We start from the raw sequence: 72,089 nt of genomic DNA on the forward strand, positions 1-72,089 counted from the left end.
AATAATCAAAGATAATCTTAAAAAACAACAACACCGAAGGCACAAGAAAATTTTGATATTTTGGTTATGATTTTGTAAACCATATAAATTCGCATAAAACAATTGTTCCAATTTTTAAGACGTAACATGAAACATTATTTTGCCTTAAAGACAATATTTTGATGCGAAGCGAATAAAACTCATGCGTTGTTTCAAAAGGAAATGAAAATCTGCCACCTCATCCAAGTTTACACATATTTTTTGTAGGTAATACCATGCAGAATGTTAGACATGATCTACAACCTACGAAAGCTTTTTATCAATTGATTCATTTGCTCGTGAATTGCAGAGTAAGGATAGCCCATGGGAACACTGAGGAAATTGACGGGTTATTTAATGATACATTGAAATTTTGTCGTCCAATGGAATAATACGTGGTAACTGTCTTTCATCTGATATGTCATGAAAACCGACAAAGGTTACGTCAAAACTATACACAACAATAAAACAATAACCATAACATTTGTTCATACACCTAAAACCTTGACCATAAATGATTACTTTATATCATTAAAACGGAAATGTATGTATCATTAAAACGGAAATGTATGTACAAAGAACATGTTATAGTTTTTTAAGATAAATCTATGGAGTAAAAATATGAAATTTGTTGATTTTAAGGTAAATTAATAATCTTTTTTTAATTCGTCGATTTCATGTGCTTCCTATACAAATGTAGGGGTTCCTCAAATGATCATCTAAAAATCATGTGTTATGTCCACACAAACTAACAAACATGTTAATCTTGTCATCTAAATCTTTACTTTGCCAACAAAGGTCTCGATGGCGTCAGCCTAGGCAATATCCTTCATCATAAATTAGTTCAATCGAAAATACCTCCTTATTTCAAAGACCAGTCTGTACCAATAATTTCTTATACCTATACCAAACCTATTGCAACTAAAAATTTCAATTACAAACGCGTTTTGCAGAATCTCGATATTGACGACTTCAAGTCTGAACCTCCTGATTGCACTTGTGCTAGTTCTCAATTCACATATAATCCTGCTGGCCACGTTATTACCGGTTACCTTAACATTGTTAATAACACTTCTCTACGAAATGTGTTATCGAAAGGTCCGAAATATCGTGAGCCTAAATCCATCAATTGGAAATAACTTTAAAATTTTGATGGATTCAGTCGAGGATTATGCCAGGCAATGGGCTCAACGTGAAAAGGAAGACGTAGACACTCTATCCGAATGGATTAAGGCAGTGAGGTCGTTAATACAAATCAGAATTAAGAAACTGAATGGGTCCATCAATGCCCATGCTACGTAAATCTTTAAAGACCCAAATGTTGCTAAACACTTATCCGACCTCCATGATAAATATGTTGTTGTCCCCGCAGACAAAGCCCCAAATAACATCGTTTTTGTCTGTAAAAGTCACTACATTAATTGATTGATAAACAAATTAGGTATAGACAATTCACTTGGAAACTCAACATATACCCTCACGACACTTACCAAAGAGGAAATCCTGGATAATCATAGGTCTGTTCTTTGTTCCTTTGGTATTTCAACCAAAGATGAAGAACTGGATCTTCCATCACTGTATTGGATACCTAAACTACATAAGTGTCCTTACAAACAACGGTATATTGCTAGGTCTTCCAAGTGCTCCACGAAACCTCTTTCTAAATTATTAACATCTATTTTATCAGCAATCAAAGACGGGCTTCAAAGTTATTGTGAAACTGCCTATTCTAGAGGTGGCGTGAATCAGATGTGGATACTTAAAAATTCCAAAGATCTTTTAGAGTACATACAATCTAACTCTCTTTCATCTTGTAACAGTATTAAAACATTTGACTTTTCTACTCTTTACACAAGTATTCCACATTCCAAACTAAAAGACAAATTGAAAGAGTTGGTATTACTTTGCTTCATAAAAAAGAATGGCCAACGTAGATACAAGTATCTTGTCTTAGGGAGGGATAAATCATACTTTGTAAAGAATCACTCTGATTCAAACAAAAAATTCTCTTAAAACCGACATTATTAAGATGCTTGATTTCTTGATTGACAACATATTTGTAACGTTCGGAGGACGTGTTTTTCAACAGACTGTCGGCATCCCAATGGGAACAAATTGTGCCCCTCTACTTGCCGACTTGTTTCTTCATTATTATGAGGCTGACTTCATGCAGGAACTTCTTAGGAAGAAAGATAACAATTCAAAATTTGGTGACTATGTGGAACGCATCTATCCCATCGAATTGGAGATAAAGGATACTACAGATACAGTTAAGTCGGCTTCATATCTTGACTTACATCTAGAAATTGACAATGAGGGTCGGTTGAAAACAAAACTTTACGACAAAAGAGATGATTTCAGCTTTCCAATTGTGAACTTTCCATTTCTATTTAGCAACATTCCAGCAGCACCTGCATACGGGGTATATATCTCCCAATTGATACGATATTCCCGTGCTTGCATTTCCTATCACAATTTTCTTGATAGAGGGTTACTGCTCACAAGGAAGCTATTAAACCAAGAGTTCCAAATGGTGAAGTTGAAATCATCCCTTCGTAAATTTTACGGACGCCATCACGAGTTGGTTGACCGTTATGGAATAACCGTTTCACAAATGATATCGGATATGTTCCTTACGTCGTAACTACAATCCCCTTCCCTTTTATGAATGTGACCAACCGAATTAGACTATTTACCGGATTTGTAATCACATAAGCAACACGACGGGTGCCACATGTGGAGCAGGATCTGCTTACCCTCCCGGAGCACCTGAGATCACCCCTAGTTTTTGGTGGGGTTCGTGTTGTTTATTCTTTAGTTTTCTATGTTGTGTCATGTGTACTATTGTTTTTCTGTTTTGTCTTTTATTTTTAGCCATGGCGTTGTCAGTTTGTTTTAGATTTCTGAGTTTGACTGTCCCTTTGGTATCTTTCGTCCCTCTTTTATATGTGTCAGTGCCAAATAAAAACGAGGATCAGTGGTTGTCGTTGTTTTAAGTCTGTCATATGTGTTTTTGGTAAATTATTTTGTTATAAATTAGCTTATAGAATTGATTTTCTCGTTTAAATTGATTGACATTTTACATGTCCGGGCCTTTTATAACTGATTATAAACGGTATTAGTTTTTCTCATTGTTGAATACCGTGCGGATGAACGAAATTTGTTTTACATGCACACGTATAAAAAATGCAGTTTTTATCCAACGCAATCATAGATTTGAACGTTGTTTTCGATTTACACTTGTAGATATATCTTCCAAATATCGTTTCGGTCCTTTACATCACTGAAGAGACATTTATTGTCGAAATCCGGGTTGGGTGTACAAATTTTTGCACCTCATGTTTGTGACCTATTACATCTTTGCCGCAAGTTTATTGTTTTCTGTTTGGTATTAATTTAATATTAAGATCCATTTTGTTACATCTATGGTTACATCTTGTGATCAACTTACTTGGCAATCGCCAATGGCAGTCAGCAGGGTTTAACGGAACATCAGTTATTCGTCCAGTTAGTCAAATGCGATTTGTTAAAATATACTTTTTCACTTTTTTGGGGACTTTTGGAAAATGTTGTTTGTGCTGTATTTAGACCCTTCTACAACGCAACTTGTTTTACATGCATACGTATAAAAATTGCGGTTTTTATTCAATACAATCATAGGTTTGAACGTAGTTTTCAATTAATATTTGTATGATAATTATGTATATAATATTTTATTGTGAAACTAGTCCTTTACAACTGCGGTAAGCGCCAGAGGGGTACTGACACCTGCGTCATAAAAACCCACATCAAAGTGTTTACAAACAACATTATTATGATTGTAATAAAAATGGTACAAGATACGTGCAAATATTTAAAAGTTTAATAAATACATTAACGCTAAAATATCATAATACATTGGTTATTTCGTATAAAAGTACATTACATGCAGTAGCACATTCAAATTCATATATAATTGGAAATGTTTCGTCCATAAAATATCAAAAACTTCAACCATGAAACTAAAACCGTTCGCACACAGTTCACGATATAATACATTGAAAATTTTATCATAATGAGTATTATATATATAAATTTAGTGGATAATTGTCCCATTGGAAGTCATTTCTTACTATAAAAATCCTTGTTTAATATATATTTGATATGAGTATTTGCGTACTTCAAGTCTTAAATCTTTCATATCACTATACTATATGGTTATCTCAATAAACTATTTCCAAATGAGATAGTCCGGCCGATTGGTGCAGATATAGAGCAGAATTGTTCACTTGATGAGGAAAGCATGAAACATTGCATAGTAGTTTTTGGTTATATACCCTTTGATTTCAGCTATGGACCCACTCTGAAAAATCCAATATGGCTGCCATTTTCAAGATGGTGGACAACCGGTATAAAATATCAAGATGGTCCTAAAGGTATTCCATAAAATTTCGGAAATTAAAGTAATGATTCTTTAAAAATGAACTTTAAATTCTTGAATTTGTTATCAATTAATTTTAAAATATATTTTTTTTCTTTCTATAACACATACATTTACAAATATGGCTGCATATACAAAAACAGATAGTGATATTCAAAATGTTAATCAATGTTTCATGTTATTGTAATTGTTCTTTAAACGCTTTCAGTTTTAAATGAAATAGGTTGAAACGATTCGTTTGAAGATAGGTCGGTTAAATGTGGTTGAATAGTAGGTTACGCATCTGAACTTTGAGGCAGTGCCAAAGGCACCTTGTCTCTTGTCTCTTCAATGCCACGTCTTACTTCACTTATCGCCTTTTCATCTTTGGTACCCACTACATCGTCAAATTATTCTATGTAATCAATAGGTGTACCTTTCTTCAGGCGGATTAGACATGTTAGGCGATTACCATCATTTTAAATTGGTAAAGGGGCAACTATTTCCTTTTCCATCTACGTGCGAAACCAATTCGCAACTATTCAGCGAGCATGGTCTAAAAATGCACTCCTGATCAGCACTTTTATTAGTTTTAATGGTAACAGTCATTTTTGAGTTTGGTGGAATTGTGATAGTAAGTTTTATGCAAACTTGCAGAGTTGAAATCTCGTTTCCACTGTCAAAAAATGCCGCATTTATCACTTTATTGGTGATTGTAATTCTGGGAGTACTGATCTATAGGCATTAAGCTTGAGTGTATATCTATCTGTCGATCTACCGCGATTGTATTGCTCAGGAGATCTTCCACGTGTATATTGATCGGGTGATCTTTCATTGAACTGGTGATCTTCCATGATTATTTGATCAGAAGAACCGAGGTTATATTGATCGGTCAATCCACGGTTATGCTAATTAGTTGAAAGCATAACATCAGCTAGTTTTGTGACAATTTGTGTGAAGTTATGCACCTCATTATCCAAAGGACTGCTCATATTTCCTTTACCGGTCGGTGATACTACGGCATCAGCAAAGTAGACTTGTCGATGGTCATAATTGGCACTTTGTGGTCCATATATCGCCATCTGGTTTGCTAATGAGGTTTTCAATTGTTTTAACGCCTTGTTGAATGTTTCTGGGTTCCTCTCTATTATATGGCTTGAATAATCTTTGTCTTTACAAGGTCAAATTTTGGCTTATAGTTGATGTGTCCATTGCAGGAATTTTAACTTCTTCGTCACACCACAACATTGAATATCTTATTGGTTTGACCATCAATTCCTCCAAGCAATTATCACTAGCCTTGTGGTCTATTCTGTCTTCAGACTGCTGAAGTTGCTGAGAATCAGAAATTGCTCTCATTTGTTCGTTATTAATATTCATTGCCTCTTTCTGTTAGCTTGAAACGTAATGAGACCAACACATATTTTTCCAATTCGCGCTTCACTTTGTTTTATATTGCGGTAAATCTCAGCTGTTCTTTGAGCATTAGATTTTCTATCTGCTAAAAATTTCTTGGTACAATTGTTTAATAGTCATTTCAGAGCTGTCCGCCGTTAAAGCGTCTTCAGCTGTGGGTTTCTCCCTATCCCCAAGTGATTCAGTTTCCGCAATTTCAATTTTCTTGTCCTGGTAGTCTTCAATTCCTGCCATTTCACTGATATATATTTAAATGATTCTCAATTCACAGTTTAATATCTCAAATTGCAAAATATTGCAACCCAAGAAATAAGATGGGCACTGAATAACATCTTAAGGCAGATAAATTTCAAATTTTACAACTTGTATGTGTGACCCAAGACAACAAATAGTGCAGCTTTTTATGAAAGCTACTACTTTGTGTATGAAATGACAAGCAAGTCGAAATCAAAAAGGACAGAACTGGGACAGATACTAAATGACACTATACATCAATAAAATGCTTGTATTCAGGTCAATTCTCAATAATGAATATTTGCTTATTTTTCAAGGCGGCCAGTTTGAAAAGAGCCGCCATTTTGAATTTCAAAGATAGATCAAAACAAAATCTTGCAAAGTGCACCAAGTCATTCAAATATGTTCAATTTTGTGCTTTCAGCATCAAATCCACTGTAGTTTGTGCAATACTGGAAAATATTATAGAACGTACGGCAGCCATCTTGAAATAAGCCGCCATATTGAATTTTGAGGGTGGGTCCATAGCTAATATTGCTCAGTACACAAAAATGTACCATCATGCAAAAATTGGTGCTTTCCTCATTATTTGAGCAATTTTTTCACCGATCGGCCGGACTAAGACTGCAGTATAACGCAATAACTAGTAGTCTCGATTATTCAGACGCTCCATGTGAATATGTAGAACGATAACTCTGGTGCATCGAGACTAGATAACTAGTTAAAGGTCAACAATATGATTTTTCAAATTTAGCCTCTGTTTGGAAAGATTATCGTTAAACTATACGCTTAGCGGATACCAGGTAAGTCATCACATATTTAGCTTTATGAAGTCTGAATTCACATGTTTTCTACAGTTATCCTGCTCTGAACTACATTGAGATCATCCTGAGAAAATTGTGTCCAAAACATATTGATGTCCTTCATTGTCCGTGCAAGGTAAACAATTAAACAGTTCGAGTATTTTATCTCTTATATATGGTCTCATTACAATCTTTAATTTTATGATAAACTGATAAAGGAAAAAATATAAAATATATAAAAGTGAACCCTCATGTTTGTTTACGTTGCATTGGGTGGTTTAGATTTAGGCCCTCTATGTCCATTTCTAGTTTTCTTAGACTAAATTATTAATTCAAACAAGTGGATGAAAATGCTTTCAACCTAAACTTAGATTTTCTCAGTCAGGATTTTCTCGCTGCATTGAAGACCCATTAGTGGCCTTTGCATGTTATTTGATTTTTAGTCGGGTTGTTGTCTCTTTGACACATTCCCAATTTCCATTATCAATAAATTTTAATAGAGTTTAGAATATATAGCAAAGTACGTTCCAGATGCAGATTTAGGGGGAGGGCAGGGAGAAATTTTGTTAATTATATAGGGAATCACTGAAGTATGACAGGAACGGGTCCCCTCTTAGGCAGTCGCAGTGGGCCCCCACTTATTCTAAATCCGCCACTGCGCTCGACCAATGAAATTTTAGGATTTGGTGTTTCTTATTTAATATCTTACTTGTGAAGAATAAATGAAATTATGTTCTTAATAAGGGATTAACCTATTGTTTGGGATAACGCTATCGCTCGTACTTAATCATGAAGAAAGGAAAACTACGATTAATGTTTACATATTTAGAGTACAGGTTTTAAAAAGCTGTATGTTTTATATGAAACAAGTGGTGATACTTTAATAACGTATTTTGTCTTGTCTTTGTATACTTCTAATAGTTAAATACGTAGATAACAATTTTTTTAATTTTTTTTATTGTATTCGAAAAAGTGATAATGCAAAAAGAAAAAGAAAAATATCAAAAAACAAAAAATTTAAAATTTAAAATTATCAACATCGCTTTTATATGGTATTACAGACAATAAAGATGAGGGTTGCGGTAATTGGAGCAGGAGCCAGTGGATTAACTGCTATAAAGTGTTGTATAGACGAAGGACTAGAGCCAGTATGCTTTGAAAGGTCAAATGATATAGGTATTAAACTGAGGACTTTTATCAACATCAATTGTTATAAATTATTTATTAGTTTTGAATTAGTAATAAGGTGGTTGATATATCAGAGAACGTTTGGTTTTATTGATTTTAATTAGCTTCCCCCTTTTTGAAATTACCTCATTAATTCTTATCACATTATGTTCTATCTGCTTTGTTGTAGCATCCCAAAGTTGTTGTTTTATGTATTGATGAACATCTTATTTAGTTTATACTCTTTTTTTTAACTCTTAGACTATATAAATCTTCTTGTTCATCATCATTCATATTTTCAGTGAGTTTTTCATGATTTAAAAGGTCATTAGCATTAAGCTCTGTTTTACAACTTTTGAAACATAAGGGAAGGTAATTCGAATTATAAATACACATGTAGCACACAAGAGAACCAATTATACATCATTCGCGGATACCTAATTTTACATGCTGACGTTAAGATAAAAAAAACATCAAATGCGCACTTGCTGTTTTTGTGTATTACTTGAAAAAAACAGTCGCACTCGATCCTTCTTAAATTTCAAGCTTTAAACAATGAATTTATGTAGATATTAGATTAGAGCTTTAAATAAAATCGCAGACATATAAGAAATATCCTTGATTAATTGATGTTCTACCCTTTAGTGTGTATAAATTACATTAGGATGCCCTAATTGCCAAAAAGAAAGTAAGAAAAAAAATCATAATTCTTTGGAAGCATAAATTGACCTTTTTAATAATAAGTCCTTTAAAAATAGTTCTTTTTTGGTGAAGTCAGAGACATAAGTTAAAAATGTTTCGATATCTAGTGAAGTTGAAATCACCATTCGAAAATGTAACTGTGTGTGTGTTTTGTGCACCGATGTTTGCCTTTACGTCGTTTTTCGTGTTTACCCATGTCATTGTCAATTTGTTTACGACTTGTGAGTTAGAGTGACATTTTTGAATCTTTCGCCTCTCTTTTAACGAATTTTGGCTTTCATGTAGCCTTTGTCCGTTTACATTTCTTGACTTGTAGGTCTTAGAAAAAAACATTTACCCGAGACGTGTACGGTTTTCTTGAACACACATCTACCCATTCTTACACTTTTTTCTCACTTTTTGTACTTCCTTCATTCGCGGTATGCGATAAAGTTAAGCAAAAACAAACGCTTAGAATTGTTATCGTTAAAAATCGAATACACGAGATCAAAAGGCCAAAATATTATACCAGTATAATTCTTCTTTTTTTCAAATAGGTGGGCTATGGAGGTATTCAGATGAGGTCGTAGAGGGTCAGTCATGCGTAATGAAATCAACTGTTATAAACACTAGTAAAGAGATAATGTGCTTCAGCGATTTCCCAATACCATCAGAGTATCCAATGTATATGCATAATACTTATGTGCAGAAGTACTTCAACCTGTATGCTGACAAGTTTAAACTACAAAAGTGCATACGGTTTGAAACGGAGGTGATATATTTAGAGGATTATATAGTTTTAATAATATGGCTTATTTGAAATGTTTAGGACAGTTCAGAAAGCTCTGATTTGTATGTAGAATAACATAGTATATGTGGAGGATGATCGACTCAAAATACTCCGTACTGTGTCAATAAGAATCAGTCAATGTTTTCGAATATGTTATCAAACATATTTCCAAACTATTTACATGTAGATGTCAAAAAAGATGCTAATCTAGTTTGATCCTTATTGTAAAAGTGCACGTAATATACATACACATTTGAGTATTTGTATTTTTATACTTATTAGACAAACAACATACTACATAATAGACTAGTGACTGAACAGGAAGAACCCAAACAAATACTTGGTGTGATTTCAGCTGTTTCGATAGGGTAATAATAAGCAGATCCTTCTCTATTAGTGGCACTCCTATCTACCTACCTACGTTTACCTACGTTCGTTATGAACGCAGGAGCTGCTGCTCCTCTATGTTCATCTCTATCGTGTCTTCTACTGTACTGTCTTCTTTTCCGGTTGCTCTAATTTTGTGTTGTTCATACTCAATTGTATAGTTTTATTTCATAGGATGATCTTTCCAGTAAGTGTCTAGTCTGTTTTCGAATGATTTCACTTTAGTTGTTGTTACAATATGAACTGACAAGCTGTTCCATGTGTTTACTATTCTGTTTGTGAAAAAGTGTTTACGCACATATAATTTACATCTTTGTTTGTTAATTTTGAATTTATGTCCTCTCCTTGAACTGTTGTTTAGTGTAAACAAGTCGGTAGTTGCTTCACTATCATATATTTCAGCAAGTATTTTGAATGTTTCTACGTACTGGTCTAAACTTTAGTGTTGTCAATTTCAGTATTTGTAGTCGTTCTATATAACTTTTGTCAATTTAAAAGTATGATGGCATCTTAGTAGCTCGTCTCTGGACATTTTGTAATGATTCAATGTCGTGTTTCTACTACAAAATACGTTGATAGATAATATTTAAAGTCATTACTGAGAGATCACACAATAGCAGATTTGTAATTACCTTTAATCTAACCTAACAATTCAGACAATTAAAAGTTATAAATGGCACAAAAACGCAACACTATACACTTATGCAACAGCAACAGAAACCTATTTTGACTTTCATTATTTTTGCATATCAAGGTTGACATATGCACAGAGACTAAATGTTAATAACAGCAAGATTTCTGTATACGAAAATGAGAATCTCCCTCAATCTCCTGAAACTATGTTAGTACCTTGTTGCACATATGTTATAGCATCAGTTCTACTTGTAGAGCAGGAACTGTTTTTCCTTTCGATGTGTCCCGAATCTTGGTGGGGTTCCTGATGTTCAATGTTTAGTTTTTTTTTTGCCCTGTGTATGAGGACTGTAATATGTTGCTTGTTTCTTCTTTCTTTTCTTCATCTTGACATAGTTTAATCGGTTCTCTTCAACTTTCGACTTTTAAACTTGACCTTATTTTTTTCAACCGGTATACTATGCATCGATGAACACCAGAATAAGATTGAGAACGGACATGGGGAATGTCTGAAAGAGACAACAACCCGACCATAGAACAGACAACAGCAGAAAGTCACCAACAGGTCTTCAATGCAGTGAGAAATTCCCGCACCCGGAGGAGTCCTTCATTTGGCCCCTAAACAAAAATATATACAAGTTCAGTGATAATGAACGCCATACTAACTAAACTCCAAATTGTACACAAGAAACTAAAATTAAAAATAATACAAGACTTACGAAGGCCAGAGGCTCCTGAGTAGGGACAGGCGCAAAAATGCGACGGGGTTAAACATGTTTATGAGATCTCAACCCTACCCTTATACCTTTAGTCAATGTAGAAAAGTAAACGCATAACAAAACGCACATTAAAATTCAGTTCAAGAGAAGTCCGAGTCTGATTTCGGAAGATGTAACCAAAGAAAATAAACAAAATGAGCAGACAATAATACATAAATAACAACAAACTACTAGCAGCTAACTGACATGTCAGCTCCGGACTTCAATAAACTTATTGAAAGATTATGTATTCATCATATGAATATCAGGCACAATTCTTTCCGTTAGGGGTTGAGTATCATACTATCATAACGTATATGAGACGAACATAACCCGTGTCATGCCAACAACTGGTTTTTAAATAAATGTGTTTAGTTCCGATGCAAAGAACCTAGAAGTGAATCAATATTAACGCCAAAATATGCAATCTTTCATGACCTGACAACAGTATCGTAACTATATCCCTTCTTAATAAGTCTATTTAAAGATGTTGTTGGATTCTGAGATGAAAACTGATATTTTTGTGCTTTATAAAGAATATTTCCATAAAAAAATGGATGTGAAATACCTGAACGTAAAAGAAGTGTGCATGTTGAGCTATATTTACGAATGATGTCCTTATACCGATGATAAAATTAAGTAAATGTTTTGACTAGTTTGTGATATCAACAACCCTGGTGTAATAATTTTTCAGTAATACATAAATTTCTCTCGTTAAAATCTAAAACATTGTTACATACACAAGCGAATCGTACAAGTTGAGATATATAAACACCGTAAGATGGTGACAAGGGGACGTCACCATCTAAAAATGGATAATTAACGATAGGAAATGAAAAATCATCTCTTTTATCATAAATTTTAGTATTAAGCTTTCCGTTAATGATATAGATATCAAGATCGAGGAAAGGGCAGCGGTCATTGTTAGTATTAGCTTTATTTAAAGTAAGTTCAACATGATAAATTTCTTTATCATACATTTAGTAGTAAATAAAGTAGTTTTGAACATTTGATATATAGCCTGCTGTTTAATCCATATCGCGCAACTTTGATGCGCACCCTTTATCATACCCTTTATCACACCCCTACCCTTTATCGCACCCTTTATCACACCCCTAATATTTTTTTTGTGACGTCATTGTTTGGAATGTGACGTCACAAACGTCAAATTTACATATTTCTGACACACGAAATATAACTATAAAAAGAATTCATGAAATACCATACAAAACAAACAAAAAATTACAAATAACAAAACATTTTTTAAACAACAGCACGCAAATTGTAAGGTAACCCAGGTGCTTCAGGTGAGTAATTGAGCAGTTCTTTTAAAGCTTTCAAAACAAGAAAAAAGTAGAACTGAAGGTAACCCAGGTGGTAGGGAGAGAAAGCAGTTCATATGTACATGTACTATCCTGTTGAAACATATGATAAAGCGTATAAAACATGGCAAAATCCGTATCACATGCCGTATCACCCTCGACCAATATCATCCCTCGGGCCTAAAGGCCCTCTGGCTGATATTAGTATCTCGGGATGATTCGGCATATGATACGGATTTTGCCATGTATTATTCTCTCGTTAGTATACATACTGAAGTCGTCATTATTGAGAGCCAAAATATCATCCAAATATCTAAAAGTATTATTAAATTTGTGCATTAGATGTTGTTTCGATGGTTCTTTGCTGATATTTGTCATAAATTGTAACTCATAGCAATACAAAAACAGGTCCGCAATAAGTGGTGCACAGTTAGTCCCCATTAGAATTCCGATAACCTGACGATATACGGAATCTTCAAAGCAAACCAAAAGTCCACATTTATCTTTTTATAATTTATCAGTTATTCAGTCATTTTATTAAATGACATGAGGCATTTTGAAAGTCAAGTTAATGAAAATCGAAAATGCATTTAAACCATATGTGCAGTATTATCAAAATGTATATGGAAAATTATATGGTTTTCTTTGTATACAGGTCTTGAGTGTGAGCAAACATGCAGATTTCGCACAATCCGGTCAGTGGGTAATCAAATTAAAAGACAAGAAAAGTACTAAAGTAAGAGAAGACATCTTTGATGCAGTTATTGTCTGCAGTGGTCACCACGCGGAAAAGAATGTACCTGATTTTCCAGGACTATCAAACTTCAAAGGAAAAGTTATTCACAGTCATGACTACAGACACCAAGCTGGGTTTGAAGATAAAAGAATTGTAGTGATTGGAATTGGCAATTCAGGAGGCGACATGGCAGTAGAACTTAGTCGGGTTGCTTCACAGGTAAAATTTCGACGTGGCGGTAGAACTTATAGTCGGATTTCTTCACAGGTTTAATTGCGACATGGCGATACAATTTAGTGGGATTGCTTCACATGTAAAATTGCGACATTGAAGTATTACTTGTCGGATTGCTTCACAGGTAAAATTGCGACATGGCGGTAGAATTTAATCTGATGAATTCACATGTAAAATTGCAACATGGCGGTAGAACTTGATCAGATTATCTCACAGGTTAAATTGAGACACGGCGGTAAACTTGATCAGATTGTCTCACAGATTAAATGGCGACATGGCGGTAGAAATTGATCAGATTGTCTCACAGAAACATGTACATTGCGACATGGCGGTAGAACTTGATCAGATTGTCTCACAGCTACATGTAAATTGCGACATGGCGGTAGAACTTGATCAGATTGTCTCACAGGTACATGCAAATTGCGACATGGTAGTAGAACTTAGCCAAATGACTTCACAGGTTAAATTAAGATATCGATAGAACATAGGCGGTGTAGAAATTTGACATGGCGGTAGGATTTAGTCCGATTGCTTCACAAGTAACATGGCACTAGAGCTAAGTCAGATCGATTCACAGATGAAATTATGACATGGCGGTAGAACTAAGTCGGATTGATTCACGGGAAAATTTGCGGCATGGCGGTAGTACTAAGTCAGCTTGCCTCACAGGTGAAATATACATGGCGGTAGCACTTACAGAAGTCGGATTGCTTCACATGAAAATTGCGATATTGCAGAAGAACTAAGTCAGATATACTCACAGGTGAAATTGTCACATGGAAGTAGAACTTAGTCGGATTGCTTTACGGTTAAAATTGCGATATTGCAGAAGAACTAAGTCAGATTTACTCACAGGTGAAATTGTGACATGGAGGTAGAATTTAGTCGGATTGCTTTACGGTTAAAATTGCGACATGGTGATAGAATTAAGTCGGATTGCTTAAAAGGGAAAAGTTCTTTAGAATTGTCGAGTGAAGCATGTTAAGATTTACATGTACCATCAAAGTATGTTCAATCCATACATATCTTTTAAAGTTTAAAAGTTTACCCTTCTTTAACCAAACCTTTTCATGTTTCATGTCTGCTAAAACTGAATGTTAGAATATTCATATTTAATGTTTTCAATATATAATTTATTAAACAAAAAGAATGACATAAGAGATTTTAACAAGTTCTTTAGAATACTTTTTGATATCCTTCAGGTATTTATTAGTACAAGACGTGGAAGTTGGATTTTTAACAGAATAGCTGATAACGGTATGCCTGTAGACATGATTGGTCTTAAAAGGTCTGTGTTGAAAATAAGGAAGCTTTTGCCTCCGTATTTTTTTGACAATATGATGGAGAATCAAGTAAATAAAAGATTTGACCATTCAACCTACTGCCTAAAACCTAAGCATCGTATTACTGCTCAGCATCCAACGATAAACGACGACATTCCGAACAGACTTGCATCCGGGACTTTGAAGGCAAAACCAGACATCAAAATGTTCACAGAAAATGGAGTAATATTTGATGATGGCACCAACGAGGAGAATATTGATGTTGTTGTCTTGGCAACAGGCTACATATTTGGGTTTCCTTTCTTGGATAAATCTGTTCTTGAGGTCAAACAAAACCATGTGGAACTTTTTAAATATGTGTTTCCTCCAAAACTTGAACGGTCTACTTTATGTGTAATAGGATGTATACAGCCAATAGCGGCGTTGATGCCGATATCCGAGTTACAGTGTAGATTAGCCACACGTGTTTTCACGGTAATACATAACTGTAAAAACAAAGTTTAATTTTAACTATTTTATAACATTATCATAGATTCTGATATGAAAAAAGTGTCATTTAAAGAAAAAAGCAAATGTGCTAAATTAATTGGTTTTGAAGCACATATCTAAATTTATTGTCACCAAGATCGACTCTTCGTTGAGTCATCATTTTTGAACACCAAAGATGTCTAGATAAGTACGGAAACATACAGTTGAATCATGTATATTTACAAAACTGAATAAGCATTTTGAGGTTTATTAAATTTATGAAATGATGCATCCAAAATCAAAATATATCAGTCAGGACCGTTCAGTAGTACTTAAAATACCATTCCGATTGGCCGTCATTGAATGGAAAACAATGGTTTCCTATACTAGTAATATTTTTTACTTTCATCTCAATAGAAAACATTTACGAAATAACAGAGCAAAAGAGATGCTTTTGAAAACGTCATTGATCGTCATTGATTGTGTCAAACTGTGAAAAATTTAGGTCATCCACCACTGACATAAGTCATTGAACTCGATTAGTGGATTGATTGTTGGTTGCCTAGCGTCTGGTGACATTGAACTCTATGTTTGGGGGTATTGATACTGACCGTCAAACCGTGTAATGCAAGAGATTGGCATTCATTCAATGACCATATACTCTACTGAAAGTTCGACTCTCTCATATTTTTTTTACTACTAATTAAAGTATTTTTTCTCGTGCAGACTTTTCCTATTTGCTAACAAAAAGCGCGCTAAAACGTTCATATAACTGAATTGATTACGTCATGTAACTAAATTGATTACGTCATTTACACGGTTACTTGATCAGTTAACGATAATTCTTTACTTTTTTCAACCAGGGAAAAGTTAAGCTTCCATGCTACGACGGAATGATGACAGACATTAAAAACAAAGAATTAGCCATGCAACTAAAATATGTACAAACTCAAAGACATACCATTCAAGTCGATTATATCGACTATATGGATGAGCTGGCTACATTAAATGGATGTCTCCCTGATCTCAGTAAGTTCTTATGAAGTTCGTGTGAAAGTTGTAATCGCATCTTGTTTCTTTAAATTTATCAATCTATTTTTCATCTTAAAGACACACACTCAATGTTGAAATCAACTATGGTTATAAAAATTTAACAATAATTCTGGGAAAAGGAAAGTAACTCAAATTAATAATGATGACTTTAAACAATAACATCATTTATATTTTTAGAACAGGTATATTTGATTCCTATACCTTGTAGAAGTTATATGTAATTTGCCTGACAAGTATATTAACATCATTCTGTGACTAAATTTCTGGAAATGTCATGAATAGGATGTATAATAATAGAATGTTATGATCAATGCACTATATGCTGTGTATCAATGAGGTAGACAAGTGATAAGCCTGTGAAGATTTAGATTTCAAGTCAGTAATATAAGGTTAATTTGATTGCATTTAATGCAATCTTTACCCAAAAAAAACCTGGTGATCCATACTTTTTAATATATTTTTGAAAAAAAAAGCATGTCGGATTGATATCAACTACATTTTGGCAAAATTAATTATTAAAAAAATATTGGATTTTGATTAAGTCCTTGTCTACCTTAATGACTTTGAAGTTTTCTTTTGCATTTCACTAGGAATTATCATAACCATATACATATAAAATCAAACATCACTATACTGTAAACTAACACCCAGTCTGCATTGCTAGTATGTTGAAGCAATGCTATATACATGAGTTCCATCGTTCCGTTGGTTTCATAGCAAAGAAGTCGTATTGTTTTGAGGTCATAAAGAGTTTCACGAATTTGTTTTTTTCAAAGCAAGTTCAGACTGATGAAGTACGTACATCTCAACATTTGTTATGTTTTCTAACTTAAGTTGGCCTCAACCAAAAGTTATAAAACTTGTACGCAATGCTTAGTACCACAAACAAACAGATCAATAGTTCGAATTTGGGTAGCATCTATGTTGCCGTTCCGGAGTTACAGGTATAATGTCCCTTTATCTATGGCTTTGTTTGGATTTGTTTGTTTGCTTTTTGGCCTTGAATGTTTGTCCCTAATATTTTATTAACTGTGCATTTGCATTCAGATATTGCAGATTAAATTTATTCGTTTATAGTGTTTTAATGTACGTTTTTTTATTGAGTTAAGCCTGCCAATTAATATTTTATTGTGTGATTTTCTATGTTGTGATGTTATGCTATTGTTTCAGAAAAAGAGAGAAGGTTTGGATCCATTAAAACGTTTAATCCCGCTGGAAATGTTTGCAACTGTCCTAAGTCAGGAATCTGATGTACAATAGTTGTCGTTTGTTTATGTAATTTATACGTGTTTCTCGTTTCTCGTTTGTTTTTTTTCCAATAGATTAGACCGTTGGTTTTCCCCGTTTGAATGGTTTTACACTAGTAATTTTGGGGACCTTTATAGCTTGTTGGTCGGTGTGAGCCAAGGCTCCGTGTTGAAGGCCATACATTGACCTATAATGGTTTACTTTTTGAAAATTGTTATTTGGATATGGAGAGTGGTCTCATTGGCACTCACACCACATCTTCCTATATCTATTTAAAATGAGAAGACCACATTGTATCGTTTCTCCTCCTTCCACAAAAAAACTAACCATCATGCATATGTCTCCTATAGGTACCATGCATAGTAGCATTGTCATCCTTGCTTATGATTATTAAGTTTTGGTTACTTGGGAGTAAAACGAAATAAAAGGAGTCCGGATATTGTTTCCGTCATCGGACGTACTTTTAAGTCATAAACAAGACTTTCGTTTAAGACTGGTTTAAAATTACACATAATTTTCAGTTTACTCAGGAATAAATAAAGTGTATTTGCTATTTATTATCAATTTCAAGTTTACAATCCACCGGCGAAAATAATTGAAATTAACGGAAAACAAAAAATGACGGACATTGGAAAAAGGGTAGGGCTAAAAAATTGTCCTCTATCCAAGTATCTATGCCTTTTGGTCACTTTCCTGAAATATCCAGTGATAAAATATTTTACAAAACTTCGTCCTACAACAGTTTATATACTTTCAATCCCATTCTAAATACCCGCGATTTCGCGGGTTTGTTCTAGTAACATTTAAATTCAAGCAGAGGCATCATATGTGCAGCATGGACACATTCTCCATTTATTGTTTTTATTTTATTTTGTAAACGTGGGCTTCATTGCCAACCAGTTCTTTAAGTAGAAGATTTCTATTTTATGTAACTCCCATGAGCTTTAAGATTTGATTGTCCTTTGGTTATATTGGACGTACATACATTTCTGTACGCGTACGTAACTGTTTTCTGTTTCTAATCGTTAGTCAAACCTTAAACCTTTTAGAACGTGGGCTTCATTGTCAACCAGTACTTCAAATATAAGATTTCTATATTATGTAACTCCCATGAGCTTTGATTTTAAGATGTGATTGTCCTTTGGTTATATTGCACGTACATCCGCGTTTTCTGCTTCTAATCGTGAGTCAAACCTTTAACCTTTAGACATAACTTTTTTCATTTATTATTTATTATCTATTACAGAGTCATTACTATGGTCTGATCCTATATTAGCTCTGAACTGTTACTTTGGACCATGTACGCCATACCAATATAGGTTAAACGGACCTGGTAAGTGGAGTGGAGCTAGACAAGCGATCTTGACTCAATGGGACAGGACATTTGCGTCCCTGAAAACGAGGCCGATGGGATCTACAAAACCAACATCACAAAAGAAATTTCTAATCTTATACTTCGTATTTGCTGTTGTATTTTGTTTTTTTATACAGTATATAATTTTTAGGTAAAATTTGGTGATCTATAATTTGAAATATGTGTAACATGTGAATTATCTACGCAGATTTATTTTATTCAATTGTTCTAGAATGGAAATACGTTGTCATTGCTGTCTTCAGTGTACAGCGATTCCAATTGGGTAATATATCAAAGACTGTTTGTCGGAGATGTAATTAAAAATATACTTTAATGAAATCGATAGAAAAATTAAATTACTGGAATGGAATTTGTATAGTTATTTCTAACTTATGTGAAGTGCTGGTATATAATATTGGAATCCTGCACAGTGGTGTATCCAGCAATTTCCTTAAAGAGGGGGGACTGACTGCCAATTGTGATCCCCTTAATAATCAATTATTTGTTTTATCCCCAAAAAAAACTGTATAAAAAGCCTCTGATGCACGAATACGCAAAGTTCGTAAAATATAGTCTTGATTTAATATCAAATTGACACTATTGTTATTCTTTCACATAACATACAGGGTGTGGTATATGACTTTGTTTAGCATGAGAAATTTTTTTATGATCATCCGAAAAATGTGAAATAGCTCATAAGAGAATACCAATACTCGATGCTCTTCAACTTTGTATTTTACTTGAGTCCTAGGCTATTTTTTATGCCCCACCCACCTACCTGGTCTGTGGGTCCGTTCGTTCGTCCGTTCGTCCCTCCCGCTTCAAGTTAAAGTTTTTGGTCAAGGTAGTTTTTGATGAAGTTGCAGTCCAATCAACTTGAAACTTAGTACACATGTTCCCTAGAATATGATCTTTCTAATTTTAATGCCAAATTAGAGTTTTTACTCCAATTTCACGGTCCACTGAACATAGAAAATGATAGTGCGACTGGGGCATCCGTGTAATTGGGACACATTCTTGTTTTAATTTTATTTCAAGCGACACGTACAAGACTATTTTTTTCAATTCTTACCCCCTCTTTTCACATGTTCAAAGTAGCAGAAGACACAACATATATTTTGGTAACAGGACACTGACTTTGGTATTAAAGATAGACTAAAAAAAAGAAGAAGATGTGGTATGATTGATAATGAGACAAATCTCCACCAGAGATCAAATAATAAAGAAGTGTAAAACTATAAGCAACCGTATGGCATCCATCCTTGAGCAAACCCCATACCGTAGAGTCAGCTATTATAATTAAAAGGCCCTGAAAAGACTAATGTAAGACAATTTAAACGAGAAAACTAACGGCCTAATATTTATGTACAATACAATGAACGATCAAAGTCCTGAAGTACTGAACATCGGTTGATCGCAAACTCTTGTGGATGGACAGACAAGCACTTGGTCCGAGACCACAATTGTCGTCCCTTGATTTTCGTTGTTCACAAATATAGTCCCTAGTGTTGACAGTGGGTTACTTGCCATTAATTTTTATACCCCTTTCAAATTTATTTCTCCATGTTTAATGCCTCAAATTGGAAGTAGGGGGGTGAAATTACACTGTAAAAAAATTTGGGTCCAGAATTTTAAAGGAAAGTAGTGATTTGGTCCAGATGAAAAAGGTTGAAAATTAGCACTTCGGAAGCTGTCAAAAGATTTCAAGACGCCCTAAACATAAAATTGTCCATATTTTGAGTTAGAGCCGATGAAGTTTTCTATAATTTTGATATAATTTGTCCCAAAAGTAGTACAACACACTGTAAAAGTTTCTTTGAGAAAGCGCAGGTGGGATTTTTTTTATTTTCATTTATGTTCTAAAAGAAATGCACTACGAAATAATTGTGTTCTCGGACCACTTGTCTGAGAAAAAAATCACATCTCTACACCTGAAAATGAGGTTAATGTACAGATAAGTTCGTGCATGGATGGTAAGTTAATGACAGGGAATTCACCCTCACCGTGATGACTATTATATTATAATGATACAAATCAGTACGCTCTGGTTTATTGTTATTTATTATATTAATACTTGAATTTAACAGTTACATGTATATATAATTTTCATGCATTTGTATATCATTATATTCTACTATATTAATAAAAGTACAGTGCAAGTACATGGTGGACACGTCACTCTTCTGTAATAATTTGATTTTCTAAAAGAATGGATTTGAGTAGGCATTTGCATTTTCCCGCAAAAATCATGAAAAACACTGTAACTGTGACACTTTAATATAATAAATTATCATTTACTATCACTATAACTATAACAATTAATTATTCCCGCTTTGTCATTACAAATGTTTTGATTCGAGCGCATCGTATGAGTCTTAAGTCTTGAGTAGACAAAAATAGCTTCTAGCGTTTAAAATTATCTTTGCTGAAATTCTTCATAAAATCAGTTTCAACCAAGAACGTTTTAACAGACACTATTATCGGAAATTTAGATTGAAGTCAAACAAGTGCATCAGTCAATTAAACCTAATCAGAAAAAAAATATGACAGGCAAAGTGTTAAAAAATTCTCAAAGAATTAAAAATAAAGAATTCCTCAGAGTATTTATGTTTAATAGATTAACAAAAAGGAAAGCGCGAGAACCACCTAAAATCCTACCAAAGAAATTATAACCAATAAACTAAATGCTTCTCTGAAATATAACTTAAGAGTTCGCTACTCAGTTTCAAAATAATAAGCTTTTCATAACACTAGTAATCTCTAGTATATATAAATAGGGGTTTAATACAGGAACCAAAAAATCAAAGAAAATATATAGGTCAATATGCTTGTTTTCGAGATATTAGCCATTGAAATGTTGGCGGGAATATGTTTTCTCTTCATTTTTCATAGCTTTATTATTGACAAGTTAAAGTTCTCAAAAACTATTAAAAAATAACAAAGATTTTATAAGACTTTTACAGATGGCTTATAATTATTCATATAAAAGATTTGTCAAAAGAAAATTGGGGGTCAATGGGCAATTTTTTTAAGGCATTCAAATGGATTAAACCAAATGATTTTGAAAATCTGACAATATTCCAAAATACATGACAAGCGGACATCCTTAGTATATTAATCCGTTTCCTACAATATATTAAGTTAACATTTTGTTTCCGGATCCTATTATTAAACGCTTGTATTAATGTGTAAATGTCAATTTTTGTACATTATTGTGTACAATTAAATAACCTTAATTTAATTAATAAAATATGTTTACACTTTTTTGTCTGTTTGTTTTGTTCACACATCGTTGTCAATATAAGAAAATTGTATGCGACAGTCATACAAGTGAGAGGTTTAGCTAGCTATAAAACCAGGCTTAGATATAGGAAGATGTGGTGTGAGTGCCAATGAGAAAATAACAATTTAAAAAAAGTAAACCATTATAGGTGAATGTACGGCCTTCAGCATAGAGCCTCGGCTCACACAGAACAACAGGCTATAAAGGGCCCCAAAATTACTGGTGTAAAACCATTCAAACGGGAAAACCAACGGTCTAATCTATATAAAATTTTTAAAAAAACCCGAGAAACACGTATAAATTACATAAACAAACGACAACTACTGTACATCAAATTCCTGACTTAGGACAGGTGCAAACATTTGCAGCAGGATTAAACGTTTTAATGGATCCAAACCTTCTCCCTTTTTCTGAAATAATAGCATAACATCACAACATAGAAAAACTTACGATAAAATATCAATTGGCAGGCTTAACTCAATCAAAAAACGTACATAAATACACTATAAACGAATAAATTTGATCCATTTGTTACATTAAAAAAAAGTCCTGTACCAAGTTAGGAATATGACAGTTGATATCCATTCGTTTAATGTGTTTGAGCTTTTGGATTGACAATTGAATACTTATTTTTCGTTTTCAATCCTCGGAATTCGGTTTTTAGGTTATTTTAGTAGGCAAGATCATATATCTATGGATATTTTTTTTAATTTTGCATTCTCTATTTTAAACTTCCGAAGAGTAACAAAACACTTTATTGTACATTATAATTTATTGACTGTTTTTTGTTGTTGTTATTTTTGTTTTTGTTTTAAAGAAACATGCGCTAGATTTTGAATGATCTGTTAAAATAGACCACACGAGTATAATCTGAGCACCTTAGGGCATACGATACAGTTACAGGGGAGGTAATGACGTTGCTAACGTAAATTATTATTTTCGCGACGTCAAACTATGACTTATATCGGGAAAAGATTCAGTTTTGACTGATTTTTACCATTCAAACTTATTTAACTTGAAAACGAAATCATGGACCCCTCTTTTTTTAAAATGCCATTTGGTTTGATTGCGCGAGAAGATAATGTGTGTCAATTTTCATGAAAACGTAAATAGCGCAATTTTTTTAAATTTGATAAATATAGAGCAAAAAATGATGTTTTTTCTACATTCATGAACATTTATTTCCACTAATTTCCAGAAACTGTATAAGATATCGACAAATTATTTTTTCTAAATTGTTAGTTGCGACATGTCGTAACACGTAAATTTTGATTGCAAGGGTACGTTGAACGTAAAAGTGAGTTTTCTCCCCTCTTGTATTTAAAAATACGTGTATGGTGATATAACTGATTAACCAAATATAATTAAGTCCTATGGTCTTTTGATTTGAGGTCCTTGGTTTATGACCTTGAAATTGATCTCAAGGTCATAGATTAATTTGACGTTCTAGTTTTTGACCTTTGCTCTCAGCTCATATTTATACATGATATATCCATGAGACTTTTGGCGAAAGGTATCAAACCATTTAACCTTGAAAAAAACAACCGGAAGTGACCTTGTGTAAACCGGAAGTAGCTATTTTTGTACTTTATTAATAAAAAAGTATATAGAACCAGATCTTTTTGGAATCAGTGTCAATTAAATATTCAAATATTATCGGAAGTAACATTTTTCAAACCGAAAGTAACAAATTATCTCCCTTATTTAAAAAATATTGTATAGAAACCATATATTTCTGGAATCAGCGTACAATAACCTATCAGTTGACGATTGAAATGACATTTTAAACTTAATTTTACAACTTTCATATTAAAATACATTGTTTTCAGTGGAAAGACCTTCAATTGTTCTCTGAACAATTGGTTTTTAATTGTAATAGCTTTTGTTGATAGAACAGTCCAATATTTTGATAGGATGGACTTCTGTGCGAGGTATTTGTCATTGCAATCTGTGTGATGTAAACACATTTTTTTTTTCTAGACGTAGGTCAACGCTTCAATTATTATTAAACTTACGCACTGGAAAACTCGGTTATGAATCTAATATTTTCGCGCTTCTTGATAATTCATCTCTAAAATAATAATACGATCTACCCGTGGGAGTAGAATGATACTCTGACCATAGGCTATTATATTAACATGACCGTTGAAGGTCATTCAGGTATAACATTATTTTGTGTGGACGCTAACCTTTAATTGTCAATGTTTATTATATAGCACACTTTCTTTAGATCTTCAATACCAATTGAATTAAGGAAATTGTACATAGTTCTGATTTTTTTTAAAAGAGATTTTAGGCAATATCTGACAATGGGGTTATTTGAAAGAATTTCGAAATTTGCTCTTTTATCAGGAATTCTGACTGCTGTTGGATTACTTGTACATTTGATCGGTTATGGTGCACCTAACTGGTATGAGGTTGGCAGTTTCCATTCTGGAATTTGGAAATCATGCGCTGGTAGCAAATGCGCAGACTTTGTTGGCAGTGGATCTACCACAGGTTTGTATTTCTATATCAACACTACATTTTTTTTTAAAGAAATGTGTTGTCTAAAAACATTTTTAACGTTTGACAATAAGAAATAAATACAATTTATGTTCGTCTTATTTCCTTCAAATTGCCTGTTGGGTGCATTTTCAGATAATTTACTGTAACATTTCGTTGATTCAAATCTTCAATACCAATTGAAGTAGAAAATTGTACATAGTTTTGATTTATTTTTATAAGTAATACTAGAAAAAGTAAATATTAATTCAGTTGTGTATACGTCTTAATGATGTACTTTCTAGGTGTTCTTAGGTGAAATTAAATTAATTAAGAATTAAAAATTGATACTATAAGCTGGAAGAGTATTAGATTAGAATCAAAATAAGATAAAAATTTTGATAGGTCATGGAGCTCTTTTTCGAGATACTTGATTGCTGATTGTATTGGTATTATTGGGTTCTCAAGTCAAAAGAAAGAAAATCAAGAATCTGCTAAAATTTTGTTAAATGGCCTTTTATCAATCTAATTAAAATATTGATCCTTGATTACGTTATACTACATATGAATGTATGAAGTATAACGTAATCAGAGATCAATATTTTAATTAGATTGGCCTTTTATGAGCTATTAAGATTTATGTGAAAAAAAATGGATGTTTCTTATGGAAAAACACCAAGGAGTCCGCGAAGATTTGACACAAATTCCAAAACCTCACCTAAGTTCAACCTTAATTAAAAGCTAAACATCTAAACGCATATTTTGTTTTGCTTTTAGGATGGTTTATAGAGGCAGTCGAAGCCTTGGAGACACTTGCCTTTCTAGTAATACTTGGAGCACTCATCGTTATTGGACTAAAACTTACAGTCATGAAAGAGAAAAAGATATTGCCTATTGTCATCTTTATACTCCAGTTTGCTTCAGGTTATTTATGTTATAGTTTTAAGATGTGGCCCGTCATGTGGTGTCCAATTGATCATATTATCACAAAGTTTGTTAATATAGAATGTAATTCAAAACAGTGTGGCTGTGGCCATAGATTGACACATTAAATTCATCCATTGACTGGGACAATTTAGGTGAACGTTTGTATGTAACGACCACTGCTCACTGCTTGGTCGTTATAGACAAACGTTCACGTAAATTGTCCCAGTCAATGGATGAATTTAATGTGTCAATCAATGGCCACAGCCACACTGTTTTGAATTTTCATTCTAATCACATAATCATTAATCATTTTTTTTAACGAGATAGTGAAATAATCATGAATTATTTGGTCAGGTAATCAAATCAATATAAAAACGGCCAGGTAATCACATAATCAAAAATCCCAATGATGATGCTTTAAGATAGACGGTCCATGGTTTGGCTGGATTGTAGTAGTTGACCGAACACTGATATATCTATTATGTTAAAATCGATCTTTATAGTCATTTTGTGTATTTCCACCTAATAACGTAAAGGCTTTTCAGTGGAAACGTTTGTAATATGGATACATATACGACCAGACTCAAGCTGGCAGCCACTTTTATCGGCCAATCAAGATAGCAGCCACTTTTTTCCAGCAGCCAATTTTGACGATATGTCTAAAAACCAAAAAACTGCGTGAGGCTCAAACGTTCTTAAAATCGCTAAATCTTAGTTAAATGCAATCTAACAGCGGAAATCGACAATTTCACGGTTTCTGCTAATTTCTGAAGCATTTCATTCCGTTTTAAATATGTATGTAAGCGATCTGTCCTTTATTTGACATTCGATAATTGATATTCAATATCCAACCGACTGCTAGCCGTCGGTTCAATATTTAAATTTAGTTGAAAATCACTATAAAGCCTGAGGGAAAAGATACCATTCTATGACCCCTTCAAGCTGTCATAAATTTTCGTTGTCCTCGAATATAAACCCTGATACAAGTTGTATATTTGTCTTTATGTTATATAGATTTTTATCAATAAAACATTACAGAGGATTCACCAAAGATGTAATTTAATATATAAAACATGAAACAAAATCCAATTGCTCCAGAAACATATAGAACTGTTCATACAAATACTTATGGAAAGCAAAAAAAGAAAAGAAATTAATAGTGAACACCTACCAGAGACTGCTTAAATGACGGTGACCACCCTAAGACAACTTTGGACCTCTGTGGTGGCCAGACGGGCCCGGATCCCAGAAAAATATTTAAGTGGGGAATAGCTTGGGTCAATACCTTTAAATTGAGCTAGGTCCGGTTCGGAACTTTGCCGTTGGTATATGCCGAAAAGTACCGAATGTATGCATATGGTTAATACGGAAAATTACGTTAAGGGGCACCTTTGAACCTCTGTGGTGGCCAGACGGGCCCGGATCCCAGAAAAATATTTAAGTGGGGAATAGCTTGGGTCAATACCTTTAAAATGAGCTAGGTCCGGTTCGGATCTTTGCCGTAGGGATATGTCGAGGAGTACCGAATGTGTGGTTGATATGGAAAATACGTAAATGGGCAACTTTGAACCTCTGTGGTGGCCAGACGGGCCCGGATCCCAGAAAAATATTTAAGTGGGGAATAGCTTGGGTCAATACCTTTAAAATGAGCTAGGTCCGGTTCGGATCTTTGCCGTAGGGATATGTCGAGGAGTACCGAATGTGTGGTTGATATGGAAAATACGTAAATGGGCAACTTTGAACCTCTGTGGTGGCCAGACGGGCCCGGATCCCAGAAAAATATTTAAGTGGGGAATAGCTTGGGTCAATACCTTTAAAATGAGCTAGGTCCGGTTCGGATCTTTGCCGTAGGGATATGTCGAGGAGTACCGAATGTGTGGTTGATATGGAAAATACGTAAATGGGCAACTTTGAACCTCTGTGGTGGCCAGACGGGCCCGGATCCCAGAAAAATATTTAAGTGGGGAATAGCTTGGGTCAATACCTTTAAATTGAGCTAGGTCCGGTTCGGAACTTTGCCGTTGGTATATGCCGAAAAGTACCGAATGTATGCATATGGTTAATACGGAAAATTACGTTAAGGGGCACCTTTGAACCTCTGTGGTGGCCAGACGGGCCCGGATCCCAGAAAAATATTTAAGTGGGGAATAGCTTGGGTCAATACCTTTAAAATGAGCTAGGTCCGGTTCGGATCTTTGCCGTAGGGATATGTCGAGGAGTACCGAATGTGTGGTTGATATGGAAAATACGTAAATGGGCAACTTTGAACCTCTGTGGTGGCCAGACGGGCCCGGATCCCAGAAAAATATTTAAGTGGGGAATAGCTTGGGTCAATACCTTTAAAATGAGCTAGGTCCGGTTCGGATCTTTGCCGTAGGGATATGTCGAGGAGTACCGAATGTGTGGTTGATATGGAAAATACGTAAATGGGCAACTTTGAACCTCTGTGGTGGCCAGACGGGCCCGGATCCCAGAAAAATATTTAAGTGGGGAATAGCTTGGGTCAATACCTTTAAAATGAGCTAGGTCCGGTTCGGATCTTTGCCGTAGGGATATGTCGAGGAGTACCGAATGTGTGGTTGATATGGAAAATACGTAAATGGGCAACTTTGAACCTCTGTGGTGGCCAGACGGGCCCGGATCCCAGAAAAATATTTAAGTGGGGAATAGCTTGGGTCAATACCTTTAAATTGAGCTAGGTCCGGTTCGGAACTTTGCCGTTGGTATATGCCGAAAAGTACCGAATGTATGCATATGGTTAATACGGAAAATTACGTTAAGGGGCACCTTTGAACCTCTGTGGTGGCCAGACGGGCCCGGATCCCAGAAAAATATTTAAGTGGGGAATAGCTTGGGTCAATACCTTTAAAATGAGCTAGGTCCGGTTCGGATCTTTGCCGTAGGGATATGTCGAGGAGTACCGAATGTGTGGTTGATATGGAAAATACGTAAATGGGCAACTTTGAACCTCTGTGGTGGCCAGACGGGCCCGGATCCCAGAAAAATATTTAAGTGGGGAATAGCTTGGGTCAATACCTTTAAAATGAGCTAGGTCCGGTTCGGATCTTTGCCGTAGGGATATGTCGAGGAGTACCGAATGTGTGGTTGATATGGAAAATACGTAAATGGGCAACTTTGAACCTCTGTGGTGGCCAGACGGGCCCGGATCCCAGAAAAATATTTAAGTGGGGAATAGCTTGGGTCAATACCTTTAAAATGAGCTAGGTCCGGTTCGGATCTTTGCCGTAGGGATATGTCGAGGAGTACCGAATGTGTGGTTGATATGGAAAATACGTAAATGGGCAACTTTGAACCTCTGTGGTGGCCAGACGGGCCCGGATCCCAGAAAAATATTTAAGTGGGGAATAGCTTGGGTCAATACCTTTAAATTGAGCTAGGTCCGGTTCGGAACTTTGCCGTTGGTATATGCCGAAAAGTACCGAATGTATGCATATGGTTAATACGGAAAATTACGTTAAGGGGCACCTTTGAACCTCTGTGGTGGCCAGACGGGCCCGGATCCCAGAAAAATATTTAAGTGGGGAATAGCTTGGGTCAATACCTTTAAAATGAGCTAGGTCCGGTTCGGATCTTTGCCGTAGGGATATGTCGAGGAGTACCGAATGTGTGGTTGATATGGAAAATACGTAAATGGGCAACTTTGAACCTCTGTGGTGGCCAGACGGGCCCGGATCCCAGAAAAATATTTAAGTGGGGAATAGCTTGGGTCAATACCTTTAAAATGAGCTAGGTCCGGTTCGGATCTTTGCCGTAGGGATATGTCGAGGAGTACCGAATGTGTGGTTGATATGGAAAATACGTAAATGGGCAACTTTGAACCTCTGTGGTGGCCAGACGGGCCCGGATCCCAGAAAAATATTTAAGTGGGGAATAGCTTGGGTCAATACCTTTAAAATGAGCTAGGTCCGGTTCGGATCTTTGCCGTAGGGATATGTCGAGGAGTACCGAATGTGTGGTTGATATGGAAAATACGTAAATGGGCAACTTTGAACCTCTGTGGTGGCCAGACGGGCCCGGATCCCAGAAAAATATTTAAGTGGGGAATAGCTTGGGTCAATACCTTTAAATTGAGCTAGGTCCGGTTCGGAACTTTGCCGTTGGTATATGCCGAAAAGTACCGAATGTATGCATATGGTTAATACGGAAAATTACGTTAAGGGGCACCTTTGAACCTCTGTGGTGGCCAGACGGGCCCGGATCCCAGAAAAATATTTAAGTGGGGAATAGCTTGGGTCAATACCTTTAAAATGAGCTAGGTCCGGTTCGGATCTTTGCCGTAGGGATATGTCGAGGAGTACCGAATGTGTGGTTGATATGGAAAATACGTAAATGGGCAACTTTGAACCTCTGTGGTGGCCAGACGGGCCCGGATCCCAGAAAAATATTTAAGTGGGGAATAGCTTGGGTCAATACCTTTAAAATGAGCTAGGTCCGGTTCGGATCTTTGCCGTAGGGATATGTCGAGGAGTACCGAATGTGTGGTTGATATGGAAAATACGTAAATGGGCAACTTTGAACCTCTGTGGTGGCCAGACGGGCCCGGATCCCAGAAAAATATTTAAGTGGGGAATAGCTTGGGTCAATACCTTTAAAATGAGCTAGGTCCGGTTCGGATCTTTGCCGTAGGGATATGTCGAGGAGTACCGAATGTGTGGTTGATATGGAAAATACGTAAATGGGCAACTTTGAACCTCTGTGGTGGCCAGACGGGCCCGGATCCCAGAAAAATATTTAAGTGGGGAATAGCTTGGGTCAATACCTTTAAATTGAGCTAGGTCCGGTTCGGAACTTTGCCGTTGGTATATGCCGAAAAGTACCGAATGTATGCATATGGTTAATACGGAAAATTACGTTAAGGGGCACCTTTGAACCTCTGTGGTGGCCAGACGGGCCCGGATCCCAGAAAAATATTTAAGTGGGGAATAGCTTGGGTCAATACCTTTAAAATGAGCTAGGTCCGGTTCGGATCTTTGCCGTAGGGATATGTCGAGGAGTACCGAATGTGTGGTTGATATGGAAAATACGTAAATGGGCAACTTTGAACCTCTGTGGTGGCCAGACGGGCCCGGATCCCAGAAAAATATTTAAGTGGGGAATAGCTTGGGTCAATACCTTTAAAATGAGCTAGGTCCGGTTCGGATCTTTGCCGTAGGGATATGTCGAGGAGTACCGAATGTGTGGTTGATATGGAAAATACGTAAATGGGCAACTTTGAACCTCTGTGGTGGCCAGACGGGCCCGGATCCCAGAAAAATATTTAAGTGGGGAATAGCTTGGGTCAATACCTTTAAAATGAGCTAGGTCCGGTTCGGATCTTTGCCGTAGGGATATGTCGAGGAGTACCGAATGTGTGGTTGATATGGAAAATACGTAAATGGGCAACTTTGAACCTCTGTGGTGGCCAGACGGGCCCGGATCCCAGAAAAATATTTAAGTGGGGAATAGCTTGGGTCAATACCTTTAAATTGAGCTAGGTCCGGTTCGGAACTTTGCCGTTGGTATATGCCGAAAAGTACCGAATGTATGCATATGGTTAATACGGAAAATTACGTTAAGGGGCACCTTTGAACCTCTGTGGTGGCCAGACGGGCCCGGATCCCAGAAAAATATTTAAGTGGGGAATAGCTTGGGTCAATACCTTTAAAATGAGCTAGGTCCGGTTCGGATCTTTGCCGTAGGGATATGTCGAGGAGTACCGAATGTGTGGTTGATATGGAAAATACGTAAATGGGCAACTTTGAACCTCTGTGGTGGCCAGACGGGCCCGGATCCCAGAAAAATATTTAAGTGGGGAATAGCTTGGGTCAATACCTTTAAAATGAGCTAGGTCCGGTTCGGATCTTTGCCGTAGGGATATGTCGAGGAGTACCGAATGTGTGGTTGATATGGAAAATACGTAAATGGGCAACTTTGAACCTCTGTGGTGGCCAGACGGGCCCGGATCCCAGAAAAATATTTAAGTGGGGAATAGCTTGGGTCAATACCTTTAAAATGAGCTAGGTCCGGTTCGGATCTTTGCCGTAGGGATATGTCGAGGAGTACCGAATGTGTGGTTGATATGGAAAATACGTAAATGGGCAACTTTGAACCTCTGTGGTGGCCAGACGGGCCCGGATCCCAGAAAAATATTTAAGTGGGGAATAGCTTGGGTCAATACCTTTAAATTGAGCTAGGTCCGGTTCGGAACTTTGCCGTTGGTATATGCCGAAAAGTACCGAATGTATGCATATGGTTAATACGGAAAATTACGTTAAGGGGCACCTTTGAACCTCTGTGGTGGCCAGACGGGCCCGGATCCCAGAAAAATATTTAAGTGGGGAATAGCTTGGGTCAATACCTTTAAAATGAGCTAGGTCCGGTTCGGATCTTTGCCGTAGGGATATGTCGAGGAGTACCGAATGTGTGGTTGATATGGAAAATACGTAAATGGGCAACTTTGAACCTCTGTGGTGGCCAGACGGGCCCGGATCCCAGAAAAATATTTAAGTGGGGAATAGCTTGGGTCAATACCTTTAAAATGAGCTAGGTCCGGTTCGGATCTTTGCCGTAGGGATATGTCGAGGAGTACCGAATGTGTGGTTGATATGGAAAATACGTAAATGGGCAACTTTGAACCTCTGTGGTGGCCAGACGGGCCCGGATCCCAGAAAAATATTTAAGTGGGGAATAGCTTGGGTCAATACCTTTAAAATGAGCTAGGTCCGGTTCGGATCTTTGCCGTAGGGATATGTCGAGGAGTACCGAATGTGTGGTTGATATGGAAAATACGTAAATGGGCAACTTTGAACCTCTGTGGTGGCCAGACGGGCCCGGATCCCAGAAAAATATTTAAGTGGGGAATAGCTTGGGTCAATACCTTTAAATTGAGCTAGGTCCGGTTCGGAACTTTGCCGTTGGTATATGCCGAAAAGTACCGAATGTATGCATATGGTTAATACGGAAAATTACGTTAAGGGGCACCTTTGAACCTCTGTGGTGGCCAGACGGGCCCGGATCCCAGAAAAATATTTAAGTGGGGAATAGCTTGGGTCAATACCTTTAAAATGAGCTAGGTCCGGTTCGGATCTTTGCCGTAGGGATATGTCGAGGAGTACCGAATGTGTGGTTGATATGGAAAATACGTAAATGGGCAACTTTGAACCTCTGTGGTGGCCAGACGGGCCCGGATCCCAGAAAAATATTTAAGTGGGGAATAGCTTGGGTCAATACCTTTAAAATGAGCTAGGTCCGGTTCGGATCTTTGCCGTAGGGATATGTCGAGGAGTACCGAATGTGTGGTTGATATGGAAAATACGTAAATGGGCAACTTTGAACCTCTGTGGTGGCCAGACGGGCCCGGATCCCAGAAAAATATTTAAGTGGGGAATAGCTTGGGTCAATACCTTTAAAATGAGCTAGGTCCGGTTCGGATCTTTGCCGTAGGGATATGTCGAGGAGTACCGAATGTGTGGTTGATATGGAAAATACGTAAATGGGCAACTTTGAACCTCTGTGGTGGCCAGACGGGCCCGGATCCCAGAAAAATATTTAAGTGGGGAATAGCTTGGGTCAATACCTTTAAATTGAGCTAGGTCCGGTTCGGAACTTTGCCGTTGGTATATGCCGAAAAGTACCGAATGTATGCATATGGTTAATACGGAAAATTACGTTAAGGGGCACCTTTGAACCTCTGTGGTGGCCAGACGGGCCCGGATCCCAGAAAAATATTTAAGTGGGGAATAGCTTGGGTCAATACCTTTAAAATGAGCTAGGTCCGGTTCGGATCTTTGCCGTAGGGATATGTCGAGGAGTACCGAATGTGTGGTTGATATGGAAAATACGTAAATGGGCAACTTTGAACCTCTGTGGTGGCCAGACGGGCCCGGATCCCAGAAAAATATTTAAGTGGGGAATAGCTTGGGTCAATACCTTTAAAATGAGCTAGGTCCGGTTCGGATCTTTGCCGTAGGGATATGTCGAGGAGTACCGAATGTGTGGTTGATATGGAAAATACGTAAATGGGCAACTTTGAACCTCTGTGGTGGCCAGACGGGCCCGGATCCCAGAAAAATATTTAAGTGGGGAATAGCTTGGGTCAATACCTTTAAAATGAGCTAGGTCCGGTTCGGATCTTTGCCGTAGGGATATGTCGAGGAGTACCGAATGTGTGGTTGATATGGAAAATACGTAAATGGGCAACTTTGAACCTCTGTGGTGGCCAGACGGGCCCGGATCCCAGAAAAATATTTAAGTGGGGAATAGCTTGGGTCAATACCTTTAAATTGAGCTAGGTCCGGTTCGGAACTTTGCCGTTGGTATATGCCGAAAAGTACCGAATGTATGCATATGGTTAATACGGAAAATTACGTTAAGGGGCACCTTTGAACCTCTGTGGTGGCCAGACGGGCCCGGATCCCAGAAAAATATTTAAGTGGGGAATAGCTTGGGTCAATACCTTTAAAATGAGCTAGGTCCGGTTCGGATCTTTGCCGTAGGGATATGTCGAGGAGTACCGAATGTGTGGTTGATATGGAAAATACGTAAATGGGCAACTTTGAACCTCTGTGGTGGCCAGACGGGCCCGGATCCCAGAAAAATATTTAAGTGGGGAATAGCTTGGGTCAATACCTTTAAAATGAGCTAGGTCCGGTTCGGATCTTTGCCGTAGGGATATGTCGAGGAGTACCGAATGTGTGGTTGATATGGAAAATACGTAAATGGGCAACTTTGAACCTCTGTGGTGGCCAGACGGGCCCGGATCCCAGAAAAATATTTAAGTGGGGAATAGCTTGGGTCAATACCTTTAAAATGAGCTAGGTCCGGTTCGGATCTTTGCCGTAGGGATATGTCGAGGAGTACCGAATGTGTGGTTGATATGGAAAATACGTAAATGGGCAACTTTGAACCTCTGTGGTGGCCAGACGGGCCCGGATCCCAGAAAAATATTTAAGTGGGGAATAGCTTGGGTCAATACCTTTAAATTGAGCTAGGTCCGGTTCGGAACTTTGCCGTTGGTATATGCCGAAAAGTACCGAATGTATGCATATGGTTAATACGGAAAATTACGTTAAGGGGCACCTTTGAACCTCTGTGGTGGGCAGACGGGCCCGGATCCCAGAAAAATATTTAAGTGGGGAATAGCTTGGGTCAATACCTTTAAAATGAGCTAGGTCCGGTTCGGATCTTTGCCGTAGGGATATGTCGAGGAGTACCGAATGTGTGGTTGATATGGAAAATACGTAAATGGGCAACTTTGAACCTCTGTGGTGGCCAGACGGGCCCGGATCCCAGAAAAATATTTAAGTGGGGAATAGCTTGGGTCAATACCTTTAAAATGAGCTAGGTCCGGTTCGGATCTTTGCCGTAGGGATATGTCGAGGAGTACCGAATGTGTGGTTGATATGGAAAATACGTAAATGGGCAACTTTGAACCTCTGTGGTGGCCAGACGGGCCCGGATCCCAGAAAAATATTTAAGTGGGGAATAGCTTGGGTCAATACCTTTAAATTGAGCTAGGTCCGGTTCGGAACTTTGCCGTTGGTATATGCCGAAAAGTACCGAATGTATGCATATGGTTAATACGGAAAATTACGTTAAGGGGCACCTTTGAACCTCTGTGGTGGCCAGACGGGCCCGGATCCCAGAAAAATATTTAAGTGGGGAATAGCTTGGGTCAATACCTTTAAAATGAGCTAGGTCCGGTTCGGATCTTTGCCGTAGGGATATGTCGAGGAGTACCGAATGTGTGGTTGATATGGAAAATACGTAAATGGGCAACTTTGAACCTCTGTGGTGGCCAGACGGGCCAGGATCCCAGAAAAATATTTAAGTGGGGAATAGCTTGGGTCAATACCTTTAAAATGAGCTAGGTCCGGTTCGGATCTTTGCCGTAGGGATATGTCGAGGAGTACCGAATGTGTGGTTGATATGGAAAATACGTAAATGGGCAACTTTGAACCTCTGTGGTGGCCAGACGGGCCCGGATCCCAGAAAAATATTTAAGTGGGGAATAGCTTGGGTCAATACCTTTAAAATGAGCTAGGTCCGGTTCGGATCTTTGCCGTAGGGATATGTCGAGGAGTACCGAATGTGTGGTTGATATGGAAAATACGTAAATGGGCAACTTTGAACCTCTGTGGTGGCCAGACGGGCCCGGATCCCAGAAAAATATTTAAGTGGGGAATAGCTTGGGTCAATACCTTTAAATTGAGCTAGGTCCGGTTCGGAACTTTGCCGTTGGTATATGCCGAAAAGTACCGAATGTATGCATATGGTTAATACGGAAAATTACGTTAAGGGGCACCTTTGAACCTCTGTGGTGGCCAGACGGGCCCGGATCCCAGAAAAATATTTAAGTGGGGAATAGCTTGGGTCAATACCTTTAAAATGAGCTAGGTCCGGTTCGGATCTTTGCCGTAGGGATTTGTCGAGGAGTACCGAATGTGTGGTTGATATGGAAAATACGTAAATGGGCAACTTTGAACCTCTGTGGTGGCCAGACGGGCCCGGATCCCAGAAAAATATTTAAGTGGGGAATAGCTTGGGTCAATACCTTTAAAATGAGCTAGGTCCGGTTCGGATCTTTGCCGTAGGGATATGTCGAGGAGTACCGAATGTGTGGTTGATATGGAAAATACGTAAATGGGCAACTTTGAACCTCTGTGGTGGCCAGACGGGCCCGGATCCCAGAAAAATATTTAAGTGGGGAATAGCTTGGGTCAATACCTTTAAAATGAGCTAGGTCCGGTTCGGATCTTTGCCGTAGGGATATGTCGAGGAGTACCGAATGTGTGGTTGATATGGAAAATACGTAAATGGGCAACTTTGAACCTCTGTGGTGGCCAGACGGGCCCGGATCCCAGAAAAATATTTAAGTGGGGAATAGCTTGGGTCAATACCTTTAAATTGAGCTAGGTCCGGTTCGGAACTTTGCCGTTGGTATATGCCGAAAAGTACCGAATGTATGCATATGGTTAATACGGAAAATTACGTTAAGGGGCACCTTTGAACCTCTGTGGTGGCCAGACGGGCCCGGATCCCAGAAAAATATTTAAGTGGGGAATAGCTTGGGTCAATACCTTTAAAATGAGCTAGGTCCGGTTCGGATCTTTGCCGTAGGGATATGTCGAGGAGTACCGAATGTGTGGTTGATATGGAAAATACGTAAATGGGCAACTTTGAACCTCTGTGGTGGCCAGACGGGCCCGGATCCCAGAAAAATATTTAAGTGGGGAATAGCTTGGGTCAATACCTTTAAAATGAGCTAGGTCCGGTTCGGATCTTTGCCGTAGGAATATGTCGAGGAGTACCGAATGTGTGGTTGATATGGAAAATACGTAAATGGGCAACTTTGAACCTCTGTGGTGGCCAGACGGGCCCGGATCCCAGAAAAATATTTAAGTGGGGAATAGCTTGGGTCAATACCTTTAAAATGAGCTAGGTCCGGTTCGGATCTTTGCCGTAGGGATATGTCGAGGAGTACCGAATGTGTGGTTGATATGGAAAATACGTAAATGGGCAACTTTGAACCTCTGTGGTGGCCAGACGGGCCCGGATCCCAGAAAAATATTTAAGTGGGGAATAGCTTGGGTCAATACCTTTAAATTGAGCTAGGTCCGGTTTGGAACTTTGCCGTTGGTATATGCCGAAAAGTACCGAATGTATGCATATGGTTAATACGGAAAATTACGTTAAGGGGCACCTTTGAACCTCTGTGGTGGCCAGACGGGCCCGGATCCCAGAAAAATATTTAAGTGGGGAATAGCTTGGGTCAATACCTTTAAAATGAGCTAGGTCCGGTTCGGATCTTTGCCGTAGGGATATGTCGAGGAGTACCGAATGTGTGGTTGATATGGAAAATACGTAAATGGGCAACTTTGAACCTCTGTGGTGGCCAGACGGGCCCGGATCCCAGAAAAATATTTAAGTGGGGAATAGCTTGGGTCAATACCTTTAAAATGAGCTAGGTCCGGTTCGGATCTTTGCCGTAGGGATATGTCGAGGAGTACCGAATGTGTGGTTGATATGGAAAATACGTAAATGGGCAACTTTGAACCTCTGTGGTGGCCAGACGGGCCCGGATCCCAGAAAAATATTTAAGTGGGGAATAGCTTGGGTCAATACCTTTAAAATGAGCTAGGTCCGGTTCGGATCTTTGCCGTAGGGATATGTCGAGGAGTACCGAATGTGTGGTTGATATGGAAAATACGTAAATGGGCAACTTTGAACCTCTGTGGTGGCCAGACGGGCCCGGATCCCAGAAAAATATTTAAGTGGGGAATAGCTTGGGTCAATACCTTTAAATTGAGCTAGGTCCGGTTCGGAACTTTGCCGTTGGTATATGCCGAAAAGTACCGAATGTATGCATATGGTTAATACGGAAAATTACGTTAAGGGGCACCTTTGAACCTCTGTGGTGGCCAGACGGGCCCGGATCCCAGAAAAATATTTAAGTGGGGAATAGCTTGGGTCAATACCTTTAAAATGAGCTAGGTCCGGTTCGGATCTTTGCCGTAGGGATATGTCGAGGAGTACCGAATGTGTGGTTGATATGGAAAATACGTAAATGGGCAACTTTGAACCTCTGTGGTGGCCAGACGGGCCCGGATCCCAGAAAAATATTTAAGTGGGGAATAGCTTGGGTCAATACCTTTAAAATGAGCTAGGTCCGGTTCGGATCTTTGCCGTAGGGATATGTCGAGGAGTACCGAATGTGTGGTTGATATGGAAAATACGTAAATGGGCAACTTTGAACCTCTGTGGTGGCCAGACGGGCCCGGATCCCAGAAAAATATTTAAGTGGGGAATAGCTTGGGTCAATACCTTTAAAATGAGCTAGGTCCGGTTCGGATCTTTGCCGTAGGGATATGTCGAGGAGTACCGAATGTGTGGTTGATATGGAAAATACGTAAATGGGCAACTTTGAACCTCTGTGGTGGCCAGACGGGCCCGGATCCCAGAAAAATATTTAAGTGGGGAATAGCTTGGGTCAATACCTTTAAATTGAACTAGGTCCAGTTCGGAACTTTGCCGTTGGTATATGCCAAAAAGTACCGAATGTATGCATATGGTTAATACGGAAAATTACGTTAAGGGGCACCTTTGAACCTCTGTGGTGGCCAGACGGGCCCGGATCCCAGAAAAATATTTAACTGGCAAATAGCTTGGATCAATACCTTTGAAATGAGCTAGGTCTGGTTCTGAACTTTGCCGTAGGGATTTGTCGAGGAGTACCGAATGTGTGGTTGATATGGAAAATACGTAAATTGGCAACTTTGAACCTCTGTGGTGGCCAGACGGGCCCGGATCCCAGAAAAATATTTAAGTGGGGAATAGCCTTGGTCAATACCTTTAAAATGAGCTAGGTCCGGTTCGGAACTTTGCCGTTGGTATATGCCGAAAAGTACCGAATGTATGCATATGGTTAATACGGAAAATTGCGTTAAGGGGCACATTTGAACCTCTGTGGTGGCCAGACGGGCCCGGGTCCCAGAAAAATATTTAAGTAAGGAATAGCCTAGGTCAATACCTTTGAAATGAGCTTGGAAAGGTTCGAAAATTACCGTAAAGATTTTCTTAGGAATTCCGAATGTAAGATTGTTGAAGAATCTCAATAAATGCGTTGTATTTTCTATATACGTTTAAATGTAGTGATAGGTAATGAATAATACAATAACATCACTTACTATAGCGTTATAGTTACAACGTTACCATAGCATAATGTTTGTACCTTGCGTATTTTCCGAAGTATGTAACGAAAAATTGTAAGAAAATGTAAGTTCACAATATAGATAAAAGAAATTTAAATTCATGTCCATCTCAAATAAAATAATCTAGTTCCTTAACCTTAACTGATCACAACTAAAGTTTATCTCATAGTCCATTCAAGGATTTTTCTTCTGCCGCCTACTGTAGCATCACTCAGCGGTAAATTTTTTTATGCGTTGTAAGTTCCTTTCTTGTATCTATTTGACTTCTTGACTCTACCAGTTGAGGGTGTGTTCGTTCGTCTAGGTAGCAAGTTACTTTCTTTGAAATTTGCCTTAAGTGGATTCATGTGCGATCTACTTTGTACGAGCCATTGTGATGTGTCTTCTGGTCTTCTTTTGGCAACAGTTGTGCCTGAAGGTATATCATCTGAACGGTCATGTTTCCATAGCAACTTTGCCGTGGACTTTCCTTTTTCGCTGTGTTCTGGTCTTCAATGACGTTTACCAGAGATATAGATGTTGTCGCATGGTTGATGTTTCTATTGATTAGTCCTGGTAACACACATCCGAACTTTGACTGTACAACGATTGGTCCTTTTCCTCTTATAACTCTGTCCTCGATAATTTACCAGTAGTAGTCGGTGCCTATGAGTAAGTCAATTTCGAAACGTTCTGTACTTAAGTTTAAATGTGGAAAGTTCCTTGTAGTCTGTGAAATCTTGTTTTAAATCGGAACGGCAATCTCTGGAACAATGAATGTGTCGATATGGACTTTTTCTCCTGTGTCGGTCTGTAACTGTATTGTTGCAGTGTCTAAGTTGCGAACCTTGTGGGATAAATTTCAAATCACAGACGGATGAATGCTTACTTCTTCTGTAGGATTTATTTCTAATTTATCAGTTAATTTCTGAGTTATAAAATTGAAGAAGGCTGTGCTCCCTCGTCAAATAAGATGTTACTTTCTAGTTCTTGGTCGTTATTTACAACTGGTGCAGTTGTTGTTTTCGGGAGAATGTCGTGACTCTGATGTGATGGATACATTACTGTAGTCTCGTTTAGTGTTTCAACTACGTTGATTGCTGACTATTGTATTGTAGGCTGCGATGTCATACCTGGAATTACCTCTTTTCCTTTACATATGCTAGTATGATGTATTCCGTTACACTTTTTGCATCGTTCAGTAGAGTGGCATGCGGCTACTTAGTGTGACCCTTTACAGTTAAAGCATAACTGTTTCTGTTTTACAATTTGATTTCTTATGTTTACGTCTGCTACTTCAGGGCACTCCGCCGGATAGTGCTCAGCTAAACAAAATATACATGTATGTGTATTTACCATCTTACGTGTGTCTTTGAATTTGCTCTTGTATGAATGTGATTGCGTACCCATAAAAAAGTCCAGTGGCGTACAATATGTCTGAATTCATGACTCCTTCGCCAGCTTTAAGTATTTCAATCTCTTTAGTTATTGCTATTCGTAGATTTTTCAATATCAAGTTATATCTCCCGCGTTTTCTTGCAATAGATTTTCTCATGTCAATCGGTAACTTGTCCAAAACTAAAGCGAACCATACATCTCAGGTGTTTGACAAAGTGACTCTAATCCTCGCACATATGATTCAAGTTTGTCTCCGTAAGATCTCAAGCTACATGCATCATTTGTCGGTGCGGGTAAGCTCATGAGTGATGTCATGTAAGTATTCAAAAATTGTGTGAGTTTCAAAATCTCTCTCTTAGCAAACAAACGGCTGTCTCATAATTGGTGTGCGTAAGCGCAAATCCTGCTATGGTTTGGGCGGCGGTTCTTATAAGCTGGGCTTTCAGATAACTAAATTTCTGTATTGGTGTAAGGCTACTATTCAGTGTATGGTACATTCGTAAAAGTCCCAAAATGTGCTCAACTGCAAAACATACCCGTCAAAATGTGGCTTATCTAATTAAAATAATCTATGATTTACATTACTAAATGCATTTGGTAGTTGGGCTGGTGGTTGTATATACGAACAATCTTCCTGAGTATTGTATGATTGTAAAATCGGATCAATAAAGTTGCTTGATTGATTTCCGGTAGGATTTTCCTCCGATGGAATTCGTTTTCTAGTGTTTAGCATGTAAACGGCTGATGTGTTTGTATAAATAGCATTTGATGTAGATATATAGCATTCAGTGTTAGCGTTCATTGTTTACTTTCTTTTAAATTAGAATTATTGTTGGGGGATTTTATTGTTTGCTTAAGTTTTCGTATTTGCCTTAGTTTACTGTCTAAATCAAACATATACTCATCCGAGTCTGTAATTTCTTGTTCAATGTGATCCTCGTGTTGGATTTCTTTCATCTTCTTGTTTAAATCATGAATAATCTTCTTTTTCTGGGTTACGGCATACTCTATGGCTTTTAATTCCTCCATTTTGACGTTTTCAGGATTCTCTTTCAGCTCCTCGAATTTGATCCATAGCTTCGTCACTGCTGCTCTGTTGCCGACACGTATTGCCTTTAACGTCCGTCACGGCACCATAAATGTTAAAAAATCTCAATAAATGCGTTGTGTGTTCTATATACGTTTAATCGTCATGATAGCTAATGAATAATACAATAACGTCACTCACTATAGCGTTATGGTAACAACGTTACCATAGCATAATGTTTGTATTTGTGTATTTTCTGACATGATTATTATGAAAATATGTTAAGGCACAACTTTTAACCCCAATTGTGGTCAGGATTGCCATGATCCCAGAAAAATATTAAATCGGAACTTTGCCGTAAGGATATGCTAAGATGTTCCGAATATGTGGTTTGTAAGTTAAATACGTTATATGAATTTCGGAACCACTGTAATGCAGATGGCTCTGGATTATATAAAAAAAGTAGTGAATAGCCTGGGTTCATACCAGTGGTGTAGAATAGAGAATGCTGCAACACTTTCAATTTTAGTAATTAACAGTGAACGTGAAAGTAGGAAGGTGACAGTGAAAACAATTACGTCATATTAGTAAGTAAAAGTTATGACGTAACATTATACAGGTAAATAAGCATCATGGTGTAAAAGTTAAAGTAGTCTGATTTTAAACTGCTCATTAAGGTGTTTAAGGTTTTAGAGTAAGGTGTGTTAGGGTAAGGGGTGTTAGGGTTAGAATTTGAATAGGAGTACGGGGTGGTGTTTTTTAAATTGAAAAAAAAAACAGAATATAGGAATATTTTTATAAGTATTAGGATTATGAAGGCATCTTATAATCAATATTATTTCATTGATCTGAATACCTTTGACACAAAAGAAAAACAAAAATGGAAGGACCTGCCAACAAGTTAGGCGAACCAAATTATTGACACTACAAGTGGGGATGAACTAATTTGTGATACTTACCTACTAATCTTGAAGTCAATAAAACGGGTAACAAATAAGGTGTGGGCTTGTAGTGGGTTTTATTACGAAACAAGAACGTTGGAAGGACCGTTCATCAGAAGTACGACTGCCTGTACCCTTATTAGACAGAAAACCGCGTAGTAGTACGTGTCCTTATTTTTCTTTTCACATCTAGTAAACATTAGATTAAAAAAATCACAAGTGGTGGTTAAGGGTGTAAAATTGAAAAAAAAATAATCATAAAAGACATATGTGTGTAAGTATTAAATAAACAATGGCATTAACAAACAAAAACATACCGGGTACGCCTAGATTGTCAACGGCCAACGTAGAATGGCCAACGTAGATACAAGTATCTTGTCTTAGGGAGGGATAAATCCTACTTTGTAAAGAATCACTCTGATTCAAACAAAAAATTCTCTGAAACCGATATTATCAAGATGCTTGATTTCTTGATTGACAACATATTTGTTACGTTCGGAGGACGTGTTTTTCAACAGACTGTCGGCATACCAATGGGAACAAACTGTGCCCCTCTACTTGCTGACTTGTTTCTTTAATATTATGAGGCTGACTTCATGCAGGAACTTCTTAGGAAGAAAGATAAGAAGTTAGCAATATCCTTTAACTCTACTTTCCGCTATATAGATGACGTTCTTTCACTAAACAATTCAAAATTTGGTGACTATGTGGAACGCATCTATCCCATCGAATTGGAGATAAAGGATACTACAGATACAGTTAAGTCAGCTTCATATCTTGACTTACATCTAGAAATTGACAATGAGGGTCGGTTGAAGACAAAACTTTACGACAAAAGAGATGATTTCAGCTTTCCAATTGTGAACTTTCCATTTCTAAGTAGCAACATTCCAGCAGCACCTGCATACGGGGTATATATCTCTCAATTGATACGATATTCCCGTGCTTGCATTTCCTATCATGATTTTCTTGATAGAGGGTTACTGCTCACAAGGAAGCTATTAAATCAAGAGTTCCAAATGCTGAAGTTGAAATCATCCCTTCGTAAATTTTACGGACGCCATCACGAGTTGGTTGACCGTTATGGAATAACCATTTCACAAATGATATCGGATATGTTCCTCACGTCGTAACTACAATCTTCTTCCCTTTCATGAATTTGACCTACCGAATTAGACTATTTACCGGATTTGTAATCACATAAGCAACACGACGGGTGCCGCATGTGGAGCAGGATCTGCTTACCCTTCCGGAGCACCTGAGATCACCCCTAGTTTTTGGTGGGGTTCGTGTTGTTTATTCTTTAGTTTTCTATGTTGTGTCATGTGTACTATTGTTTTTCTGTTTGTCTTTTTCATTTTTAGCCATGGCGTTGTCAGTTTGTTTTAGATTTATGAGTTTGACTGTCCCTTTGGTATCTTTCGTCCCTCTTTTGTCAGTTAATATACATGCTATACATAATAAAGAGGTTTCGCTAGGTTTATAAAGACAATCCCAACGGGTCATTTACAAATAACGGTAAACTAATTACATCGAATGGCAAAGGACTTGGGGTTAAAAGGATATAGTATAAACCCAAAAGACGTGTTGGTAAAGCTTATTGAAGACAAAACGCATCAAGTGTTACCCAATACAGAAGTGTTCACTAAAAATGAATTAATACTAAAAGCAAAGAAACGTGGTATACCTTATATATAGATCAAGATAAAGGAAAAAGGACTGCAACAAGACATAGCTAAGAAACCTGTTATTAAGATGAAAGATGGTAGAAAAGAACTACAGTGTTTATTGAACCATTTGTTAATTCTTTTTTAAGGCAAGTCGAAGTGCTTTACATACATTTGATTCGTAAAATTTCAGAAGCACACAACTTAAAGTAGGCATCGAAGGTGCTTCTAGTACAGTTGGTAAAAAAAAAAACCTTGCAACAGGTGACAGTGATTCAACTTTTAAAGTCAACTCAAGCATGGCAAGTTAGTATTACTGAATCAACCAACTAAGACGCTGAACTAACAGTAATGATAGAAAAGGCAAAAGAAAGCATAGCAACTTGCATGCGTGATGGAAGTGAGTGAACGCTAGTCATATTGTAGAAGTACACCTTCATATGAATAAATTGTATCCCTGAAGTTTGAGTCCTACCTACGCCTTTCAGTAAAACTAGCACAGAAGAAAACGTGAGCTGTATTCTCACAATCACATCATGAATAGGTGGATCAGAAAAGTACATTTTACGAGTGAGTCAATACAAAAAATACAAAAAAGTACCCGTTAAAAATTCAAGAAACATCAGAAAGAATAGAACTCACACAAACACGTTGTATTTAATCAATGCTACTAAACATCATTACTGTTGGATAACAAGTTTGTACTTGTTTGGCTTTATAAATATTTTGATATGAGCGTCACTGATGAGTCTTATGTAGACGAAACGCGCTTCTGGCGTACAAAATTATAATCCTGGTACTTTGATAACTATTTACACCACTGGTTCGATGCCACTGCTGGTGGACGTTTTGTCCCCGAGGGTATTACCAGCCCAGTAGTCAACACTTCGGTGTTGACATGAATATCAATATTGTGGTCATTTTTATAAATTTCCCGTTTACAAAACTGAATTTTTCGAAAAACTAAGGATTTTCTTATCCCAGGAATAGATTACCTTAGCCGTATTTGGCACAACTGTTTGGAATTTTGGATCCTAAATGCTCTTCAACTTTGTACTTGTTTGGCTTTATAAATATTTTGATATGAGCGTCACTGATGAGTCTTATGTAGACGAAACGCGCGTCTGGCGTACAAAATTATAATCCTGGTACTTTGATAACTATATACACCACTGGTTCGATGCCACTGCTGGTGGACGTTTCGTCCCCGAGGGTATTACCAGCCCAGTAGTCAACACTTCGGTGTTGACATGAATATTAATATTGTGGTCATTTTTATAAATTTCCCGTTTATAAAACTGAATTTTTCGAAAAACTAAGGATTTTCTTATCCCAGGAATAGATTACCTTAGCCGTATTTGGCACAACTTTTTAGAATTTTGGATCCTAAATGCTCTTCAACTTTGTACTTGTTTGGCTTTATAAATATTTTGATATGAGCGTCACTGATGAGTCTTATGTAGACGAAACGCGCGTCTGGTGTACAAAATTATAATCCTGGTACTTTGATAACTATTATCACATTTGTTAAGTCCCCAAGTGTCATCCCACAATGGTAAAGTGTTTTTGTCGAAGATTTGTCAATCATTGTTAAAGTGAGGACTTTTTAGACGAACATTTAATGTATTGTGATAAGATGAATGGAGTGAAAATCGAATTTCCAGAAGAAGATACCATTACAATATCTTACAACATAGTACCAACGTAAAATGCGATTTCCTTATGTTATTTATGCTGACATTCAATGTAGCTCAGAACAGATAGACACTTGCCAACCTGACAAACTAAAAGCTTACACGGATGTTAACTAACAAATTACACCTTCTGGTTTTACTACCGTGTCCAGTATGCTCATAGGGAATATAAAGAAACAAAAGTGTACTCACTGGAAGACATCGTTCAGAGATTTGTGGCTTGTATGGAAGAGATAATGAAGGCGATTGCAGACATCTACTTTGATAAAAGATCTGGTGATGACTGAAGAAGATCCCAATGTTTTACAACGAGTTAAGATTGTCACATGTGCGATGATGAATTAGGTGAAGACAAAGTGCGTGATCACGAGCGTTCGACAGGTAAGTATCGTGGTGCAGCACATACAAAAAATGTAACTTAGACTGTCAATTACCGGTAAGAAATGCTTTTCATTGATTTGTGTAAGTTTATGTTAAATTCGTCCGACACCTTATATATTTAGCTTAGAATTTAAAGTTGAACCAATTTAAGGTATGAAAGTCGTGATTTAGGTAGAATAATGAATTTATGATAAATGATTAAAAATAAAATGTTTATCTTACGATTTCATGAAGGGTCATTACGACATGATGAAAACACAACTACTATCTGCTGACCGACTTAATAATAAACACATTAGTGTGGCTGACTATGTTCATGTACTACATGTGTTTACTATTTTTGTTTTAGAAATTTGAAACAGTGTTGTTTCCAATGGTTGGTATTAACCAAATTGCATCGTGTGTCAAAACTTTAACAATCAATTTGGCTTAAAATTTTCATTGACCTGAACACTGACCTTAGAATCATAGCCAGCATCGTATCTGAAAAGTATTCCTTTAAACTGATGAACAACTCAATGTTTGAAAATACCATGGAAAACACACGTTAACGGGTGAATATAATATTAATGACTACTGATAAGCAACCGTTAAAACTAATAGCTACACCCGACTGTGACCAATTCGTGGTGCATAACGAGTCCATGGTAGTAATAAACATAAAGAAAACCAAACTAAAGTTTAACAAGCCTGTGTACTAAGGAGCAATTATCTTAGACATTTCAAAGATTTTAAATGTACGACATTCATTTGGACTTTGTGCGTAAACCAACGGGAACAAAGTTCGACAATTGTTTACCGACACTGATAGTTAAGCCTATGAAATTTAAACCGACGACTTTTACAAAGACATATCTCACATTCAAAACAAAATTGACATATCAAACTATTGTATGGACAACCCGTTTTCGAATTCCGACCAACGTCAACAAAAAAAAATGATTGGTATGCATGTGGTGGTCAAATGATGGCTAACTTTGTATGGATTCTTACAAGATGTGTTAATATCGAATGGGTGATGGTCAACACACCAGGAAATCTAAAGGAACGAAGAAACAAGTCAATTGACAGAACATTACATTTAACGATTGCAAGACGTGTTTGATGACCTTTTAACCCTTTCATTATGAGACCTGGAACCCATTAGACGTGTTAAATTAAGACGACAACAAGCAAAGAGTATTTTGATTCTTACGGACTTTAATTCCCCCTTACGTAATGGTAAATTACTTGAAACTTAAGATCTACTACATCACCGATGAACTTCAGATAAGAGCACCAGTGGTCTGTGGACACTTTTGTTTGTATTTGTCACAATTGTTGTCTGAAGGAAAACCTTGATGAAGTTGCGTTTCCAAGACAGACAAATTTGGAATTTATGGAAATTGAGAAATAAATAGGAGTCAATTGCTTGAAGAATTGAACATGAACAACAATCGTATCACTAACATTAAATCTTAGAATAATAATACGGATGCTGTAACAAAACGACGAGTCATGCGTCAATTGAAACACTAATCGAAACCGTTAGAATTAAAATTACAATCCGCGTGTAACCAGATAAAGAGAGATATAAAACGACTAGAGATAGGATATGATACAGTCATTAAAGAACTCGAGAAAAAGGTAGATGAGTTTAAGACCACTCTGCACCAAGAACTCGATGTAAATCAGATTAAAAACTCGACACATAAAACATTGATGAACTCTTGAAACTTTAGTTGTCAATAGAAGCTTAAGACCAAAACTAGGAAAATCTAGAGAGTCTGAGGATGTGTATTCTATCGAAACATGCTGGTAAAGATTAAAATCCGTTAGTGGTTTATTATTTGGTAAAGACGTAGTCCAGATGTTTAAGCCTTCACCTCATTAATACTCGCATAACGAAAGTATCCTTTATAATCTTGGGCAAATTGTCAAAGCCTATACTTGCTAAAAGGTTGGTACTGCAAATCTTATTGTTTGAATCAAGAGTTTAAGGACTTAGGTTACCCTTTTCATGGAACAAAGACCTCTTTCACCCACACCTGTTTTGTTTTCGCAAGACCTTTCCGATGCGGTTCAAATCCTGAACCGTCTTTTAAGTTAAGATTCATAAAAAGAACTTTGTACTTTTTCGTCAGTAAAATCCTTGATGCGATACAGCCCGTAACAGAGAAGTGATCGAATTGATGTTTCTTTACCGTCAAAATTAGCTACGTGATCGACAAACTTAATTGAGTAGTGACCGAACTATTGGTACTTTAACGTTAAAAAGATTGACAATGCTGACAAACTTTCATGTGTCGATAATCAAGTTTAATATCGATAATATTGAAAATAATTCTAATAATATGAAACAAAATAAGTCCATGCACCATTCGATTGGGCGAAAAGTAGTCATTTCCTCAAAGTCAGAACAAAAAAAAAAGATTTATGGAAGGACATCTTGATAGTATTATTTCCTTTACAATTTTACCCAAAACTAAATAAAATATACTGGTAAACAATTAAAAAGGTGTTTGATAGGAATGAAGTCCTTTATTTTTTCGGACTACAATGTGTACCGTATGTGTGATGGATTTGAATTCAATCAATAACTTTGAAATGTTTTCTCATATGTATACACAAAAGGGAGGACTGGGTATTTGTCCTTCTGTTAGAATATGTCTTCGTTCGTTTCACATGCCAAACTTTTTTCTAGTACAGTTTAAACGGGAAAATTTTGTTGTGAATTTTTTAAATATGACAAAATAAGGCGCAAAACTATTTCTTGCAATAGCACACAGAGAATATTTTTTTTAGTAAAAATCAGTAAAAAAAAAATTCTCCAAAATATACCATGGCCAGGACCTGACAGTTTTTAGCAGTGTACAAATGAAAATCGTCCGGAAAACTGCGCTTGCTGTGAGGGATCATGCAACATTTCACCTATTACCCATAAACAACATAGGTTCTCAATTACTAAACAAAGTTCTAAAAGATAATTTCAAATCAGAGTAAACATATTAACTTCCTTATACGTGTATCGAGTCGAAATTGTCTATTACACAAAGGTTACATAAAGCTGGTTCTTAAAACGTTTGTGTCAGGAAAAACATTTTTCTTTAACTTTTAAAACATGTAGGGGAAACGGATTTCCTAACCATTCACATATAATATTCCGTATTTCTGATTTTTTGTTCGATAACGTAAATTATACGTTTTTTTTATGACTTCGTGAACTCGTGCCATTTATTTTTGCTGGTCTTTAGGAAGACAATTTACAATTGTGCAGTGAACGGAGGCACTTATACATAACCTTATAATTCTGTTTGGAAACAAAAATAAATTCCCAATATATAAATATACATGTATGAATATACATGTATATTCATACATGTATTATATGTCGTGTACATGATTGGTCACACCAACTGTTTCTACAGCTAAGATCAGTTACATGTAACATGATCTCGTCGATTCGCACGACGAAGCCATTGTTTATGACAGAACACACATTCCAGATTATGTATTTTTGTCTCCGTCAGTTCGAAAGTATTTTATCATTTCAACTCGTTTGTATTTCATAATATGTGTCATGAACAAATATATATGTTCGATTGAATAATGATTTCCTTGTAACAAATGATAGAAATTTCAGAGACCCCGTATTTGATCTTTTACCGTTAAAATGAAAATGCCAATGACAGAGGTTGATTATAAAAAATGTTTTACTGTGTTAAAAAAACTTCGACTTAAACAATGAAAACTTACACATTGGACATAAAATATTTTGTCGATGTAGAAAATTAAATTATGTCACTTCTGAAATAAGTTTGTCGATAACGTAACTTATTCTGACGGTAAATAAATGTGAATTCGATCACTACTCTGTTAGGGGCTGTACCTTTGGGCTTAAGTGTTTAACACTTGGGACACCAGTTAAGACTTTTCTCGGTCCACCTTTTTAAACATTCTTTTCTTTAAAGTTTAAAACTGTGTCCGTCCCCTACTTTAAATTTAACCTGTTTCAATGAAAGAAGGTTACCAAACAAGTTCCATACACTTTATATTCGTGTTCTTTTTTACTAGCATTCTAAGAAGCCATCTTAATTTGTCTATATTTGGAGGTGTTGTACTAATGAAAGATATTGGCCATTATAGGGATTCAAAGGTGTGCCTTAACGTACTTTTCATATTAACCACACATGCTTTCGGAAATTCTAGGTTTATCTCTACGGCAAAGTTCCGAACCAGACCTATCTCATTTTAAAGGTATTGACCCGAGCTATTCGCCACTTCAAAATTTTTCTGGGAACCGGCACTGTCTGGCCACCACAGAGGTTCAAAATTGTACATGTATTTTCTATATCAACAATACATTCGGTATTCCTCGACATATCCCTACGGCAAAGTTCCGAACCGGACCTGGCTGATTTTAAAGATACTGACCAACGCTATTACCAACTTAAATATTTTTCTGGAATCCGGGCCCGTCTGGCCACCACAGAGGTTCAAGGGTGCCCCTTAACGTCAATTTCCGTATTAACCACACATTCGGTACTTTTCGGCATATACTAACGCCAAAGTTCCAAACCGGACTTATCTCATTTTAAAGTTATTGACCCAAGCTATTCCCCATTGAAATATTTTTCTGGGATCCGGGCCCGTCTGGCCACCACAGAGGTTCAAAGGTGCCCCTTAACGTAATTTTCCGTATTAACCATATGCATACATTCGGTACTTTTCGGCATATACCAACGGCAAAGTTCCGAACCGGACCTAGCTCAATTTAAAGGTATTGACCCAAGCTATTCCCCACTTAAATATTTTTCTGGGATCCAGGCCCGTCTGGCCACCACAGAGGTTCAAAGTTGTCCATTTACGTATTTTCCATATCAACCACACATTCGGTACTCCTCGACATATCCCTACGGCAAAGTTCCGAACCGGACCTAGCTCATTTCAAAGGTATTGATCCAAGCTATTTGCCACTTAAATATTTTTCTGGGATCCGGGCCCGTCTGGCCACCACAGAGGTTCAAAATTGCCCATTTACGTTTTTTTTTCATATCAACCACACATTCGGTACTCTTCGGCATATCCCTACGGCAAAGTTCCGAACCGGACCTAGCTCATTTCAAAAGTGTTGACCCAGGCTATTCCCCACTTAAATATTTTTCTGGGATCCGGGCCCGTCTGGCCACCACAAAGGTTCAAAGTTGCCCATTTATGTATTTTCCATATCAACCACACATTCGATACTCTTCGGCATATCCCTACGGCAAAGTTCCGAACCGGACCTAGCTCATTTTAAAGGTATTGATCTAAGCTATAATTCCCCACTTAAATTATTTTCTGGGATCCGGGCCCGTCTGGCCACCACAGAGGTTCAAAGTTGCCCATTTACGTTTTTTTTTCATATTAACCACACATTCGGTACTCTTCGGCATATCCCTACGGCAAAGTTCCGAACCAGACCTAGCTCATTTCAAAGGTGTTGACCCAGGCTATTCCCCACTTAAATATTTTTCTGAGATCCGGGCCCGTCTGACCACCACAAAGGTTCAAAGTTGCCCATTTATGTATTTTCCATGTCAACCACACATTCGGTACTCTTCGGCACATCCCTACGGCAAAGTTCCGAACCGGACCTAACTCATTTTAAAGGTATTGATTCAAGCTATTCCCCACTTAAATATTTTTCTGGGATCCGGGCCCGTCTGGCCACCACAAAGGTTCAAAGTTGCCCATTTATGTATTTTCCATATCAACCACACATTCGATACTCTTCGGCATATCCCTAAGGCAAAGTTCCGAACCGGACCTAGCTCATTTTAAAGGTATTGATCCAAGCTATTCCCCACTTAAATTATTTTCTGGGATCCGGGCCCGTCTGGCCACCACAGAGGTTCAAAGTTGCCCATTTACGTTTTTTTTCATATTAACCACACATTCGGTACTCTTCGGCATATCCCTACGGCAAAGTTCCGAACCGGACCTAGCTCATTTCAAAGGTGTTGACCCAGGCTATTCCCCACTTAAATATTTTTCTGTGATCCGGGCCCGTCTGACCACCACAGAGGTTCAAAGTTGCCCATTTATGTATTTTCCATGTCAACCACACATTCGGTACTCTTCGGCACATCCCTACGGCAAAGTTCCGAACTGGACCTAGCTCATTTTAAAGGTATTGATCCAAGCTATTCCCCACTTAAATATTTTTCTGGGATCCGGGCCCGTCTGGCCACCACAGAGGTTCAAAATTGCCCATTTACGTTTTTTTTCATATCAACCACACATTCGGTACTCTTCGGCATATATCCCTACGGCAAAGTTCCGAACCGGACCTAGCTCATTTCAAAGGTGTTGACCCAGGCTATTCCCCACGTAAATATTTTTCTGGGATCCGGGCCCGTCTGACCACTACAGAGGTTCAAAGTTGCCCATTTATGTATTTTCCATATCACTCACACATTCGGTACTCTTTGGCACATCCCTACGGCAAAGTTCCGAACCGGACCTAGTTCATTTTAAAGGTATTGATCCAAGCTATTCCCCACTTAAATTATTTTCTGGGATCCGGGCCCGTCTGGCCACCACAGAGGTTCAAAGATGCCCATTTACGTTTTTTTCATATCAACCACACATTCGGTACTCTTCGGCATATCCCTACGGCAAAGTTCCGAACCGGACCTAGCTCATTTTAAAGGTATTGATCCAAGCTATTCCCCACTTAAATATTTTTCTGGGATCCGGGCCCGTCTGGCCACCACAAAGGTTCAAAGTTGCCCATTTAAGTATTTTCCATATCAACCACACATTCGGTACTCTTCGGCATATCCCTACGGCAAAGTTCCGAACCGGACCTAGCTCATTTCAAAGGTGTTGACCCAGGCTATTCCCCACTTAAATATTTTTCTGGGATCCGGGCCCGTCTGGCCACCACAAAGGTTCAAAGTTGCCCATTTATGTATTTTCCATATCAACCACACATTCGATACTCTTCGGCATATTCCTACGGCAAAGTTCCGAACCGGACCTAGCTCATTTTAAAGGTATTGATCTAAGCTATTCCCCACTTAAATTATTTTCTGGGATCCGGGCCCGTCTGGCCACCACAGAGGTTCAAATTTGCCCATTTACGTTTTTTTTTTTCATATTAACCACACATTCGGTACTCTTCGGCATATCCCTACGGCAAAGTTCCGAACCAGACCTAGCTCATTTCAAAGGTGTTGACCCAGGCTATTCCCCACTTAAATATTTTTCTGAGATCCGGGCCTGTCTGACCACCACAAAGGTTCAAAGTTGCCCATTTATGTATTTTCCATGTCAACCACACATTCGGTACTCTTCGGCACATCCCTACGGCAAAGTTCCGAACTGGACCTAGCTCATTTTAAAGGTATTGATTCAAGCTATTCCCCACTTAAATATTTTTCTGGGATCCGGGCCCGTCTGGCCACCACAAAGGTTCAAAGTTGCCCATTTATGTATTTTCCATATCAACCACACATTCGATACTCTTCGGCATATCCCTAAGGCAAAGTTCCGAACCGGACCTAGCTCATTTTAAAGGTATTTATCCAAGCTATTCCCCACTTAAATTATTTTCTGGGATCCGGGCCCGTCTGGCCACCACAGAGGTTCAAAGTTGCCCATTTACGTTTTTTTTCATATTAACCACACATTCGGTACTCTTCGGCATATCCCTACGGCAAAGTTCCGAACCGGACCTAGCTCATTTCAAAGGTGTTGACCCAGGCTATTCCCCACTTAAATATTTTTCTGTGATCCGGGCCCGTCTGACCACCACAGAGGTTCAAAGTTGCCCATTTATGTATTTTCCATGTCAACCACACATTCGGTACTCTTCGGCACATCCCTACGGCAAAGTTCCGAACTGGACCTAGCTCATTTTAAAGGTATTGATCCAAGCTATTCCCCACTTAAATATTTTTCTGGGATCCGGGCCCGTCTGGCCACCACAGAGGTTCAAAATTGCCCATTTACGTTTTTTTTCATATCAACCACACATTCGGTACTCTTCGGCATATATCCCTACGGCAAAGTTCCGAACCGGACCTAGCTCATTTCAAAGGTGTTGACCCAGGCTATTCCCCACGTAAATATTTTTCTGGGATCCGGGCCCGTCTGACCACTACAGAGGTTCAAAGTTGCCCATTTATGTATTTTCCATATCACTCACACATTCGGTACTCTTTGGCACATCCCTACGGCAAAGTTCCGAACCGGACCTAGTTCATTTTAAAGGTATTGATCCAAGCTATTCCCCACTTAAATTATTTTCTGGGATCCGGGCCCGTCTGGCCACCACAGAGGTTCAAAGATGCCCATTTACGTTTTTTTCATATCAACCACACATTCGGTACTCTTCGGCATATCCCTACGGCAAAGTTCCGAACCGGACCTAGCTCATTTTAAAGGTATTGATCCAAGCTATTCCCCACTTAAATATTTTTCTGGGATCCGGGCCCGTCTGGCCACCACAAAGGTTCAAAGTTGCCCATTTAAGTATTTTCCATATCAACCACACATTCGGTACTCTTCGGCATATCCCTACGGCAAAGTTCCGAACCGGACCTAGCTCATTTCAAAGGTGTTGACCCAGGCTATTCCCCACTTAAATATTTTTCTGGGATCCGGGCCCGTCTGGCCACCACAAAGGTTCAAAGTTGCCCATTTATGTATTTTCCATATCAACCACACATTCGATACTCTTCGGCATATTCCTACGGCAAAGTTCCGAACCGGACCTAGCTCATTTTAAAGGTATTGATCTAAGCTATTCCCCACTTAAATTATTTTCTGGGATCCGGGCCCGTCTGGCCACCACAGAGGTTCAAATTTGCCCATTTACGTTTTTTTTTTTCATATTAACCACACATTCGGTACTCTTCGGCATATCCCTACGGCAAAGTTCCGAACCAGACCTAGCTCATTTCAAAGGTGTTGACCCAGGCTATTCCCCACTTAAATATTTTTCTGAGATCCGGGCCTGTCTGACCACCACAAAGGTTCAAAGTTGCCCATTTATGTATTTTCCATGTCAACCACACATTCGGTACTCTTCGGCACATCCCTACGGCAAAGTTCCGAACTGGACCTAGCTCATTTTAAAGGTATTGATTCAAGCTATTCCCCACTTAAATATTTTTCTGGGATCCGGGCCCGTCTGGCCACCACAAAGGTTCAAAGTTGCCCATTTATGTATTTTCCATATCAACCACACATTCGATACTCTTCGGCATATCCCTAAGGCAAAGTTCCGAACCGGACCTAGCTCATTTTAAAGGTATTTATCCAAGCTATTCCCCACTTAAATTATTTTCTGGGATCCGGGCCCGTCTGGCCACCACAGAGGTTCAAAGTTGCCCATTTACGTTTTTTTTCATATTAACCACACATTCGGTACTCTTCGGCATATCCCTACGGCAAAGTTCCGAACCGGACCTAGCTCATTTCAAAGGTGTTGACCCAGGCTATTCCCCACTTAAATATTTTTCTGTGATCCGGGCCCGTCTGACCACCACAGAGGTTCAAAGTTGCCCATTTATGTATTTTCAATACCCATAACACAAGATCCTTTTAGTCACGTTTATATCTACCCAATTTTATATACTACAGAGTCTATAATAATTTTTATTATCGTTGAATTTTGGGATATTGAAACACCAGGGTCTCACCGTCATCTGAGCGGTCGTCCGTAGGTTTTCACTATATATTTATTTATTTTTTTGGCTTTCCATAGATATTTCTATTTATAGTTCTGAATGTTTTTAGAGTGGCCGGCTTTAGTTTTAGTTTGATATATTATATATTAAATTAAATCTTTGATGAATCTTTGATGTCGTTTTATTGATAAAAATCTATATTACATAAAGACAAATATAGGCAATGTATATAAGGGTTTATATTCGAGGACAACGATAATTTACGACAGCTTGAAGGGGTCATTAAACTATTTGCGGCGTAATTTTTCACTCCTGTTAACTATGAAAATTATACTTTTTAATGATTTTGAACTAAATTTTAATATTGAACCGACTGCTAGCAACCGGTTGGATATTGAACATCGAATATCGAATAACAAACCGGCAGCTAACTTCACATACATATTTAAAACGTAATGAAATGCTTTTAAAATCAGTACAAGCCGCGAAATTGTCGAAATCCGCTGTTAAATGATATTTAACTAAGATTTTGCGAATTTTGGAACGTTTTAGTCTCATGCAGTTTTTTGGTTTTTAGACATATCTTCAAAATTGGCTGCTGGAAAAAAGTGGCTGCTATCTTGATTGGCCGATAAAAGTGGCTGCCAGCTTGAGTCTGGTACATATACACCACTTATAATTATCAATTTAAAATCAGTATAATATCAGTATTATAACACTGGTACTGAAAAACTGTATTTTCTGTTTAAACGCGGAAGTGCAAATACTTTTCGTCGACGTCCGTCCAAAGAACTTTCCACAGTTAACATATGACATACTTGATATAAGATTATTGTTTTTGGAAAGTTGCTATACAATGCTATAGCAACTGACTTTCCCAAGCCATCGGCCTCAAACCGGTGTACAGACTATCGCAAATGTCGAAAATGCTATATCAATATCTATGTAGCAGCTTGTCTATAGCTACACGTTCAATAGTCAAAATCTACGTAGCACTACGTAGCAGCTACGATATTGAACGCGGCCCAGATTATCATTGGTCATCTCAACTCGATTGCCTTTCTCGCTTTCGCCGTCACGGTTCAAGTGAGAAAATCAATCTCGTTGAGATGATCAACGATAAGATCTATAAATATCAAAATTTTATATGACAAACATATGAAAGAAAATGATTTTGATAATCATGATAATTACTAAAGAGAAAATGGTTTAGTTAAAAACATCAAAGCTGTGATTAAACACATATTTGAAATAATACCCATCTATAAACTATTTGAAATAATAATACACATCTACAGCTGCATTCTTATTAAATCTTTCCAGAGGTGCTATCCAGCAATTTGATTAATCACATTTATTAAGTAATCATGGAGTATATTTTGTTAGACTTAGGCTGAACATATTAAATCATCACCATTTATTTTAAAAAAAAAACACAAAAAAAAACCCATACAATTATAGTATGTTTTATTCTTTTCTTAATTTCAGAGTGTCAATCGCTGCCCTTAAGCAATTATTTTATTGTTATTTCATTTAAAATAAATTCCATTTTCTGACATAATAACCTTAGAAATGTTTTAACAGGTAGACAGATAATATTATCTTTGTCCAATCGAATTGTGTAAGATTCATTATCGTTATTTAACGTTAATTTTTTCGTTGATCTTACTGACTGATAATTTCTTTTCTCAACATGTACTCATGATGTAGTATACATACATATTATCAGATTGTTACATGGTATTTTTCATATCAAATACATATCAGTCAAAGATTCAATAACAACCCTAGCAAGGAATTGTATATTTAAATATCATAGTACAATTAATTCCTTGTGTAAACACAACAAAACAATAAACCAATTTGAAACTACTCAATATGCAAAATGATATGTGACGCCGTTCTTAGAAACTAAAGCATTCTGTGTAATATTCTGAAAAGCGTAAACTAAAACGTTCTGATTGTTGTCAAACATAATAAACACTGAATGGAACTTCAACCAAATTATATGTTGAATTCTTTTTTCCATAGATTTATGATTAGATGCAGAGCTTTATTAATAATTAATTTATCTAATTCTTTATTTCAGTTGGTCTAATCGTTTTAGGTGTGGTCATATATTGTATGGAAGGTCCTACAAGTAACTATGGATACGCATTTTTTATGGTGATTATAGCTTCGGTTATTATGCTTGTCGCTGGAGTCACCAGTGTCATTGATTGGAGATGCACTTAGTCACCCGCCTAAACATCAGAACAATCGAAACAAACATTAAACAATTATAAGGATGCATTAGATTGCAATTGAGCTTACGAGAATATTGTTGTAAAAATAACAGACTTTAGATATAAATCTTGCTATTACAATCCGGACTGAGTGTAGAGCTCAGCCAATAACAATGTTTGTTTGCCTTGAATCCTCCAAAAAATGTTAAAACCAAATACATTTTAGAGTCATCAAAGCTTGTAAAAGAAAGAATTTAGATTTTCCATGAATCAATGTACAAAAACTGATGAAGCAAAACTTTTTCTGTATATATATATATACAATCAGTTATGTATTAACAACTGTAAATCATTCAGTCATATGATTATGTATAGTAGTATAGATATAATAAATTATGTCTGGTGTATTGTTATTTTTTTTAGATGAAATTGGAGAAAGCCTTTTTAATGTCATTCCGAACATAAATACAAATACCAAAATAGATATAACATGTGATATGAGTACCAATGAGACAACTCTCCATCCAAGTCATAATTTATAAAAGTAAATCATTATAGGTCAAAATACGGTCTTCAACACAGAGCCTAGGCTCACACCGAAAGTGTAGCAAGCTATTATAAAACTCGGACCCCTAAAAATGACTTGAAAAAAATTCAAACTATAACGAACTATGTACTAGTATATTTGATGTGGGACTCAGTGTCTTGTCAATAAAAAATGGACATGGAAATTCTCGTTTGTTGTATGTTTAGTTAGCGTAACCTAGCAGATTTCTTGTTGTAAACAAGATATACACCGGGCTATTATATGAAATTTACAATACGACCGACTCGAGTTAAGAAAGACAAACAACAATTTTTATCCAAAAGTTTGATTAAAATGTTTCACCCAACAAGGGAAGTGACTGGTTCCAAACCAACCAAAGGCTGCCGTGGCAAATGAGTCTGAAATGGCAACAAATTATTTATGAATTGCGTTCGACAAATGGAGCCATAAAGGCCGAACCAGCAGGGAGGTTTCAGTCAGGCCTTGAAAAATGTAAACACATATCAGTTCGGCGAAACAGACATTCCGGTCAGACATGCAAACCCCGGCCACAACAAAAAAAAATACGCCCGTTTTGATTCATCATGTTCATTTATGCTAAATAATTCTGTTGGAAATTTTTGTTTCTTATAGCAAAAAAGTGGACAAGACTATTGTCATCAATCCAGTCCCGGTCAGAACTCAGAGTCAATTTTTCTCGCAAATATCTAAGACTACCTCCTCAAATCAAATGGTTCGTACCTTAGATTTTAAATCTATCTAGAGCTTATACAGACTTGGAATCATAATTCATGTTATTTTAAAATAGGCTGGGCGTTTGGGGTTGAATATGTTTTCGTAAGTAAATAATATTTCTGTGAAATTTTTTTTTTCATGCGAGTGTAATAGTCTAGAGTATTACTTTCTGTTTGGTGGAATAGTGAAATAGAAGTCAATACGTTCTTGCTCAATCCTTTGTCGCTTTGAAGGTGTTATTATTGTCATCCCCAGCCTAAGCAATGTATTACTTTAATTTTAATTTCAAAATGACTGAGTGACGTTTGTTCGACGCACTGGTCAACTCAATCATAGTGAATCACATGACTTTGACAATCAGTAACTTTTAGCAAAAAATATCTTTATAAGTAAAGAATTGTCGCAAAACAAATAAATATTAGAGTACACGGGAAATAGTAATGTTCACGAAGTCAAAATCAAAAGTCCAATCAAAGGGGGCGTACGCCCTCTACGCCCCCTCTGGATCCGCCACTGAAGAAACACTATAAAATATATCAATTGAAATGGCTTACAATCAAAAGACGTATTAACACAAACAAATGTATTTACACTGAACAATAAATTTAATCTTTGACATAATGTAAATACAAAATCAATAAAACAATGGGTGACATGTTCAATATCACTCTGGTATCTTTCGCCCTCTTTTAAACGGCAATTTAAGAGGAAAGAAAAACATAACCTTGAACAAAATGCCGCCAAATAGAACAATGTACACAGATAAATGAAAATAATTTTGTATTTTATAGAACGGAAATATTTTTTACAAAATATTTGTTGTTAGTACGAGAACACTGAGGAGAGGGAAGGAACACTCTTTAAATATAATAGATTTAAGAAGATGTGTTCAGATGAGACAACTCCCCATCCAAGACACAATTTGTAAAAGTAAACCATTATAGGTCAAAGTACGGCCTTCAACACGGAGCCTTGACTCACACTGAACAGCAAGGCTGGCTATATTATGTATGAACAAAGCAGGGAACCACATCAACTTTGACGAGAGGGCAACCCGCTGATTGTTGAAATGATTTTTAAAATGTGAGCACTTCATACTTGATTTTGAACAAAAATTATCACAATCAAAAATGGTGTCATGATTGTAACAAGAACCGTTGGTGATGTCTTTTACGCATTTGCAGAAATTGATACGCATCTACGATTAGACCTGAATGCAAATATATTTGGTAAATAGGTAAATAGATAAACGTACTGGAGGTGTGATGAGATGATTGAACGCTGTTAAATATACACGGTAATAACTGAGGTGCATAGCCAGTCAGGATTCTACTTCGTCAAAATTATCTCCCCATTACGCCCGGTGTCCCATGCCAATGTTCCGGGGGAAAAAACTGGATCGATCCATCTTTCCCCCCCTTAGTGAGATTGGGAGAAAACCAGGATCAGGCCAATCCCCCCCCCCCCCCCCCCCCTTATAGGACGAGAAGCTAAATTTTCCCCCTTGAAATATAATGTTATTTTAGAAATATTTATCCAAAATAAAAGAATAGTAACTTTTTTTTATTAGTTTACCAAACCTTCATCGTATCAATATTCATTTGATATATATTTCGGGTGTTTTTAAGCTCGGGATTTCGGGATTTACCCTTTCGGGATCCGGGAACTCTTTTTTCGAATTTCGGGGTGTCAGGATTTAAATTTATTTAAATTCGGGCCCGCGGGATTTCGTGTTTTTAAGCTCGGGATTTCCGAATCAGGACCCTAACTACCCACTCCCCAACCCCACCCCACCTCCCCGAGAATGATTATAGATATAGGAAGATGTGGTATGGAAACTTGCTGGCAGTTCAAAGGATTATTATATTAGTATGGAGTATACACCTTGTAAAAAAAAAATTAACAAAAGTAAGTTGTAAGTTGCCAGGTCAAAAGAATGCATGTAAATGTCAGCATATTGAAGATTCGGACGATCAGACAAAATAATACCAAAAAAATGCAATTACAGACGGCAAAAAAAATATAGACGGACTGATGAACATGAAGACAGACAGATTGAGATATAGACCGACTGGTAGACAGACTGGTGGACACATGCCCAGACTAGTAGAGATGTAGGCACACTAGTACTGGTGTAAACGTGAACTGACTTGTAAACATGTAGATAGATAAGTCAACACGGAAACAGACGGTTGGACCTGTAGACATAATATTGACATAGACGGACCGGTGAATATGAACTCAGACTGTTAAACATGCAGACAGACAAGTAGACACATAGACATACCGATGAAAATGTAAACGGACTTTTGGAAATAGAACACATATCCTTTTGAGAATGTAAACCGACTAATTAGGACTACTTGAAAAAAAAACTGGGGAAAATACATACAGACGAGTGGACACATAGACAGGCTGATGACCATGTCGACATTGACAAAAACTATTTGTCAGCATAAAAATCTAAATCCAACTCTGTTGGGTTTGATTTTCAGACTGATATAAATACTACCGGTATAGTGAAATCTATTCTATGGGGGAAATTTTGGCATGGGGGAAAAGTGACAATATGTATACGTATTGCAAAATTTCGCGGGGGAAGAATGGCAATGATCCAAAATTTCCCCAGGAGAAGAATTGGTTCATGCCAGTTTTTCCCCCGGGGGAAAACTGGCATGGGGGAAGAATGGCTATATAACACCGGCAGTTCATTTTCACAATCGTAAAAATGGAATTTAAGCCATTGTTGGGAACGATGACGCGCTGCCCATTTTGCTCTTGCAAACCGATAAATTTATCCACATAGCACCATTACGATCCTTATATGTTAGATGTATTTTAAAAGACAAATGTATCTACTAGCTAATGACAATGATGATCATCAGTTAATGATCTTGTCTGCATTGATGCAACCTAGAACTATTGTCTGATCGGTTGTCAGGTGGAATTTTCGAAAATTCATAAACATTTAAAAAAAATCTAATTAAATATTTCGTGGAAGGACACGACTAGAAATTTTCGGTAGTTGAAGACCAGTGACTGATCCAGGGGGAGGGTTCCGGGGGTTGGAACCCCCCTTTTTTTGGACGATAAATGCATTTGAATGGGAGAATATAGTTGGAATCCCCCTTTACTCTGGGTTGGGAACCCCCCTTTTCAAAGTGGCTTGATCTGCCCCTGAAGACTATAAACCCTAGTTATCACACACAATTTTTTTTTTTTGAAGATATGCATTTTCAATATCCATCTTAAAAGACTGTTGTCAAGTACTTTTAGTAAAAAAAATAGATATTCGAACACACCTACTCTGGTTTTTTTTATTCATTACTCAGTTCACTTGAAACTCTTCAATCGACTTCAGAGTTAATATATTATCACGTGAACGCACTAGAGTTGATATTCGGAACAACTCTAAGTAACTCTAGGGTAAGGCCCCGACCAAGCATAACAAAATAAAATATTCTCATTGGTTTGACGTCTTTCAAGAGTTTCTCGAGTTTAACCCTGACTCGAAAGCCAAGTTCGGATGGAACTCGAGTTCTGACTATAGTTCCATATGAACGGTAAATAATTTTGAAGAGTAAGGACTCTAGATTACCGGAAGTACAAGGCCCCTACTCTGAATATGTTTCCATTCAAATTTGATTGGATCGACGTCATAACATCCGAGATATCGAGTCGATCTCTAGTAACCCTGCCACAACCCAGGTCTCATTGAGTTCTAATGGCGGGAAAGCTATATATATCCAATCATAACAGGTGTTATATATGACCATGTCAATCCAATCTACTCTAGATATCCATGGCATCCGAACTTGGCCGGTGAGGGCTGGAACTAAATTTCCTAGGGTTAACTCGAGTGGTTCAAGTAAAATCGTTTTGTTGAAACCCGAGTAAGTAAAGTAAAGTGAACTCGGCCAGATATAATTATCATATGATATTAAATTGTGAAAATAAATAATCAATCTCTTGTTTTAATGAAAATGAAAAATCAAGCTTCAACATAAAGGGGGTCTCATTGGGGGGTTCTGATCCCGGATCCCGCTTACTGTTTTGTCAGATTCCCGTATCCCGCTTACACTATGTACCTAAGCAATTCTCATTTTTTTGTAATTTCCCATGTCCTGCTAGACGTCATTTCCCATTTTCCCGGCACAATAATTTGACTTTCACGTGTCACGCTTACAAAAAAACGGCAATCCCGCGTCACGCTTAGACCCCAATGAGACCCACCATAAATAATCTGTCCTTTTAGTCCATAAAAATATATAACCAATCCTATACCTATTTTCATGCCCCTCTCCACTATCACAGAATATGAAATGGTCGTCCCCTTAATATACTAATTTGTGTAGGTATTTGGTGATATCCGCATACCGGAAGTAAGGTGGAAACGCTTTTACAGCCATTTGCAAGCGGGGAAAGGACATTGAAATTGCCCAATCTGCCTTAATTTGTGAACATTTTAAGTTAAAATCATGCTGTAGTCTTTTAAATATACCATGTTTATTACAGACAAGACAAACAATCACTGGTAAGACCATGTGTCCATATACAACAATATCGAAACAGAGCAATTTATCGTAGGGAGGGTAACGACAGGAAAGTAGGGCACACATAATTTTTCATTGACACACGAGTAATAATTACCCCAGAAATATAGAAATACACATGAAGTTAACGATTATATTGTAACATTTTAGTCTTACCATTGGTTTCTAGTTTGCAGAGACGGGGAAACATTAATGAATAATGGGGGAAAGAATGGTTATGCAACGTAAATGGGTTTTCGTGTGTAAACGTATTCTCATTCATAATCTGTCTCATGACATTAAACCCTGCTAGCTCAACCATTTACGTTACTGGTAGAGAGGGTTCGGCCTGTGCTTTCGCTCCAGGACTTCTGACAGCATACTGACAATACAACGAAACAGTAAATTCAATAATGACAAGAATAAGAAACCTAAAAATGACCAGTGATGACGATTTGCCAAGCAATGTATTTGCTCATATAACAAATGACCAAAATTCATAAAACAGTTTCATATTTAATAGACAAAGACAACATAAATACATAAATCATATCGCGGTATCTCCAGGGCAAAAAATATCAATTTAGAATTTCAATACACTTTCGAACTTCCCCTTTTTGGACAAACAATGCGGTGAAAAATACCCATACAATTTAACCATTTCAAAGAAGCGTTTGGCCTTAGTGCTATCTAATTGAATAAAATAAAATGATACTAGAATTTGAAGTGTCCGTTTACTTAAAATATTGAGAGCTGTACACTATTCGTTTTTAACTAAATTATAATCCAATCAATCAAGTTGTGACGTCAACCTTCCGAGACAAAATAATTATACCCACTGGTTCCCACCGACTTTGTTAGTCTAGATCATGAATCTCATTATTCTCTGACTAGGGAACAAAAATCGATCCAGTAAAAAAACCCATCGCATTTCCCGTTTAGTTTTCAATCCAACCAGAGCAATGTCTGAAAAACGTTTTTCAGTAAAATTGACCAGTTCAAGATCCAAAACCAAAACATGCGATCATACAAAATTCTATTTCCGAGTAATTAGGCACGAACAATCCCGTAGATTGACGACCGTTACTCCAAAATATCCCTCGGATTAACACTCTGTCTAAATATCGCTATCAAAATGAAACCCATCTCTTTATAAACCCGAAATCATAAAATATCAAGCTAGTGTACAATTCCCTCTATTTATTCTGGAACGGAAACGTAAATTTAACATTTTAGAACTGTTTGACTACGAGACCGAAAAGAAATATATCAAATGTAAAGAAATAAACATTTAAGTCAAACATCGAAATACAAAATAAATTGAAATTTAAAGTACAACTTACCAGTACGAAAGTTTTACCCAATCTAAAGAAATACTGCCCTGACGAGGTTTAAATATCCAAGTCTGGACATTGAGTTCAAGCACGAGATAAACGATCCCCGCGAAAAAGTGACCGGACAACTATAGTTATATATAGTATCTAAAAATAGAAAAAGGGGAATTTACGATGACCCACAAACGTTACAGTTATTTTAGGATACATATACATTTGTACATGTACAAATGTACATATTGTGTACTATGAGGGGGAGGACAGGGGAGTACCCTTCTCCCTTCTCCCACCCATCTTCTCCTTTCTCCTACCCCGTTCTCCTTTCTCCCATTAGAATAAAACATCTCCTTTTGAGATATTTTTTCTTGAAATATTAGAAAAAAATTTAAAAGGAGAGATATTTTATTTTTTCTCCTTTCTCCAACTTTTTCTCCTTTTTCCCAGCCTTCCTCTCCTTTCTCCCACCCCCTTTCTCCTTTCTCCTACCCCCTTTCTCCCTGTCTCCCTTACCCCTCTCCTTCCCCTCTACTATAGGGACCACAATGACAATGAAGTGAAAACAGAATGATAAAAAAAAAATTATATGATAATTCATGTATGGTTTGAATGAATCCAGGACAACTCGCCCCACTGGCAAATTGCACCACACCAAATCATCCCACATTTTCACCAGCTCGCCCCATCTTTTAAAAAATCCCCCACTCTTGTTAACCAACTCTCCCCACTTATAAGTGTTACATGTACATGTATATAAAAGGATTAAAATCCCTCTGTATGTATTAAAGGTCTGCCAACACACCTCATTTAAATGAAAAATAGAATAATTATAACTGAATGAATTTTTTCGTGCTAACTAGCCCCACTTATGAAACATGAGGCAATCTAATTGAATATAGGTCTGCAAACTCGCCCCACTTATGACATGTATGAGGTAGATGAAAACTTGTGAAAACCTTAGAAATACATGTACTTGGTTTTTTTTTTAAATTCTTTTCTTTTGTTTGAAATAAAGCAGATATGTCAGCATTTCTTTGAAGTCAATTTTATTGACTTCATGGTACAACTTGCTGTTCATGGTGTTTTTTTTATATTTTATTAGTATCACAAGTTGGGTTTTTTTCATTTTAAGTGGGGGAATTTGGCATACCTTGATTGTATATTCATCAGAATTTAACCTATTTTAATAAGTGGGGGATTTGGCAGGAGTAAATCAAATGATTTGGTAAACCAGTACGGGGCGACTGTGCTACCCTGAGAAAAATTGTTAAAGGCATGGTTTTACATCTCAAAACTTGGGAATTTTGGGGATTGTAAAACAAAGATTACCGATTTCCCAATTACAAGTAAATTTTAAGAAAATTAAGGGGAGATTATTCAAACATTAGAAACAAAACACCATATCATTTACTTAATACGTATATAAATATTTACTTCTTCGTGTAGAATAAAGATAACTTGTACAAGTAGTACCCCTGACTGACCATGGCAAGTTTAATATAGGTAAAGTCAGAATTTTGTTCCAATACAATGAATTTTCATCCAGTAGGGGACTATGTACTGCCATGCAATACTCACAGAATGTTTGCTTTTTTTTCTAATGTTTTTAAGTAAGATAGACATGATAGCCATTATTTATCAATTTCTGAAAATTATCTATGAGAATCTGAAATATGTCAGAATCTGTCAGGATAATTGTGTAAGAACAGTATGTAGAACTGTCATCCTGACACAGTGACCTTTTAGAAAGTTCTAGCTAGAACAGTTCTTACCTAGAACTGATTTGGTCAGTACTACCTGATCCTGACAGTTCTATATACCCTAGAAAATTTAGAACAGTTTAAGACAGTTCTACCTACAAATGTAGAACTGACCAAAATAATTGGTCAGTTCTACAACTAGAACAGTTCTACAATTATAACTGATTTGATCAGTTCTACGGCTAGAATTGATTTAGAACAGTTTTAAGAACTCTTTGTCTTAAATATAAATAAGTAAAAAGAATATAATATGCATTAAAAAATTCTCATCACAGCACTGTAAAAGTACACAGAGTTGACAGGATCTCACAAGTATAAAAAGTAAAAGTACACAGACCTGACAGTATCACAAAACTTAGTATGAAAAGTAAAAATACATAGACTTTACTGTATCACAAAACTTAGTATGAAAAGTAAAAGTACACAGACTTGACAGTATCACACAAGTACATAAATTGTATGAAGTATGAAGTATGAAAAGTAAAAGTACACAGATAACAGTATTACACAAGTATGAAAAGTAAAAGTACACAGACTTGACAGAATCACACAAGCAGGGTTTCCCATGGGTCAATTATTTTTTTCCACATCTCTTTCGCCAAAACAATATACAATGATATATTTTTCGCCTCTTTATTATTCTATTCGCCATTAAGTAACATGAATATACATGTATTGTTTGTTTGAAATTTTCCTTCTTTCCTCCCCTCAAAAAAAATTTATATATTAGTTTGCCCCATTGCCATCTATGATTGTTCTCTTAAATTAATTTTTTTGTCCACATTTTAATGAATAAACACTTAACATTTACTTTAAAAAAAACTTGGCTTTTTTTATAACTTAAAGGGGGGAAATTCATTATAGTTGGAACAAATTTCCCAAAAGAGGAGTACACTTACTTTTAACTGAATAACACAAAATTCTTGGACATGTTTTAACCATATAATACTAGATAGATGTATAGTTTTTGGGAAAAGTTTCTTCAAATAATATGAATATGTGCCCTTTTCTGTTAAAAAGTGTTTTTTACAACCATAACAAAACACATTTTGTATCACTTTAAATTGATCCCTCATCAAAGGTATAGTCATTTACATTGAAGGGTTATCTCTCATTTGAGTGGTTGTTCCCAACCTGTTGAATATATTCCTTCATAAGGACCATTTTCTTTTCCCAACCATCCTAAATGAAAAAGTTGAGATGTAAACTATGCTTGAAACTCGTGCGTCGCCAAAACGACTTTAACAAAATGACACTCTCAAATAAATTATCTATTTCAAAGTCAAAGGATAAAGTTTTAAGTCAGGATATTTTTCTTGATATGAATATTTTTCATCTTAACAACAGTTTTCCTCTCCGGACCATCTTAATTTAAAAAGGAGAGGAGAAAAGTTTGTGTCAAACAGGAGTGTTGCAAAGCGGTTAATAAATGATCCTTCATGTGGCATGTGACGGAGCTAATTTAACCATATCATTTTGTTAAACAATACAATCAACACCTTTATTAATTAGTCCAGCTTTTGTTGCCTTCTGTTATAAAAGGCAATCAGCTGATTATTGATTTTCTGTCCAAATCTTAACGAGCCGAAGGTCAATTCCGAGTATTGTCTGATCAGGTAAAGTCTGAGAAACCCAAAACAAAGTAAATAATCAAAATGGATGAAATTAAATCGTTATATATATTTCTTTCGCCCAATCCTTTGGCAAATGTTGAATTTTAATCTCCACAATTATTATTTTTTTCACAAAATGCGAAAATGGCGACCGCAAGTGGAAATCCTGCACACAAGTATGAAAAGAAAAAAGAAAACATAACTGACAGTATCACATAAGTATGAAAGTAAAAGTACACAGACTTGATAATATCACACAAACTTGTATCAAAAGTAAAAGTACACAGACTTGACAGTATCACAAAAACTTGTATCAACATTAAAAGTACACAGACTTGACAGTATCACACAAACTTGTATCAACAGTAAAAGTACACAGACTTGACAATATCACACAAACTTGTATCAAAAGTAAAAGTACACAGAATTGACAGTATCACACAAACTTGTATCAAAAGTAAAAGTACACAGACTTGACAGTATCTTGTAAATCTTGTATCAACAGTAAAAGTACACAGACTTGACAATATCACACAAACTTGTATCAAAAGTAAAAGTACACAGAATTGACAGTATCACAAACTTGTATCAGAAGTAAAAGTACACAGAATTGACAGTATTACACAAACTTGTATCAAAAGTAAAAGTACACAGACTTGACAATATCACACAAACTTGTATCAAAAGTAAAAGTACACAGAATTGACAGTATCACACAAACTTGTATCAAAAGTAAAAGTACACAGACTTGACAGTATCACACAAACTTGTATCAAAAGTAAAAGTACACAGAATTGACAGTATCACACAAACTTGTATCAAAAGTAAAAGTACACAGACTTTACAGTATCACAAACTTCTATCAAAAGTAAAAATACACAGACTTGACAGTATCTTGTAAATCTTGTATCAAAAGTAAAAGTTCACAGAATTGACAGTATCACACAAACTTGTATCAAAAGTAAAAGTACACAGACTTGACAATATCACACAAACTTGTATCAAAAGTAAAAGTACACAGAATTGACAGTATCACACAAACTTGTATCAAAAGTAAAAGTAGACAGACTTGACAGTATCACACAAACTTGTATCAAAAGTAAAAGTACACAGAATTGACAGTATCACAAACTTGTATCAAAAGTAAAAGTACGCAGAATTGACAGTATCACACAAACTTGTACACAGACTTGACAGTATCACAAACTTGTATCAAAAGTAAAAGTACACAGAATTGACAGTATCACACAAAATTGTATCAAAAGTAAAAGTACACAGAATTGACAGTATCACAAACTTGTATCAAAAGTAAAAGTACGCAGAATTGACAGTATCACACAAACTTGTACACAGACTACAGTATCACAAACTTGTATCAAAAGTAAAAGTACACAGAATTGACAGTATGACACAAACTTGTATCAAAAGTAAAAGTACACAGACTTGACAATATCACGCAAACTTGTATCAAAAGTAAAAGTACACAGACTTGACAGTATCACACAAACTTGTATCAAAAGTAAAAGTACACAGAATTGACAGTATCACAAACTTGTATCAAAAGTAAAAGTACACAGACTTGACAGTATCTTGTAAATCTTGTATCAAAAGTAAAAGTACACAGAATTGACAGTATCACAAACTTGTATCAAAAGTAAAAGTACACAGAATTGACAGTATTACACAAACTTGTATCAAAAGTAAAAGTACACAGAATTGACAGTATCACAAACTTGTATCAGAAGTAAAAGTACACAGAATTGACAGTATTACACAAACTTGTATCAAAAGTAAAAGTACACAGACTTGACAATATCACACAAACTTGTATCAAAAGTAAAAGTACACAGAATTGACAGTATCACACAAACTTGTATCAAAAGTAAAAGTACACAGACTTGACAGTATCACACAAACTTGTATCAAAAGTAAAAGTACACAGAATTGACAGTATCACACAAACTTGTATCAAAAGTAAAAGTACACAGACTTGACAGTATCACACAAACTTGTATCAGAAGTAAAAGTACACAGAATTGACAGTATTACACAAACTTGTATCAAAAGTAAAAGTACACAGACTTGACAATATCACACAAACTTGTATCAAAAGTAAAAGTACACAGAATTGACAGTATCACACAAACTTGTATCAAAAGTAAAAGTACACAGACTTGACAGTATCACACAAACTTGTATCAAAAGTAAAAGTACACAGAATTGACAGTATCACACAAACTTGTATCAAAAGTAAAAGTACACAGACTTGACAGTATCACACAAACTTGTATCAAAAGTAAAAGTACACAGACTTTACAGTATCACAAACTTCTATCAAAAGTAAAAATACACAGACTTGACAGTATCTTGTAAATCTTGTATCAAAAGTAAAAGTTCACAGAATTGACAGTATCACACAAACTTGTATCAAAAGTAAAAGTACACAGACTTGACAATATCACACAAACTTGTATCAAAAGTAAAAGTACACAGAATTGACAGTATCACACAAACTTGTATCAAAAGTAAAAGTAGACAGACTTGACAGTATCACACAAACTTGTATCAAAAGTAAAAGTACACAGAATTGACAGTATCACAAACTTGTATCAAAAGTAAAAGTACGCAGAATTGACAGTATCACACAAACTTGTACACAGACTTGACAGTATCACAAACTTGTATCAAAAGTAAAAGTACACAGAATTGACAGTATCACAAACTTGTATCAAAAGTAAAAGTACGCAGAATTGACAGTATCACACAAACTTGTACACAGACTACAGTATCACAAACTTGTATCAAAAGTAAAAGTACACAGAATTGACAGTATCACACAAAATTGTATCAAAAGTAAAAGTACACAGAATTGACAGTATCACAAACTTGTATCAAAAGTAAAAGTACACAGACTTGACAGTAACTTGTAAATCTTGTATCAAAAGTAAAAGTACACAGAATTGACAGTATCACAAACTTGTATCAGAAGTAAAGTACACAGAATTGACAGTATTACACAAACTTGTATCAAAAGTAAAAGTACACAGAATTGACAGTATCACAAACTTGTATCAGAAGTAAAAGTACACAGAATTGACAGTATTACACAAACTTGTATCAAAAGTAAAAGTACACAGACTTGACAATATCACACAAACTTGTATCAAAAGTAAAAGTACACAGAATTGACAGTATCACACAAACTTGTATCAA

At 36.8% G+C, this 72,089-nt stretch overlaps 2 protein-coding genes and 1 long non-coding RNA gene across 5 annotated transcripts in view; all 3 read left to right on the forward strand.

Moving 5' to 3' along the window:
* Positions 1 to 585: 585 nt before the first annotated feature.
* On the forward strand, positions 586 to 19,154 carry LOC143062681 (flavin-containing monooxygenase 5-like). 3 transcript variants are annotated; one of them, XM_076234419.1, is made up of 7 exons: positions 586 to 660; positions 7,932 to 8,046; positions 9,276 to 9,490; positions 13,264 to 13,563; positions 14,781 to 15,335; positions 16,193 to 16,358; positions 18,877 to 19,154. In XM_076234419.1, exons 1-7 carry the CDS (start codon positions 640 to 642, stop codon positions 19,137 to 19,139), a joined length of 1,635 nt encoding a protein of 544 aa, XP_076090534.1. In that variant the 5' UTR covers positions 586 to 639; the 3' UTR covers positions 19,140 to 19,154. The 3 variants fall into 3 exon arrangements, with proteins under 3 accessions (XP_076090534.1, XP_076090537.1, XP_076090536.1); XM_076234422.1 differs by lacking the exon at positions 586 to 660 and adding an exon at positions 6,772 to 6,870; XM_076234421.1 differs by lacking the exon at positions 586 to 660 and adding an exon at positions 6,891 to 7,006.
* Positions 19,155 to 24,413: 5,259 nt separating this feature from the next.
* LOC143062072 (uncharacterized) lies at positions 24,414 to 58,765 on the forward strand. Its single transcript, XR_012974527.1, has 3 exons — positions 24,414 to 24,766; positions 25,529 to 25,675; positions 58,223 to 58,765. It is a non-coding gene; the product is annotated as an uncharacterized LOC143062072 (long non-coding RNA).
* Positions 58,766 to 64,011: 5,246 nt separating this feature from the next.
* The window catches only part of LOC143062682 (uncharacterized), a 20,171-nt gene continuing 12,093 nt past the window's right edge, over positions 64,012 to 72,089 (forward strand). The window contains exon 1 of the mRNA XM_076234423.1: positions 64,012 to 64,174. The gene's annotated coding sequence lies outside the window, so the exon portion shown is untranslated. The remainder of the gene's footprint in view (positions 64,175 to 72,089) is intronic.

The sequence above is a fragment of the Mytilus galloprovincialis genome, chromosome 2 (assembly GCF_965363235.1).
Source record: "Mytilus galloprovincialis chromosome 2, xbMytGall1.hap1.1, whole genome shotgun sequence".
NCBI classification, from domain to species: domain Eukaryota; kingdom Metazoa; phylum Mollusca; class Bivalvia; order Mytilida; family Mytilidae; genus Mytilus; species Mytilus galloprovincialis.

Coding starts and splice junctions, on each gene's coding strand:
- LOC143062681 (XM_076234419.1), top strand. CDS start 640: ATGAAATTTGTTGATTTTAAG. Junction 15,336..16,192: donor TAGCCACACGTGTTTTCACG/GTAATACATAAC, acceptor TTTTTCAACCAG/GGAAAAGTTAAGCTTCCATG. Junction 16,359..18,876: donor TGGATGTCTCCCTGATCTCA/GTAAGTTCTTAT, acceptor TATCTATTACAG/AGTCATTACTATGGTCTGAT.